At 50.7% G+C, this 70,557-nt stretch overlaps 2 protein-coding genes across 5 annotated transcripts; one reads left to right on the forward strand and one right to left on the reverse strand.

Annotated features, from left to right (window-relative positions):
• Window positions 1–6,671: 6,671 nt before the first annotated feature.
• On the reverse strand, window positions 6,672–28,282 carry PLA2G2C (phospholipase A2 group IIC). 3 transcript variants are annotated; one of them, XM_036352202.1, is made up of 5 exons: window positions 28,099–28,282; window positions 19,819–19,934; window positions 16,150–16,294; window positions 14,843–14,946; window positions 6,672–7,886 (listed from the first exon to the last, which is right to left on the reverse strand). In XM_036352202.1, exons 1-5 carry the CDS (start codon window positions 28,242–28,244, stop codon window positions 7,717–7,719), a joined length of 681 nt encoding a protein of 226 aa, XP_036208095.1. In that variant the 5' UTR covers window positions 28,245–28,282; the 3' UTR covers window positions 6,672–7,716. The 3 variants fall into 3 exon arrangements, with proteins under 3 accessions (XP_036208095.1, XP_036208094.1, XP_036208096.1); XM_036352201.1 differs by having other exon boundaries at window positions 28,060–28,282; XM_036352203.1 differs by lacking the exon at window positions 28,099–28,282 and adding an exon at window positions 27,762–27,967.
• Window positions 27,430–33,616, forward strand: UBXN10 (UBX domain protein 10). 2 transcript variants are annotated; one of them, XM_036352199.1, is made up of 2 exons: window positions 27,430–27,555; window positions 32,300–33,616. In XM_036352199.1, exon 2 carries the CDS (start codon window positions 32,315–32,317, stop codon window positions 33,158–33,160), a length of 846 nt encoding a protein of 281 aa, XP_036208092.1. In that variant the 5' UTR covers window positions 27,430–27,555; window positions 32,300–32,314; the 3' UTR covers window positions 33,161–33,616. The 2 variants fall into 2 exon arrangements, with proteins under 2 accessions (XP_036208092.1, XP_036208093.1); XM_036352200.1 differs by lacking the exon at window positions 27,430–27,555 and adding an exon at window positions 31,371–31,415.
• Window positions 33,617–70,557: the final 36,941 nt, after the last annotated feature.

The raw sequence follows: 70,557 nt of genomic DNA on the forward strand, positions 1-70,557 counted from the left end.
TTGGATTTAAGGAACTCCTTTCCCTGTTATATTAAGTTACCTATAACTCAGGACCATTTAGTAGAGTACACGTCCATAAGCAGAAATGAAACATTTATCTTTTCTCCCTAAATGACCCCTCCAGAATTTGAAAGCCCTTATTGCGTATTCCTATTTCCATGACAACATAAAAATTCGCACAAGTGCAATAAGAATCTGCTTCCTTATAACAGAACATAATTGGAGACATTGGTTCCATTACCAAGGCTTGACTGGAATATCCCATTTGAGAACGATGTGTACAGAGGCTATGATTTAAATAACTGGAGATGACTGTAGGGAGCCAATGCTTGCAAAGCCCTCTAGGAAAAACCAGCCCAGTGCCTGTAAAGATGAGTAAGGAAGCCAATCCCTGCCAGACCCAGGAGAAAGGATGTCTTGGAGGCCTCGAGAGGAGAGGACTTGACCCATAGCTATAGGGGCTGCAAGAAAAATCTGGTGGTGAGTCCCTGGCTTCACTTCCTAGCCTTGTGAGGCTTTTAAAAATCTAGTCAGATTCGTCATGAAAGGTTTCAGCAACACAAACTCAAAAAGGCCTACGTGGTCAATTACCATTCTTGCCGCCCTTCTGTGAATAATCTAAAGAGATCAGACTTATTTTGTAAACACTAATCAAAAAAAAAAAAAAAAAGGGAGGGATTTCCCTAGCCAATTTGGCTCAGTAGAGTGTTGGCCTGCCAATTGAAGGGTCCCGGGTTTAATTCTGATCAAGGGCACATGCCCGGGTTGTGGGCTCGATCCCCAGTAGGGGGCGTGCAGGAGGCAGCTGATCAATGATTCTCTCTCATCATTGATGCTTCTGTCTTTCTCTCCCTCTACCTTCCTCTCTGAAATCAATAAAAAAAAAATATTTTTTTTAAAGAGGGAGGGATTACTGTAGAGATACACAGCACAACCTCATGGCTTTTAAATCATAGTCATGTTCATTGTCCTTGAGCTAGTTTTTTGCCTCTGGGTTAAACTACATTTTCCATTCTAGTTTATTATCCACCTGTACAGGCAGGAGTGTGCCCTGGATCCTGCCATTTTGCACCTTCTGTCAATTCTTCTGGTTTCCTTCAAGATCTGGTTACAACTCTCCATAAGAACATGTCCAGTTTTCCTCCCCTCTTCCTGACTTAAAGTCACAGAGAAGTAAAACCTGACTGCCCAGATCCTCACTGGGACGATCTGAAGCTGGATGCTCCATGCCCTGACTTTGACACTGAGGATTGTGCCATCATCAAAGACATTCAAACGGCAAACCACTGGAGCGCCACTGCCGGCCTCACTTCATCCGCAAAGATGCTTCAAGCCAACATCTGGAAAGCTCAGGGGGCTGCCCTCTGGACTCAGAATCTGGGTTTTGTTGGTTCCAACCATTACCTTTGTTTTTCTTCTGTTTCCACAGAAAGTCCCCTCATTTAAATGGTGGTGGGTCACACCACCCAGCGAATACCCTCTGCGACCACATCTCAGCAGGTGGCCCCATGGTCACTGGTGAACAAAGTGCCCAGCAGAGATGGACCGTTCAGAAGAGGGACTGACAGACTCTCCCTGACCCCATGTGAGTCAGGCCCCTCTGGGATGTCTTCTCAACCAGGCCTCGACCTTTGGGTTCCGGTGTCCATCTTTGCATCTGCCCGGTTTTAGCAACCACCCTGCTATGTCAGTTTAGTGAGACTCCCCACCCACCCTCAGTATCTGAGCAAATTCCTCGCCCTCCAGCCTCCAATCCTCCGGGTGCTATCTGACCATCCTGGCCCAAGAATCCTGCTAGGCCAGTTTAGCAAGAACTCCCCTACCCTCTCAGTCATTTTCTACCCACCGACCCCTGACCCTGCTCCTTAGCTATAGGTACCCACGTTTCTTTCTGCTTTTCAGAGTTAAGCCCCACTGAGGTCTCTTTCCCCCCATTGCAATCGTTCTAGAATAAAATCTGTGTTTACCACTTTAACTTCTGTCCAGCTCTGTTTCGCTGCCACACCATCTCAGCCCAGACCTCCACCACTCTTCTCCACTCGCTGGGAACCACTGCTCCTCCCCTCCAGCCCTCCAGGGAGGGCTGCCAACACTTCTCTAGAACTTGGGTGGCACCTAGTGGTAATGATCGGTCACCACAGCGGGGTGCTCCATCCTCTGCCCTTCTGCTTCTGGACGGAGACCCTGCTCCAGACCAGCAAAGCCCAGCAGAGCATAGGAGAGGATGAGCACTTCCAACCTCCACCATCGTATCGTTGCCACTAACACCTCCTCGTGAAGAACAGACGGGTGCACCCCTGGCTGTGCCACTTAAGGGCTACGTGGTCCTGGGCACGTCACTTTACACGCACCCCAGTCTCAGTTTCCCTCTTCTCTAAACTGTGGATAATGATGAAGAGCACATCATGGATTTGCAGCCACAAGTGAGAGCAGCCCCTGGCACAGGGCCTGGCGTGGAGAACGGAAAGGGCCAGCGCCGGCCACTGGCGTGTTGGACCAAAGGTCCCAGGGCCCGACTGGCACACAGCCATAGGTGGAAGGACGGAGGAGCTGATGGAACTTTCATGGGGACATTCTCTCCAAACGGAGACCTGGCAGAAGCCAAGCTGTGATTTAACAAGAAAATCGGGGTGTGAGGGGGAGAGGGGGGAAAAGAAGAGGAAGGTTCTGTGGACACTTATTGTCCCAAACCCACAGCCAGGCACCTGGGGCCTGTCCAGCCCTGGTCTCGGCTGGGCTGGGAGCCCCCACTCCTCACCCTGAGGACTGACCATGAATGCAGACTGGCAGCCCTTCCCTCCCCTCTCCCCCACTCCCACCTCCCAGGTTGGCACAGCTGTGCTCACTGTCAGCTTCCCCAGCTGACACCACCAACTGTGCCAACAGCCAAAGCTGGGCATCGGCGGCAGGGTGTACAGTACAAAGGCACAGGCCCACGGCCCTGCCACGGCTGCCTGCTGGAACACCCACGCTCAGCCAGGGCAGGCGAACCCTGTCTCAGATGTAGGGCCCAGGAAGCAGGTGGGATTTACTGAGCTTACTGTATGCCGAGCACCCTGCTCAGGCTGTGTGTGTGGCGGCTCCTTTAACCCTCCTAGCAACCCTATGAGACGGAGCTATGAATAGCTTTGTTAATAAGAGGAGGAAACTGAGGCCCAGAGAAGCTCAGGGTCCTGCAGGCTTTGAACACTGGCTCCCAGAGCTTAGCTTCAGAGAGCATCCAGTCAGCCCCCTCATTTTGAGAAAGGGGACGGGAAACGAGGTTTAGACTCAGAACACAAGGGTTCCCATTCCAGCCCCACTGCCCTCGAGGAGCCTCTGTTTTTATCTGCAAACAGGGATGTTCACAGATCCTAGGATCTGGCTGATGGTCAAGGACAATCGTTATGAGGAACCTGAGGCCCGGAAAGAGGAGGGGCTTGTGCAGTCTCTCTCACCCAAGCCTCCTTCCCGGAGGCCTGGGCGTCTCTCCACCTCTCTCTCCCTCGCTCCCTCCTGGCCTTTGCTCAGGCTGTTCCCTCTGCCCGGAGCACGCTCCCCTCCTCTCTGCCTTGCCTGGCTGACTCCCATTTAATCTTTCCAGGACCAGAATCCTTTGCGGACCAGCAGGTCTGGATGGATGGCTCCAGGTGTGCCTGCATCCTCCCCCGACTCCTCCCAGTCCTGTCATTTCCTGTTTACCTGCCTGTCTCCACCTGGGCTGTGAGCTGCAGGCGGAGGAGACCTCCCCTACTCCCACCAAGTCTATGGTGCCCAGCCCAGCGTCAGCACACTGGGTATTTGTGCAGTAGTTGTATGCATGGATGAACGAAGCCGCACAACTCAGTGGCCTAGCCAGAACCAGGGCATGTTTAAGCCCTTGCAGCCGCCTGGGTTATATTGCCTCACCCTCCTCTCTCCAAGACTGGATTCCCTCTGGGACAAGCCTGTGGAGGAGAATCCCAGGGCAGGAGCGTCAGTGCTGGGCTCAGGTCCCCCGCTCCGCCACATGCCAGCTGTGTGGCCTTGAGCCTCAGTACCCTGGGATGTTAACAGCATCTGCCTGAAGATGGCCGGGTATTCTGTGGATGAAGGGAGCCCTGGGCCTGGACAAGGTCAGTGCTCAGTACCTGGAGGCTGCTCAGTCCCGTGACAAGGCTTTGGGGACAGTCTGGACTCCCCTTCTCCCCTCTCAGCGCCTGGGGCCACACTCCATCCGTTCTCTTTGTTCTCACATCTGGATGTGACTCTGCTCCTTGGTGAGCTCAATAATGCCTGGCCCATCCCACAAGCCGTCAGCCATTCATGCACTGTCCCAGAAACCCAGTCACCTCAGTCCCTGCCACCCCCAGTCTGCCACTCCCGCTAGGGCCTGCAGCCACACCCACGCTGCCATAGACCACAGTCCCCACACCTGCTGGTCCCCATGCCCTTCACAGTTCCACAGACACCCCAGGAGTGGGAATGGGGGACAGCGGCTCTACCAGCCACAGCTGACCAACACTCAGTGCACAGTCATCCTAAAGCAGTGACACCTCCCTGTGGGGCACAGCCCCCAGCAGGCCCTTGGCAGACCACTCCACCTCCAGGACTGACTGATGGCTTCAGCCCAACAGCAAGAATCACGGCCGGTCAAACTTTACAGAGGCTGTTGTAAAAAGACATCCACCTTCCACGTCAGTCCCCTATGAGGCAGGGCGCTCCTCCAACAGTGCCGAGTGGTGAAGGGAATGAACGTTACTGAGTCCCTGCGATGGCCGCACAGCCTCCCACCAGCCACGGGTTTGCCCACAAGGACACTGGGGCTAAAGGAGGTTGAGCTGCCCAAGTTCTCACAGGTGGAGAGTGGTGGGTTGCTCAGAACATTGGACACCCTGCTCCCAGACTTCTCCGAGTGACCACGGGCCCGCTTTGGCCTGCCCACCTCATCTCTTCCTCTCCCTCTGGGCTACCTGAACTTCCTTCACATTCTACATTCTCCCTTGACCTCATATCATTCAATGCATATGTCAGTGCTTTTTTACAAAGGGAACAAAGGTCCTTGCCCCCGTGAGCTGATATTGTAGTGAGTAGACAGACAATGAACAATGGTTGTCAGTGAATGTATTTGGTGCATCAGGTGGCAGAGAAGACTGGGAGGGCGGGACCAAGAGATGGGAAGTGACAGTGGGGAGAGAGTGGTATTAAGAAGGGTGGTCAGCAAAAGGCTTAGGAAGGTTCCAGCAAAGACTCGAAGGAGGAGGGGGTGAGTCCTGTGGGAAGCGCCTTCCAGGCAGAGGGAACAGCTGGGCAGAGTCCTCAGGAGGGAGCGTGCCTGGAGCCTTCAGGAGCGGCATGGAGGCCGGTGACTCAGGTGGAGGGAGAGACAGAGAGGGTACAGGAGGTGGAGTCAAGGGGTGGTGGAAATGATCATGGGGGGACTTCAGGGCATTGGATGTTGGCTCCTACTCAGAGGGGAATGGGGAGTCCTGGGAGGGGTGAGGAGAGGAGGGACAGGGTCGGATGACAGACACTGGGCTGAGGACGGTGGAGCAGAGAGAATGAGAGGGGCAGTTGTAGTAACTCAGGCACGAGGTGATGTGGCTCAGACCAAGCAAGACCGCAGCCCTGAAGGTGGTGAGAAGTGGTCAAATTCTAGATTTTTCCCTTCTCATTTTATTTTTTAATGTGTATGTTTTACTGAAGTATTTTATAAATACAGGATGCAGATGCATGTTGAAGATAGAGCTAACAGATTGGATGTGGGATGTGAGATATGAGATAAAGAGTTCAGCACACAGGTTTTTGGCCTGGGGAGGGTGGCAAGAATGGAGGAGGCCCCACCTTGCTCCTCCCAGAGTCAGCGCAGCGGTGCTGAGCGGGCCTGGATACCGTCACAGGCCCATGTCCTCTGCTTACAGATCAGGAGCCGAGCCCAGGAGCAGAGGACGGCCTGGGTCCCTCGCTAGAACCCCTGTCCTCCGTGCTGAACCCTGCCCTGGCTCCTCTGCCTCCTTTGTGGCGGATGGCCAGACACGTTCGGCCCTGAGCTGGACTCTGCTGTAGACAGGAACTCCCAAGGAGGGAGGTGGCTGGCTGGGGCCTGGCGCCCTGGTTCCACACCTGCCCTTCTGCAACCACTTCGCTCATAGACCTTGAAGACCCGCTCTGATGCCATGAACCTCAACTTTCCCTTCGGCAATTACTACAGCACATTCGGGCAGAGCAAATGGGAAGAACAGACCAACTTCCCAGGTGACCAGGACAATGACCGTGTGGGCTGAATCAGGCAGAACCGAGGAGCCTTCTGCAGACCACCCGCTGTGGGCTTTCCTTTCTGTCTTCATACCAATGACGTATCTGACCTTGAACTTCTAATAGCTGCGATGGCTCCTAATGTTCTCCCCAGACCTGATTTTGTGTTTGTTTTCTTTAAATCTCTGAATTCCTATTGCCTAACACTATGCATGGCCCAGAGCAGGAGCTCAAGAAATGTTGGGTGACTGAGTGACCACGTCCCTCTGTGTGTTCCCCATCATTACATGAGCAAGGCCTTTCTCCTCCCAACCTACCAGGTAAGGGGCAGGGGCCATGCCCACAATGTTTCTAGGGCCCCCGGGCACAGCACAGTGCTGGGAACCCAGGAGTCTCAGTGAATGAAGACCAATTACGCAGTAAGCTATGCTGCATAGCAAGACACACCAAAACTGAGGGACTTGAAACAGCAGCCTTTATTTCGCTTACGATTCTGCAAGTTGGCAATTCGGCCTGGGCTCAGCCGGGCGGCTGTTTGGTCTTGGCTAGATTCAGGCGTGTGTCTGTGGTCAGCTATGAGTTGGCTTTGCAGATCTTCACCAAGCACTCTCACGTGTCTGAGGACTCAGTGGAGACAACTGGGCTGATGACTCTGGTCCAGGTGGGCTCCCAGCCTCCGACAGGGCAGCCAGACTTTTCCTCATGGTGGAGGCAGGGATGCTGAGAGAGCCGAACGCACTAGACCTAACACCTAGACTGGGGAACTGGTAGACCATCAGTCCCACTACATCCTATCGACCAATGAAAGTCACAAGCCCAGTTCAGAGTTCAGATTCAAGGGGTGGGGGAAACACTCTACTTCTTAATGGGAAAAGCAGAGTGTCACATCACAGGAGGTAAGGATGCAGAGAGGTGAGAACACGGGTGCTGCTTTTTGATGCTCTCATGCTCTGTCTCCTGAGAGGTGACGATGGCATCAATTTTCTCTCCCCTGAGCCTTTTCAGAAGGCAGAACTCGAGCCAACAAGAGACAAGCTCCGAGTGTGCCTCAAGGATCCGTGGCGTGTGTGCCAAGACCTCGCTCTGCTCACAACTAGATCTGGACTGTGGGCCCATTCCCCAAGTCTGCCCTGCATCCTGATTTGGGGTGGGGGTGGAGGGAGACTTTAGGGAAGATCCTGGGGCTTCTTCCCTCCTGGGAACTCCCTAGGGTGGGTGTTGGGGACATCTCTATGCTGTCACCTTGTTTCATTGTCTCCCACCCCTACTGCCATGGGAATGTGTCACTGATTTGTGGATACATGTATGGTCTGTCTCCCTCCATTGAATGCCAGGATTTTGTCTTTGTTCTCCAGCCCTCTGGTGCTGAATGACAAAGGAGTATTCCCAGCCAGATGCTGGCGAGTGAGCTGCATGGATTGGAGCCTGTTGGGATGATGGGAGAGGGCTTCCCGGAAGCGATCCTAGAGCGGATACTGACAGACAAGGGTTTCCCGTGGCCCCCTAGCACTGGAGTTTACGCCTGCCACACCGGGGCCGGCTCAGGAAGAACTGCTTGAAGTTTTTCTCGTAGGTGGGCAGGTTCTCTTTGAAGCAGTATGCAGACTGCTTGTCGCACTCGCAGGCCCGCAGCCCACAGAGGCAGCCGACACCAGGACCAGGGGCGCACTCACCTGCGGAGAGACAGAGGGTCACTGGGAGCTCCCAGCTCACTCCCGGGGTTTGGTTCTAAGGTTTGGAAAATAGAGAGCTCGCTGTAAGGGCTCAGGGGTTGAAAACTGAAAAGGGAAGTCATTTGGAGTCCTTTTCCTTCGGACCCAAGGCCTGATCACACCTGGACATGTCACAAGTACTGGCGTAAGGAACAGTCTAGAAGGAAACAAGAGATGTGGGGGAGTGGGGGCTGCATGGAGGGGTGCCCTGAGTTGGTGCGCCGGGGCCAAGGTAATGGGACCCATTTCCTCAAAACGCATCTCATATTTCCAACCCCTTGCTTGACATCTCACGTGGATCTCTCAGGCATCAACAACTTAAGACGCCCAAAGTGAATTCACACTGTAAGTGCTCCCTCCGCCCACCAAGCCTGCCTTCTCCCACACTCCGGGCTCAGTAAATGTACCACCTCCTACTCGAGCCTGAAAGCTAGCAGCCAACCTTGGTCCCTCTCTTCCTCTGACTTTTCACATCTAGTCCACCAGCAAGTTCCATGGATTTCCCTGTGTTTAAAATGTCATGCTCTGCCTGCTTCTCTCGATCTTCTCAGCCACCACCCCAATCCTTGTCATCACCAGCTCTGCCCACCCCCCCTCACCCCATGGAAGGAAACAAGCAGGAACCTTCTTCAAATGGAGCCTGGATTAGGTTCCCTCTCCTGCTTAAAGCCCTGCTGTGGGTTCCCACTATTGGGGGAAGACATCCCAAATCCTTGCCACAGACTCCAAAGCAGGCTTGCCATGACCCAGCCCTTGCCAACCCCTCCACCCTTATTGTCCCTCGCTTTGCCACTGTCACTCCTCTCCAGGCACACCGGCCTCTTTATGGCACGTGTCTTGCTCTGTCTTGTCCCAGGGCCTTGCTACTCGCGTTCCTCTTTGTCTAAAACAGTTCTCTCCAGGATCTTCAGGCAGCTAGATCCATCCCCATCCTTTGGGTTTTGGTCAAATTTGCCCTCGTCAGAGAGGCTCTCCAGGACCACCCGACCTGAGGCTCTCTCCAGCCACTCTCCCTCACATCCCTGCTTATTTCACTGGCTGTATTTTCATAACTCGTACTTCTCTTATTTATTTACTTGCTTGTGTCTGCCTCTCCTGTGTGCTCTGTGAGACTGGGGCTTGTCTGTCCTGTCCACCACAGTGTCCCCGGCATGCAGAATCAAGGCTGGCACACAGTAGGTGCTCAACAAACAGCTGTTGACTAAATGAATGAAGCCCCCATGGGCCTTTGGGATCAATGTCTGCCCTTTGGCTGAATTCACCGCTAGATGGGGATCTTCTATTTAATAGTCAGAACTGTAGTGCTGTGTGTGTGTGTGTGTGTGTGTGTGAGAGAGAGAGAGAGAGAGAGAGAGAGAAGGGGGGGAGTAAGGCACAGCTTTCTCTTTCTAGATAACCCCACCCACTTCTATTCTCTCTTTTAAGGGAAAAATGGAACTGTGAAATACACTTCCACAAATGAGACAGAGCAAGAAGATCCGCATTCCTGCCCGGGCTCACCAGGCGGCCTGCCAGGCCTCTAGTGCCTGCACCAGGCCTCTGCCCGGTCCCTGAGTCCTCTCCCTGGGCGTTCTTGTTCAGTCTCAGGGCTTTAAGTACCATCTGAGCACTGGCGACACTCCTGCCCTCACACCAGCCCAGAGGGCTCCATTGAGCTCTAGACTCCAATACGCTCGTGTCCACTCGACGTCCCTCTTGGTGTCTGACATGCATCTCGAACCCCACATGGCTCATGACAAGCTCTGCTGTGTCTCTGTGGTCCGCTCTTCCCCCGTCTGCACAAGCCCAGAAGATGACACCGTCCTCCGCGGCTGCTCAGGCCGAGAACCTCGGTTCAGACTCTTTCCTTCCCGCCCCACATCCAATCCATCAGCAGGTCCTGTCGATTTACCTCCAAAACACACCCAGCACCTGACACTTCTCTTCACCTCCACGTCGTCACCCTGACCCAAGCTGTGGCGACTCTCTAGTGCTACTGAAACAGTCCACGAACAGTTCCCCCTCTTCTCCCCTTGCTCCCCAACTTCTCTGCCGTGGCCACAGCGATCTTTCTAAAGCAAAATTATGCAGATCACTCCCTGCCTCAAAGGATCCAACAGCTTCCCCTGCAACTGAAGTGGAAGGTGAGCTCCCTGCCCTGCCCCCACGCCTCATCTCCCCCTCCTTCCTGTCTCCTCTGCTCCCACCAGGATGGCCAAAGGCCACACCCTTAGAGAGGCCTTCCTCAGCCGCCTAAAGTAGCCATCCCTCCCTCCCCCTGCCTTCGTCATTCTTTACCTTGTTGCCTTGTTTTAGATGCTTCGTAGCACTTGTCACTACCTGAATGTACCTTTACTTTGGACTATTTTATGATCTGTCTCCCTCCTTAAAGGCCAATTCTTTCCAGGCAGGGAGCTTATCTTATCATTGCGGACCTTCAGCCCTGAGCATGCGTAAACACGCCATCACTACCTACTGCTGCCTCACTGGCTGGACGTATGCCACCTGTGGGGCAGCAAAAGGAGCCCCATCCCAGGGACAGGAAGCCAGGTTCTCGGTGCTCACCTGCTGCCCGCATGCTCTGAGGTCTCAGGGACTTCTCTCCAAGCCTGTTCCTCAGCTGTCAAACGGGGCTAAGGACACCTGCACAGACTAATGCTTTTCATTCATCCACTCATCGAACACGCAGGGATTGATTTTCTACCATGAGTGCGGCCTTTGTCTAGGACCTGGGGGTACAGGTCTGAGTGAGCAGACCCCACCGTGCACAGCTCCAGGGACATCCTTCTCCGTGGACTCGGAGAATGAGTGTCCCCGAACAAGACACGCTTGTTCCTTGCTCTCCCGGAACTCATATTCTATTGGGGGGCGGGGGGGGGGGTGTTGATGCAAAAGTAAACCAGAGAATTTCAGGTGGAGACAAATGCTAGGAGAGAAACATGGTGATGTGTCAGGGAATGGTGGTGTGGTGAGGAATGAACTCAGTAATAAAGGAGGAAGACCTCTGCAAACAACACATCCAATGGCTACCAAGTTCACCCGTCCCCCGTTGGCAGAGGGAGAAGTCCCCTGGCTGCAACTGGTCTCTGGTCTCTGCCTCCCACGGCCAGGTTCCTCCTTGCACAACATATGCATGCATGTATGGGTGACGGGGGCTGTCACGGGGGCTGATCTTACAGTCCCTTGCAAATGCCAGGTGCTTATGTAAGCCTGCTCGAAGGAGGGATAGGCACTCCAGGGCAGCCTTCCTCAAGGGGCAAATTAGCCCCAGGCCTGGGGTTGCAGGCCTATCTCTGCACTGATCTCCCAGTGACATTTTGAGGCATGGACAGAGCAAGTTGTTTTTCTCCTTTGCCTCCCCTGCTCTCCAACTGCATCCCAGAGCAGCCACTGGTTGCTAGGCAACCTGGGACTGGGCTTGGGGGCAGGATTTCAGAACTGGAGGCTGGGGAGGCGATTAACCCTTGTAGGGCAGCTCTTGAACTGCAGTGTAACTGGGGTTGGGGGGGGCAGGGTGCTTTTATTCTTTAGAGGGTTCATGGCTTTAGCTCAAGGAGATGCTTCAAAGTCTCTCAATAGTAATGGAGAAAATCTCACAGAGTAAAGGGGAAAAGAAAACTGAGATAAAAAAGCAATCTCAACTTCTAACAGGAAGGGCACCTGCTGTGGGCCAGAGCCTTTAGTCGGGTCACTCTAGCCACTCCTTACAGGGACCTCATGAAGTGCACATTATCATCTCCATTTCACAGATGGTAAAGGCCCAGGTGGTTTTGCAATTATCCAGCCAGAAGGGGTGAAGCTGGGATTCGGACACAGCTCTGCCTAGCTCCAAAGCATTGCTCTCCCTGGGCCTCTTAGCAGGGCACACAGAGCTGGAACAGAAAGATCTGGGGCAGCGGCCTTTCTTTGCCCCCTGGGCCAGGGGCGAGCATCCTGATGAGTGTGCTGCAGACAGCAAGACGCATTTGTGTGGCCTCCAATCAAGTGCACCCATCACCCTCCCGACAGCCCCCTGCCACTGGGAAGGGCAGTGTGAGGCAGGAGCACCAGCTCTGGGGTCAGAGGATCTGGGTCCAAAGCCCAACTTTTCTTTCCCTGGCTGTGTGACCTTGGCCATCTCCCTTAACCTCTCTGAGCCTCAGGGTCCCCCTCGATAATGGGGAGAATAATGCCCACCTCAAAGGCTTGTCATGGGGGTTCCAGGTGCTGTCACAGACGCTGTTGTTATTATACCCATTTTATGGATGAGGAGACGGAGGCCCAGGAAACCCAGGCCAGGCAGTGTGTTCCAGAGCCTGGGAAAACTCAGGACACAGGTATCATAACCCTGCCTGTTGCCTGGATCAAGCCTTTCTTCTCTCTGGGCCTCAGCCTCCCTGTCACTACTATGAAGGGTTGGTCTGGATGATCCCTAAGGGTGCTTCAGCCCTAGAGAATACCGAGAGAGAGCAGGGCCTGAGACTGCCTTGCTCAGCGTCCCTGGTCCCTGGCACAGTGCTGGCACTGGGTGGGCACCCAATGGGCACTCAGTCATCACAGGGCAAGTGAATGAAGGTCCATGGGTCTCCCTTAAGGTCTCAGCACCTATAGCAGTGGTTCTCAACCTTCTGGCCCTTTAAAACAGCTCCTCATGTTGTGACCCCCAACCATAAAATTATTTTCGTGGCTACTTCATAACTGTAATGTTGCTACTGTTATGAATCGTCATGTAAATATCTGATATGCAGGATGGTCTTAGGTGACCCCTGTGAAAGGGTCGTTCGACTGCCAAAGGGGTCGCGACCCACAGGTTGAGCACCGCTGATCTATAGCAACAGACCCGGGATTAGAACACAGATCACCCAGGTCTCAGCCCTGTCCCAGGAATCAGGGCCTTGGCAAGGGGGGGTGGGTAAAAATGAGGGGGGGTTGGCCTGGTACTCACTGGCTGGTCAGCTGAGGAGTGGGATGCTGACATCCTGGTGGTGACAGGGAAGTGTCCCTGCATGTTAATTCCCTGAGCAGGGCTCTGTCCTCTGGGAGCCCTGATTAAGTATCAGGAGCACCTGTCCAGCTCCCAGCCCTGCCTGCACCTCCTGCCACCACTCAGCATGTGCCAAGCAGAGGACAGTTCCGCATGCCCCCACCTGGGGCTCCAGTCATTCCCCTCTATCTCCTCCGCCTCCTGCTGTCCTGGGCTGTGGCTCGGATCCCCTCACAGGAGGCGAAGAGGGTTGTTAAGGGCGCTTCCCCAGGTGCGGAGTGCCCAGGCCGGCCCTCGTGGGCACAGCCAGCCCATAGCAGCCCAGGGCAGAGGCATGGTCTAGACCTGGAACTGATGTGGGGGGGCGGGGCAGGAGAGGGGGTAGCAGGTCCTCTGCAGCTACTGAGGTCCCATTTATCTCCCCAGGGCACCTTTTCCCTTTCCTCGGTCCCTGTGCTTTATGGGACATCAGAGGAGAGGGCTCCTGAGTACATTTTCTCTAAAACCGATGCCTTTCTAACCATTTGAGATCACACTTGACATGACAGATGGTAAGATCAAGACAAAAAGAGGCAAGGAGAAACCAGTGAGAAGACAGACAGTGAGACAGTGAACCAGGCTGAGAAAAGAGCCAGGGGGCATCTCTGCGGTGTGCCCCTCCCTCACCAACCAGCTGCCAGGCTTCTCCCCACCCCTGCCCTACATCCCTAGGTGGGGCCTAGAGGGGTGGGAGGAGGTGGTCAGAAACTTGGTCTGGCCTCCAGAGGGCATCAGAGGCCACAGCAAACAATACTTTGGGGGCAACCTTCTCCCGCTCCCCCTCCTCTGCCCTTGTATGAGGCCTGATCCCTTCCCATCTCCTTGGACATGACCTTGGGGTCTCACAGAAGGGACACTTTGCTTTAGGCCTGAGGGTGGTCATGGCCAGACAGCTCCTACACAGGAGGTCTCCTTGAGCTCACATGGAAAAAAGGGGGTTCTCTCCCCATTGACCATGTGCCTGGGGACAGGTGCTACGGTGGCCCAGAAGCAGACGGAACTGAAGCCGGCCCTCCCGAGGCAGTGGCCTGAGCTCTCAGCCCACTGCGTTTCAGGTCTCACCACCGGAACCAGGGTCCACCTTGGTGTGTCCTGAGCCAGAACTCTGGGTGGGGGCACTGAGCACACCCTGTGAGTGGGGAGATGAGGGCAAGAGAGAGAGTGGTTCCCTGACCTCAGGAGGAGACACAAACTTGAAGACACACTCACGGCTGTGAATAAACACGCGAGCGAAGGAAAGGGGTTCCTGCTACGCCACCGGCCAGGGAGGAGGCGAGTCGCGCCCTCGCAGGGGAGGTCACACAGTGAGTGGCATTCACCAGGGGGCTATGGCCCAGGGCTTTCAAGGTGCTGCTGTTTAGACTGAACCTGCCCTATACATATCCACGCCCCAGCAGCCCCAGAACATCCCCTGAGATGTCAGGGCCACTCCCCATGAGCTGGACACTCAGTACTTGCCCTCCTCCTTGAGTGGCCTCCACCACATGTAAGGTCCCTTCCCCCGACCCTCCTATGTACTTTTGCGTCGCCCATGGCACCTATCACAGTGCCTGGCATGCCAGACCCCTTACCAAATATCTGTTCCACTGAAAGACAGCTGAGGTGCTTCGTCAATTCACGACCGACATAAGGAGAAGGTTCACAGCAGCAACAGTTGCAAAAGCCAATGTAAGCTCAAGTCAACAACTGTTTATTGAGCACCTACTATACGCACTGGCTCCGTGCTCCCAGAGGCTGCTGGGTGTAGCCGTGGGCAGGAACAACCAGGAGAAACACAGCCAGGACTCCCAGGAAGCTCTGGTTCTCGGAATTACCAACTTGCATCTCAAAGCACTTGGGCAAGTCTCACTCCCTAAATGTTCTCTGGGTCCACGAGGAGGCGGACATTCAGGGAAGGCTCAGGTTCAAAGGCATTCCCCACAGGGAGGCTACTCACAGATCAGGGTGCTGTTGACGATGTGGAACTGGTAGCTGCTCAACAAGGGCTGGCAGCCCAGCTGCTTCAGCTTCTCGTAGCAGCAGTCGTGGGCCAGGCAGCACCTGGGGGCCAGACCAGAGGGGGGAGGGGCTTTACCGTGGGTGGGCCCTGGGGAGGGCGGGGTCAGCTGGAGGCCCTGGTGCAAAGGACTCACCTGCCTCCTCCCCCAGGACAAGAAGGCACTGAAGATAAGGAGGTAAACTAATGATAATATTAAAAATCATATGAGTAGCCACTAACAATTAATGAGGTCTGTCCGGGACCCATCTCATTAGCTCCTCACACTAACCCAAGAAAGTGCCATCATTGTCCCCCTTTCACAGGGGAGGAAATGAGATTCGGAGGTGGAAAATGACAGCTCTGGACTCAACTCTGGTTCTATGTCCTCATTCATTCATGTAATGATTTTTTATGAGCACCTACTATATGCCAAGCACTGTGATAGTCCCTGAGGAGGCAGTGGTCAGCAAAAACACATAATGCTTTAGCGCTTGCGTTCATGGTGCTCAGAGTGATGGGGCAGGGATCGAGGGGTGGCAGAAAGGGAGAACATTCAAGTGGAGGAAATAGCTGGGGAGCGGCTCACTTCTTCAACCAGTGTATAAGGGGCAGGGATGCAGAAACCTGGGACTGGATCCAAGATGTGGAAAAGGAAGTACTTCAGTCTTCCCCTCACCCCATCCCTGCCCACAAGCAGGCTCTTAGCCACCTGTCATCTTCGGCTAATTGTGTTATTTCTCATCTGCCTTTGAACTTGGACAAGGAGGGCACAGAGCATCAAAGGGCCCAGACTTTAAAACAAGCAAATTCTTGTCCAAATCCTGACTTTTCCAAACTGGTCCTTGGATTCTCTCTTCTGGAATATGGAACTAGGATTGGGAGGCAGTGGGTCAGTCTTGCTGCGCCCATAATCCTACAAACTGGGGAGCCGAGAGAAGACCACGTTTGCCGTGAGAACTGAAAATGTTTCTAGAGCTCTGAGCAGGACTGACTCCATAATTTGCAAGGCCTGGTACCAAAGGAAAACACAGGCATTTCCAGACGGTGCAGGTCCTTGGGAATGCTGCACGGGCCACACGTGCAGGTACTGGCCCTGATCTTCCAGACCCTGCGTTCTCCCTCCAATTCCCATTCCGTTTTTCCCTCACTCTCACCTGAATGGGTTTCTGTTACTTGCAATGCAAGAGCCCCGATACACTCCCTCCTGCAAACATAGATTTCAATGCAAATTAAATGCCAGGAGGCCTTGGCGCTTCTGCACTCACCTGTCAGTGTCGTCCACGGGGGTCCCCTTGCCCCCGAGCCCACAGTAGCAGCCATAGCCATAGTAGGAGAAGAAGGCACTCCGCCCTGTGATGTGCTTGACCATCCTCTGAAACTGCCAGAAGCTGCTGTGGGTGGGGGCTACCACTGCCAAGGAGAAAATCAGGAAGAAGAAACAATGCCGTGAGAGCCTGGCATCCGGGGAACCAGGAGCCCCTGCGCGTGGTGCATCGGCTCGCTGGGACCACCGGCCCCTTCAATGGGGAAGAAGACGGGGTCAGATCTACCGCAGCGCACAGCTGGTTTCTTGCTAGTCCAGGATGACAACCCAGTTTCCGTGATGTTGAGAACAACATTGACACACTGACAACTACAGTCTTCCCCCAAAGTAACGCCCCCCCCCATCCCCCCCGCAGAAACGCCCTCAGGCCCGATGTTCAACATTAACGGGAAAAGTTCAAGGCCAGAAATGCCAATCCCTACAAATGTCATAGAGCATTTACAATCTCACAGAAGAAGCAAAAGACTTAAGAAGCAGAACAGATAACCTCATCCATTTTTTTTTAATGGCAAATACACATGGACCCAGCATTTTTTACTTCTAAAAAATGCTTACAAAAGTCAAGGGAAATATATATGTGTGTGCTTGCTGCAGCATTTTCTGTGATATGAAAAGACTGGAAACTGCTCTGCCTGGCCTGGCTCACTTAGGTGGAGCATCATCATGGACACCACAAGGTGGCAGGTTTGATTGCCGGTCAGAGTACACATACCCAGGTTGCGGTTCGATCCCTGGTCAGGGTGAGTATGGGAGGCAAGTAATGGATGTTTCTCTCTCACATCAATGTTTCTCTCTCTCTTATCAATAACTAGTGGCCCGGTGCACGAAATTCGTGCAGGGGGGGAGGGGTTGTCCCTCAGCTCAGCCTGCACCCTCTCCAATCTGGGACCCCTCGGGGGATGTCTGACTGCCAGTAGTCAGACATCCCTCTCACAATCTGGGACCACTGGCTCCTAACCGCTCATCTGTCTGCCTGCCTGATCACCCCTAACCACTCTGCCTGCCAGCCTGATTGTCCCCAACTGCCCCCCCACCCCCCCACCAGCCTGCTCGCCCCCAACTGCCCTCCCCTGCTGGCCTGATCACCCTTAACCACCTCTGCCTTGGCCCTGCCACCATGGCTTTGTCCAGAAGGACATCCAGAAGATCTCCCGATCTAATTAGCATATTACTTTTTTATTAGTATAGATAATAATAATAAAAAGAAAACTACCCACATAGCCATTGAAAGGGGATAAAAACTATATGATGTGTTAAAAACATACTACTTTTTAAAATTTTTATTTTATTATTTTTATTGATTTCAGAGAGGAAAGAAGAGGGTTAGTGAGATAGAAACATGAATGATGAGAGAGAATAATTGATCAGCTGCCTCCTGCACGCCCCCCACTGGGGATCAAGCCCGCAACCTGGGCATGTGCCCTGACCGGGAATCAAACTGTGACTCCCCCTACCCCCTACCCCCCAGTTCATAGGTCAATGCTCAACCACTGAGCCACACCAGCTGGGCAAAAACATACTTTTAGTAGCAATACCTCTAGGCAATGGGATTGAGGAGGCAGGTGAAGAGAAAAACATTTTATTTTATACTAGTGGCCCGGTGCATGAAATTTATGTACATTAAAAGGGAATTAATTAGAGGAAATATTTTAATATTGCTATTTGCCCTTTATAATAGCATTGTCAGAGATAAAAGAAAATTACTAAAATGTATATGAAAATCTTCAGCCGAAACTGGTTTGGCTCAGTGGATAGAGCGTCGGCCTGCGGACTGAAAGGTCCTAGGTTCGATTCCAGTCAAGGGCATGTACCTGGGTTGTGGGCACATCCCCAGTAGGAGATGTGCAGGAGGCGGCTGATCGATGTCTCTCTCTCATCGATGTTTCTAACTCTCTATCTCTCTCCCTTCCTCTCTGTAAAAAATCAATAAAATATATTAAAAAAAAAAAAAAGAAAGAAAAGAAAATCTTCCTCTTGTCAGAGTCTGGGGTGTGCTGCGGGACCCGGTGTCAAGTCCCTGCCCAAACACGCATCCTTCAGACCTGGCTGGCCCCACCCCCATTGGGCAAGCTCCAGACTCATCAAGCCCCGATGGGCAGGGGGCACAGCCTCAAGTCCCCCAGCCTGGGTTGGGGGGCATGGCCTGAGGTCCCCCGTCAAGCCCTGCTGGGTGGGGGGGTGCAGTCTTATGTCCCCCAGCTTGGTGCCGGGGCAGGGAGCATGGCCTGAGGGCCCCTGTCAAGCCCCACCAGGTGGGGGGGCGCAGCCTCAGATCCCCTGCCCTGGCTCAGCGCCATGCAGCCTCAGGTCCCTGCTGATTGCTCGTTAAGGCTCATTATGGGAAATAGGCCTCTGCTGTGGACATAGCCATATTGTGTTACGAAATCCCTGCCTCTGTTGTGGGCACAGCCATCTTGACCATTATGACATGAAGGTTAATTTGCATAGTCCCTCTTTACTAGATAAGATATTCCACAGTTCATTTTAACTTTTATGCTGTATGATTCTCTTTTATGATGCGCATGTCTTACTTTTCTGTTGAAATGTGTTAAATGTGTGTGTGCAAAGTCCTGGAGGATATACCTAACTCTTATAAATGGCTGATCTGGGTGTAGGAGAAGGCTGGGGGTCTGGGAGGCATGAGAAGGGGCTCTATTTTGTTACTCTCTACTCACTTATTTTACTTTTTAATTACATGCGCATCTTAATTTTGCCATAAAAATAAAGCATGAACTTGAAGAAGAAAAACAGAGAGAGAGGGTTTGAGGAAATTTTCCCAGGAGCCTTCCCATCTCATACTGAGATTTTGGATATCTTGTCACAACGCATGAAAGAGGTGCCGGTCACTGCTGTCCAAACGGCCCCCAGAGAGAGGGCGGAACCTTCTGGGCACACCACGGGGGTGCAGAAGTGGCACTGCCGGCACACGGGTCCCCCCACACTGTGATCTTACCGCTAAGAGAAAATGAGAACCCCATTTTGACATTTTGACTTAGGGACTCAACAGTGATTGCTCCGCAGCTGAAACAGATAGGAAAACGATTTAAACAAATCTTTACACAACTAATCCAAGAGTTGAAGAGTTTCCAATAGAACCAACACCGTTTCCTGCACATTCTTTCACGTCGCAAAGGTGTGCCATCTGACCCGCTGAGAGCGATGACTCACGATTACCAGTTACTCCACAAGCCACCAGAAGAATGCCTTTCTGATGGGAAAGAATGGTTCCTAAATTAGCTAGCTGGATGTCTGCGGTTTTGTTCTAGAAGCCACACGATCTTCAATAAAGCTCAGAGGTAGGAAAAGTGAATTCACCTTCACTCGCATCCTGAGGAAAGACTCCTGAAGGGGCGTGTGTGGGAGAGCAGAGTCCAGCGCCCTCTTTCTTAGCAAACGGTTGCAACCTTTGATTTCCCAGAAGTTTTGGGGGATCCCAACACTGGGGTCAAGCAGGAGGGCTTTGGTGGGGGCCTGTTCTGCTCCTGGTTCTCTTTTGAGCGACATCTGACTCCCCCTCGCCTGATGCCACCTCAGGAGGGACCTCCCCACAGACACAGACACACAGAATGGGGGACAGCGCCCCGAAACTCGCCCGCAGCTCACTACTTACAGCAGGACGTGAAGACCAGGAGCACCCCGAGGGCCTTCATTCCCGAGGGGATGAGGGGGTCCAAGGCGCCTTGATCACAGCTTCCTCGGGTCGCCAGGGGGCGGCTAGGTGAGAGCCTGTTGGGGAGGAAATGACCGAGTGAGGCGAATCCACGTGGGCGCAAAGCCCCAGCTGCAGGGCCGACCTCGGAAGGCCCTCGGAGGAGAGCCCAGAGCAGAGAGCTCTTTAACCCGAACCATCTCCTAACACGACACTCTTTCTGGTAGGGAGACCTAAGGATAAAGATAAAGAAGGCTGCAGTCGTTTAAAAAGTGCAAGTTTTGTGGTTTTTTAAACATGTCTTTCTTTGGCAACACCAACCCTTCATCTTGTTTTTCTTTTTCTCTTTCTCCTGAGGAGTCAGCGTTTCTCCTATTCCCAAGTTTAAAGGCATCTCTGTGGTCCATGATGGAGATCCAGCTTGGGAAAGTCTAGCCCCGTTTGCAAGGTAGATACCCACCCCCTCCGCCCCAACACACACACACACACACACACACACATACAGACACACGCACACACACACGCACACACACACATACACACATACACACACACACACGTTTACCTTCCTTGATGCACAGGTATCTTATTCATAAACTTAGCCCCTAAGTTTCCTCTCCTTAAAGTGAGACTAAAAATGCCTATGGAGCCCTAACCAGTTTGGCTCAGTGGATGGAGCGTCGGCCTGCGGACTCAAGGGTCTCAGGTTTGATTCCGGTCAAGGGCATGTACCTTGGTTGTGGGCATGTCCCCAGTGGGGGGTTTGCAGGAGGCAGCTGATAGATGTTTCTAACTCTCTATTCCTCTCCCTTCCTCTCAGTAAAAAATCAATAAAATATACTATAAAAAATGCCTATCGACCATCTCCAATGTTTATGAAGAAATTACTAAATGCCGGTGCTGCTTTCTTTGAAGGCTCTGTGGGTATTCCATTATTTAATCCTCAGAAAACCTTGAGCAGCTTCACCATCATTTCAGAGATGGAGAAACCGAGGCCCAGAGAGTTTGAACACATCCTCGCTCTCCCATAGCCCCTGACTGCACAGACTCATGGGGACCAACTGAAATAATGCAGTAACCCTGCTTTGTACTAACAAATGCCGTGACAGGTAGACACGCCCTTCCTATTGCTATTAGCAATGGTGATGGTGCCCACATTCGGCAACCTTCCCACAGGACAGCAGACAGGATGTGGGCTCAGTGTCCCACCTCGTCACATGGAGCCCCCTGATCAGTCAACAGCTCTCTTTAAGTACAAGTGGCCCCTGTGCGCCCATCAGAAATCAAGCTAAATCTGAGAACACATCAGCACTAGGCGTACGAACAATGGCTGGCATGAGCCTAGAGGACTGGGAGGGGCAGACCTAGACTTACACTCCGTGGCGAGGTTTGCCAGGAAAACTTCTAGACGGGGGCCCTGCTGCAGAGCCTGGGAGGGAATCAGAGTCTGCTATTCTTGCCTCTTCGGCAAAATTCTGGTGGGTGCTGCAGGCCTTGGCCAGGCCTGGTCCCAGCCAGCCCTCATCACAAATACTATGCAGGACGTTCCAGCTCCATGGGCTGGCTTCCTTTTTCTCTTTTGAGTCTTAAAAAATAATTGTGTGATGGTTTAGTCCAGTGGTCGGCAAACTCATTAGTCAACATTGCCAAATATCAACAGTACGACGATTGAAATGTCTTTTGAAAGCCAAATTTTTTAAACTTAAACTATATAGGTAGGTACATTGTTATTAACTTAATTAGGGTGCTCCTAAGGCTTAGGAAGAGTCACACTCAAGGGGCCAAAGAGCCGCATGTGGCTCACAAGCCGCAGTTTGCCAACCATGGGTTTAGTCCACGAGGAAGGGGCCGACATTTTCAAATGAGCAGGTGATGGCACCTGCGTACATTACTGGCAAGGAAACAGCACAGACTCTTATTAAGCACCAACTATGTGCTTTTCTGGTGACATAAGATTCTGGCCCAAGCAAGGCTGCTGAGCTGGCTGGAGAGACCAAGTGGGTAAATACAGACCAAAAGCCCGAAGCGGGGAGAAATTCTGTGTTTGGGCCTCCATTGTTTCTGGAATGCTTAGCCCAATCTTTGGTAGTCCCCTTTTCAGGGCTGGGACCTGCCCCTGACACTCCCACGCCCTGAGAAATGCCTCTGCTGTAGGGAACTGTCTGGTTCACGGTTATGACCCTCCTGGTGAGGGGGTAGAAGAAACCCCTCACCAATGCCTAGCTCAGGTGATGATTTAAAGGGCCATCCCTTGCCTCCTTCAGGACAGCTCTAGAAAGCCATCCCAGCTCCAGAGCTCCCCAGAAGACAAGCTGAGGCCTCAGCAACTGCCTTGTGTGGGTCAGCTTCTCCCTCTATGGGTCAGCTTCTCCCTCTGTGGGTCAGCTCTCCCTCTGTGGGTCAGCTTCTCCCTCTGTGGGTCAGCTTCTCCCTCTGTGGGTCAGCTTTTCCCTCTGTGGGTCAGCTTCTCCCTCTGTGGGTCAGCTTTTCCCTCTGTAGGTTAACTTCTCCCTCTGTGGGTCAGCTTTTCCCTCTGTGGGTTAACTTCTCCCTCTATGGGTCAGCTTCTCCCTCTGTGGGTCAGCTTCTCCCTCTGTGGGTCAGCTTCTCCCTCTGTGGGTCAGCTTTTCCCTCTGTAGGTTAACTTCTCCCTCTGTGGGTCAGCTTCTCCCTCTCCCCCCAGTCTTGCCTTGCTCACTTCCCAGCTGGTGTGTTTCCTGGCTGTCCCCCAGCAATGCACTTCTCCGTCCCAACATCTGTGTCCAGGGAGGCCAATGTAAGCCTGGGTAGAGTGATGAGCATTGCTCTACGGATTGTACAATAAATGCCTTTGAGCTCAGAGGTAGGAAAAGTGAATTCACCTCCAAAAGGAGGTGGCATTTGAGGGGGCCTGTGTTTACCTTAAATTTGCATTCTTCTCCTATATACTCCTCACCACAACCCCAGCCATCTGACAGTTGAGAAACCAGGGCACAGCAAGAAGTGACCCAAAAAAGATCCACATAGATACCAAGTGACAGGGCCAGGGCTTAACCTGTGGTCACTGACTCCACCCAGTGCTCTTTGCACCCCACCAGACCCCTGTCTACACCTCTTGTTTGTGTAGCATTTTGAAGGTCACGCAGCATTTTCACAGACACTAACCTTCACAGCTATGACTTAGGCAGGACAGACATGGTTCTCTCCATCTGACGAATCATTGCGCGAGTTTTGGATGGTGCTGAAACAAAACCGAGAGGCCTGCAGACTTGATGAAGGGTGAGAGCGTAGTAGGGAGCATGCATGGCCTCCTATGCCAGCCTCTAGGGCAACTGCCAGCAAGTTGGCAGGTGCTTAAGAGCTACCCTCTCAGACCCACCAATTCATCTTACATAGACAGTGATGAAACGTTGGTTGGCTTTTTCCCCATGGAGACGATAAGGAGGAAGGAGCCGGAAAGATCTACAAGTTAAGGCTCATTCCAATTTGTCCATCTCTTTGTCCCTAGAATCTAAGTAGCACAGTGCCAAGGACAAACCAGCAATGACGATAAGGGTGGGTGACATTTGCATCACGCTTGTTTTATACCTTGCACAGTTTCTGAGCACTTCACCCATATCTACTCATCATGTCCTCACATCCCCCAGCTAGGTAAGTACTATTAATTTTCCTCATTCTGCGGGTAAAGAAACTAGGCACAGAGAGATGGGCATTAAATAAATATTTGGGGAGTGAATGAATGGATGACCAGAGTACAATCATGCTTCAAGTTACAGAAATAAAAACAAAACTACAACCTACTGAGGACCAGCATAAGGCTAAGCATCGGATTATCTGATTGAATCCACCTGGAATAGTCCCAAGGAGGCACAGACCATCAGCCCCAGCTTACTGATGAGGAAATAGAGCTGGGCAGAGGTTAGGTGCTTTGCCCTGCAAACTGCTGGAGCCAGAACTTAACCCACGTGTGTCTGACCCCAAAGGTGGCACCCCTACCCCTTGGCAGTTCTCCTGTTTACCTGCGGGTCGCTGAACAAAGGGCCGTACCTACCCAAAACACTGAGAACACAGCCAAATGACCAAGCATCCAGGCAGCTGCCACAACGCTCTCATCTCAGACACAGTTCTAGCAATGCATCACCGGCCTCTTTCTGCTCAGACACAGAAGTGAAACAGGGATGAAGGTCGAGTGGCTCCTCTTCGCAGGAAGGCAAAGGAGAGGAAGAAATGCTGAAAACAATCACTGATGAGGCCAGCGAGCCTGGGGACATTGAGTATCGGGGCAGATGGCTCTAGCCACATCCACAGGATTGTTCCTGGAGCACAATTAGGGACTTTGTGTCACCCAGAAAAGGTTTCATTTTGCCAGGGACTGCAAAGGTGAAAAGCACATAAGCTCCTGCCTTCAGCCCAGCCCTGGCGGAGGTCACTTAGACTGCAACCAACCAGATATCCTTGGGGGGATGCTGCCTGGTGGCTTGCTAGATCTCTCAAGGGAAAAGCCAGCGTGGAGTTGGCATCACCATCATTATTAGTTTAATTCTCATTTGCCAAGCACCTATTTTTATCATCTCCACACAGCAATCCTATTCTTACAGCAATCCTATTCTTATCATCTCCATTCTACAGATGTGGAAACTGAGGCCCATAGAAGTTAAACGAGTTACCCAAGGTTCTCAGCTAGCAAGTGGTGCAGCCGAGATTCAAACTTGACCACAGAGCCCATGCCTGCAGCACCTATGATGGTCCCATCGGCAGATACAGATGAAGTGCCAGGCATGAAGATGAGAGGAGCTACTCTAATGGCGAGGGTGCACGGTGCCGTTGTGGTTGGGCATGTTCTACTGGACCAAAAGGGACCCGAAAAGGCACATGAGGTGTGAGGAGAGAGAAGGTGTTCCAGAAAAGCCTGCATGAAAGAGGTGACTTTTAAGACTCACCTCGAAGGGGTCAGCGAATTTGGATTAACTTCAAGGAAGGGAGCAGGGTGGGGCAGGTATGAGCAAAGACCCTAGAGATGAAAAACCCGAGGGCCCAGGTTTCCCCTTGGGAAACAAGTTGGCTGGAGCTCGGGGAGAGAGCTGGGGAGGAGCGGGAACCATGGCTGGAAGGAGAGAGAGTCTCCACGGAGCTGGCATGGCAGCGACCTCTGGCCACGTGACTGAGAACCCACTTCGCAGGTGACATCAGGGCCCGTCCTTTGCAGACACGTTCTTTAAAGAAAGATGGGAGAGAGAGGCAGCAGAGGCACCTCTCTCCCTGAAGAGCAGGCAGGCCCAGCAACTGCCTGGCCAGCTGCCTTCTTTCCCTTCCCTCTAGCCTCCCTCTCATTTCATGCTGGGCATTACATGACACCAGGAAGCAAAAGACACTGCAGCTATTAAACAGACCTAGGCACAAGCACCATTTCACTGCCTGCCCGCGTGGGCATGCACACACACACTCACTCAAAGGGGGCGAGAAGCCAATTTGATTTTCCAAAAGATTGCATAATTCTTAGGTGATATTAAAATAGCTGATGAAGAATGCACTTTAATCTTCCCTGGGTGGGTGTTGCAGGGCTGAAGCGCATTGCTTAGCTATTTCTCACAGAATCATATACAGGAACTAAGCCACCAGCCCAGAGTTGCAAACCTTCCTCAGCTCCCCAAACTGCCACCTCCTGCACCTTCTTGGGGCCTCAGATCCCTCCCTGAGTGTCCAGGGGGGGCAATGAGGTGACCTTAGCAGGAAGTCTGCCCAGCCCAGCCCTCACCGCCCACAGATGAGGCGCTTCCTGAGATGGGCAGGAACGCCCCTGCTGAAATGATCACCTCCTTCGCAGCCCAAAAGACCTTCTGTCGGTGCCAAGCACTTAGCACATAACCATGTCCAGCCTATGCTGCTCTTCCACACTTGGCTCCAACTGTCTTGAAAATAATCCGAAAATAAACTCTCTGGGTGTCTTCTCGACCCAATGTAAACATCCTGAGGAGGGCTGGAGTCATGCTCATATAGCAAATATTTTGCCACAATGCTGGGTAATGAACCCTAATTCTTTCCTCTGATATGGTTCTTGAATATCTACTAACATTATCTTTTAGTATTATAGTCACTAAGTTATTCACCTGCATATTCCAAGAGTCTAGAACAGTGCCTGGCAGACCACAGCCCAGTTAGGACTCCTTCTGAAGCTATCTTAATTCCATTGTGGAAGAAAGACGACTTCACCCATGGAGTTCTGAAGGGTAAGTGAGTGTTAGGTGAAGGAAAGGAAGGAAGGGTTGGGGAGTTTGGAGAAGAATCTTCTAAGCCAGGGGTCCTCAAACGTTTTAAACGGGAGGGCCAGTTCACTGTCCCTCAGACCGTTGGAGGGCCGGACTATAGTTTAAAAAAAACTATGAACAAATTCCTATGCACACTGCACATATCTTATTTTAAAGTAAAAAAAACAAAATGGGAACAAATACAATATTTGTATTTGCATGTGGCCCGCGGGCCGTAGTTTGAGGACCCTTGTTCTAAGCAGAGGGGACAGCACAAGCCAAGTCCTGCACTGTGGCCAGGGTGTGCATTCGCGTGGCCTGTGACAGAGAACAGGCTTCTGGAAAGTCACAGAGGAGCAGTCGATCTTGGACAGAATCAGAGGATGGATCCCCTGCATTAAAACAGGAGGGAGAGGGGGCAGCAGGGAGACAAAAGTAGACAAGTTGGTAGGGCTGATGGCAGAAAGCTGCGAACCCTTCCATCCGATGGCCTCTTTCTCTCTGAAGAGAGAAGTAAGTTTACCTTCAGAGTGGGAGGAGGGAAGGGAGAGGTGGGGGCGTTCAGGAGAGAGAACAGGTTTGAAATAGCCACTGAGCAGAAAGGAGACAGAACTGCGCTGGGGAAGGTGGAAGGATTTCTGTGTGGGTTGAGGCTTCAGTCGAGGTTGGAGATCATTCCATTATGTGGCTGGTCAAGATCTCTTCACCCGGGTGTCAGTGGGCTGACTGGGAGTGGGAGGAATGAAGAGACAGCAGACGGGGCCTGGAGGATTCTTGCAAGAAAACCGCTGAGGGGGTGGACCAGGGAAGAAGCAGGTTGTTAGGCAGGAAGAAAGCAGAGAGGGCAATGGGCTGGAGCCTCCATGATGTTGAAAGACAAACGCAGTAGGAGTTGCTGGAAGGGTAAGAGGTCATCGTCAGGAAGGTCAAAGCAAGTGTCAATGTCGTTGAAAACAAGGTCCCAGAGGGGATGTGGAAATGAGGAGGTCGGGGATCTGGTCTTGAAAGGGTTGCACGAGGACAGATAAGGCAGACAAGGGCTCCCCAACTCAGATGCCCTAAGAGCAGCCGCTCAGATTCTAGGGTCACCAGGAATCAGTTAGTGCAGCAGCTTCATCTAAAAACTGGGGACACTGGCAGGGTCAGGCCTGACCCAAGGTCACAAACCGGGGCTAGAGGCGGCGGGCGCTCCTCACCGCCAGCCCAGGCCAGAGCCAGAACCGGGCAGGGCACTCTCCCTGCTCTCCTGGGAGATGGGAACCAGGCCAGGAGCCAGGTGAGGTCCGCCAGGTCCGCCTACCCCGCCTCCGCCCAGCACCCGGCCCCCACCCTTTCACCCCCTCATCAGGGCCTGGCCTATTCCGGAGCCAGACCGGAAGCACGTGGCCCCCCACCAGCTCGGTTGCCCGGGAGACCGGGGCTGTTTACCAGCGGGACAAGCCCGCGACTGCTGCGGATGGAGCGGAGAGGCAAGGTGAGCGTGGCCCCCCGCTGGCCCAGAGGGTCAGCTCAGGGCCCCCTGCAGCATGGAAGGGACCGGGAGAGGCCAGACCCGAGCCTCCCACACGCCGCCCAGGCGGGCCTCCCCGAGCTGGGCTGGGCGAACCCTGGGAGACAGGACAGGGGCCCCGAGATGGGGAGCTACTCCCCAGTGGCAAAGCCAGCCCGGCCAGAGCTCACCGTTGCGGGAGTAGGACAACTCCGGGGCTCTGAGGCAGCCAAGGGCCTAGGGAACCGTCGGGCCATGCCCTCCTGGCTGGGCAGTACAGACAGGACACAGATCCCGAGGGACAAAAGGACATCCCGTCACATGGAGAGACCGGAACCAGCTCTGAGCCTCCCCCAGACCAGCGAGCGCTCTGTCACCCAAGTCAGCTCTCACTTGCCCCGCCCCTAACCCCTCTTCCAGCTGCTGAGGCTGGTTTCCCTCCGGAGCTGCCAGTTCTTGGAGACGATTGAGCTGTCCCCCTCCACCTACCCATTCCCCTGGGAGTCATTCCCAGCTCCTTTTCCAAACCTCGGATCACTTGGTGGCTTGTGGGCCAATTTCTCCACGCCCCCTTCACACGTGGCTCTCTGCACGGGACAGTGTCTTCTAATCAGGAGTCCTGGTGAGAACTGGGAATGGTACCAAAGCTTTCTCATGCTCAGGCCAGCTGCCATCTCCTGCTGGTTCTTCTGAGCGGTTTCATCCCGAAAGCATCGCGAGGAGGGGTGGGAATTGGCAGGGGGAGAGTATTAACTGATAAATATTTTTAAAAGACCAATTCACATGTGTGCACCCTTAGTACATCCCAGCAGCCGGTATGTGGGTGGTCATATTTTATTGCATTTACTGTCGATTTAGATTTGTGAGTGCAGTAGGGTGGTCTGACCCTGTGGTGGGTGGGAGGCGGGCCCCGGGAAAGCAGGAATATGGCGATAGCGTCCCCTGTCACGTGTTCCTTCTTTCTAGTTGACTTGGTGATTAATCTGAAGGAATGCGCACCTGCCCTTTTGGCAGCTCCTTGGAAGCAGTTCTCGGTGTTTGTTTCCTGACTCCTAGCAGGCCTCTGGGCCAGCCTGTAGGTTTAAGTAAACAGGCCACTTGCCTATTCAGCTGGCAGCTTGATGGATGCCTGCACCTAGATCTTGTCAAGTCACTTTGTGGTTGTGTCTGCCAGGCCTAGAGGTGGTGAAATGAGCTGAGCAGGGATAACGATGGTGCCCACACAAGCCTTTCTCGACTGAGTGGGGCAGGCAGCTGTCCTGGACCCAAGATGTGAATATAAAGGCATGAAGTGGGCCCCGGCCCCCAAACACCTGCCTGCCCCACCTCCCCTCTCCATGTTCTAGATGCCGGGGAGAGTTGGTGTTCCCGCCATGTAGCAGATGGTCCCTGCACTTGGGAGGAGGCAGTGGGTTATGAAAGCAGGTTCGACGGAGTGGTTTCACCTGAAGGAGGTGTTATTCTCTAAATAACCATGCGTGGGCTGACAGGAATTAGTCACAACTGAGGTTTTCCTCTGAGATAGCTTGCCGTCATGTTAGCTTATGACCAGCGTGTCTTGACTATGACACCCCCTGAACATGGATAATTATATGGTACCGAGAGGTATGGAAAGTGCATGCACAGACTCAAGCTTTCCTGTTAAAAATAATCCAGCAGAGAACACATGACTCTGCTCGTCAAAGTTGTTAAGGAAGAGGTTTCTAAGTTACCAAACTCCCTGACAGTAAAACCTTCCCCAGGCATGTGTGGGAGCTGGGAGCCAAGCCTGTGATAACTCCGTGGAAACTGTGGCAAATGAATAGCCGTTCCGCAAGGGGGAGGGTGGGCAGAGAGGGGGAGTGGATGTGCTGGTTGAGCTTGTCTTAGGCAGAACAGTTGGACAATCATGACCTCCTCGCGCTGCCCTGAGTTAAAGTGCGGGATGGCTTAATGACAAGTGAAAGACGTTAGAACTAAACTAAAAGGGGGAAACAAGATCCCAGCACATTCTTCACAGTTGATCAGAAAATAGATTAAGTTACGGAGACGGGCCTGCTGAGAAGGCTCCTGAACTCCCAGCCGCCAGATTGGGTGTGAAAGACAAATGAGAAGTGGGAAATGGGAGTGTTAGGAAGACTGGGTCTGTGAGCAGAATGGGGAAAAGACAGAGGCTGTTAAGTGTAGAGAAAGAGAGGGTAGCTTTGCTCAAGATTTTGCATTGAGTAGGACTTCAGGAAAATCCAGGGGTAGCATGTTTTGTCCGGTTGTGGTTTTAATGGAGAGGAAGAGGAGACTCCCTAAAATCAGGCAACGTTGGCAGGGCCCACACAACGGTACTCGGTTGTTCAGGATTTCGTGATGAAGGTAGCTTGGAGTAAGTGAAGTTGAGGTGTTTAAGTTTAAAGCATGGAGTTAGAAGGGATTTATTAGAAAGCATTGATCTCATATTTTTGAGGCAATTTCAATAGGTGGTAGCCCATGAAATCCATCTTCCGGCATTTCTGTGCTGTGGGCGGGGCAGGCATGCGTCCTGTGATTCACCCAGCTGGTTAGCAATGACTACACCCCCGGGAAGAACTCTGAAGCAACAGGCAAGGCATTTGGACCTAAAATAATAAAAGTTACTAAACAGACAGAAAACCAAAAACAAAGAAAACCCCTTAATCATTTCATTAAATCTTTTCTTTGCACCAAGCCTGGTGGTCATGGCCTTACCTACATCATTTCATGTTACTGTCTTCATGTTTCAGATAAAGAGACTGATCCGGGGGTATTTGAATAATGCCTCCAGGGTCACATTGCTCATTCCATAGATGAGGAAAGTGACATACTAGCAAGGTGGAGCCACTGCCTGTGGTCACATCGCTAGCTCGAGACAGAGCCTGAAATAGAACCCTGGTTTTAGGACTCCAGGGCCCGTGTCCTGTGCACCCAAACATGCTGCTGCTTCGGGACCATGAGGCACCAGAAAGTTGGCAGATCTTTATTGGGCTGCTCAGCCTGTGGGTAGAGAGAACAGCAGTCACAGTGGTGGTCAGAATTCAGAGGGAAGCAGGAGCCCCAGACCTAGCAGTATCCTGGGAGGCTGTGACCGGGGACCAGCAGGAGGAGGTGGCTGTAACAGTGTTAGTGAAAGGGCCACCAAGATGGCCAGGAAAGAAGGAAAGATCTGACTTGGCGGTTGCGGGCCAGCACAGGGCACCCTTCTCCTGTGAGCTCTCACAGGCACTCCTGAGCACCCCAGGTGCCAGGGACAAATACGAGGCCCTCTAAGTGTTTGCAAGGTAGCTGGGGAGACAGGAACGTTAACAGTAGCAGTAAAAGACAGAATGTGGTCAGTGCTGCGGGAGACGCCCAGCCTGGACCTCAAAACAGAACCCGTGTCACCGACCTGGGTTCTGCTTCAGGCTCTGCCGCTCGCTGGCTGTGACTGCAGGGAAGTGGCCCGCCTTTCTGGCTCACCTGTCTATAGGATTAGCATGCACCCAGAGTCCCCTTTGCAGTCGGTCTAGGACAGTGTTTGTTAATGACGGCCTGCGGCCAAATCTGGCCCACCACTGTGTTTTTGTGTGACTCATGAGCCGAGAAGAGATTTTAGACTTTTAGGTGGTTGGGGAAAAAAATCAAAAGAAGAATACTATTCTGTGTCACATGAAAACTCTATGAAATTCAAATTTCTGTGTCCCTACTTGAAGGTTTATTTAAATACAGCCACACTCATTCATTTGCATACCGTCTGTGCCAGCTTTTATGACAAAAGGGAGGAGTTGGGTACTTGTGACAGACGGTCTGAAAATATTTCCTATCTGCCCATTTACAGAAGAGGTTTGCTGAGCCCTAGTCCAGAACCCGAGGACGTCCCTGTAAGTTCTGGCCCATGGGCGGGTCAGCAATGGGGCCGCCCCTCCTCTCCCTCTGCCCCTGGTGACAAGGGTTGGGGTGGTGGAGGGACACTGCACTGGGTGATCTGTGCAGAGCCACCTCTGAAAAACAGTAGGAAGGACAAGCAATGGGCAGATTGGTGAAGAGGAAAGGACTGAGGGAGACAAGGAAGCGGGGGTCGCAGAGGGGAGCTTGTCCACAGTGAATACTGGAGCAGAGCTAACTGCTGTTGGGACGCCTCTACCAAGGGCAGGGGGCAGCTTGCTGGTCTGCCCCTCAGCTCTTGCGTGAAGCTGAGCCTGGCTTTCCTGAGCGGTGACTTAACAGGGCTACATTCGCTCTTTAGAGCAAAGGCAGCTCCTGGAACCGCTGCTTCGCATAATCGCGTGTGGCTGATTCTGAGCTACAATGGCAGGGCTGAGGAGCTGGGACAGAGACCGTGTGGTTCCCAAAGCCCCAAGTATTGTTGGAAAAAGGTAGCCGACCCCTGGTCTAGGTTGTAACATGGCCTGTTCCTTCTCATCATGGTCTCTCAGCTCAAAGCCCCCCCCTCCCCCAAATTAAGAATCAGAATTAGTCCCCACCCTAGTCACACTCTGATGAAATACTTTATCTTCTTCATTGCAGTTATTACTCTTTGAAAATATCTATTTACGTATAGGATTAACACTTGTCTTTTCTCACTATGATAATGTAAGTTGCAAGGAATTTGGTTCCCTGATATAGTCCAATACCTGGAATGAATGAATGAATGAATGAATGAATGAATGAATGAATGGCAGCTGGTCCCCTCTCCTTTGTGACTGGATCCAGAAGTGCCAGGGCATTTAATCATGGCCTCCTCTCTTTTCTCCTGCTTCCCCAGGGGTCTTGAGAAGCAATGGCCACAGAAGCCCCTGTGAATAGAGCCCTCCCTGAATGCAGCCCTGTCGTCAGCACAGCAGCCGACCGCTTCATTTGGCAGCCAGACTCGCCGAACATGCACGTCATAAGGCCCAAGTCCGCCAAGGGACGGACTCGGCCGCGGCTACACAGACCCCAGGACGCGGGGGTGTGCTCTCACCGCACACCTCCTTCTCCGCCTCCAGCCATTCCCTGCGAGTCGCCAAGCAGCCAGAAGCCAGGAGCCTGTGCGCCCAGGTCCCCAAACCAGGGCGCTCCCGTTGAGGTCCCCGAGCTGCTGCAGCAGGTGCCCATGGGCGCTTCCTCCTCCCTCAATAAGTACCCGGTCCTTCCTTCCATCAACAGGAAGGCCCTGGGGGAGGGGGCCGCGGAAACAGTAGCTGAAAGGACTGGCTCCCTGCGTCTGAGCAGCGTTCAGGCTCTTTACCAGGAGGAGACCTGCACCATGGAGACCAGCCAGGAAGACGCCAGAGCTCCAGCTCGTTTCCCGGAGAGGAAGCTCGTCGTCCAAACCAGGAGGCCGAGCTCCCCCGGGGCTGGAGACCTGGAGGAACCATCGGATCAAGAGCCAAGGCTGCTGCTGGCCGTCCGATCCCCGTCAGGCCGCAGGTTCGTGCGCCACTTCCGGCCAACGGATGACTTACAGACCATCGTGGCCGTGGCCGAGCACAAGAACAAGGCCACCTACCGACACTGCAGCATTGAAACGATGGAGGTGCCCAGGAGACGTTTCTCCGACCTCACCAAGTCTCTGCAAGAGTGCAGGATCCCGCACAAGTCGGTGCTGGGGATCTCACAGGGAGACGGGGAGCCGTGGGTCTGAGTCCACAGCCACCCAGCTGGGGTCCCGGGTCTCTGAGCAAGGAGCCTGCTCAGGTGCCAGGGCCTCCCGGGGGCAGGTGGTTCCAAGTGCCACGTGAGCCTGGTGGTTCCAAGTGCCAAGTGCAGCGATGATTCTCGGGACCCTCGTCTTCAGAGCATCTCCTTTTAAGCAGTGAAATCTGCACCTGCACCAAGGGCACTGAGAAGATTCTCTCCTGGTTGTTAAATTCTCCCCACCCCTGGAGTGAACTGGTCAGCGGCCGGAGCGCTCCCTGCAACAGCTGTGGCCAGGACTTCTCCCTCCCAGCGATTTGGGACCTTCCTGGAGCACCTGCTCGCCTTGACAATGAACTCTCTCTCTCCCTCTCTCCCTCTCTCAGCCAATGGTTTGCCCTTCTGTATTTGATGCAGGATTAAATACTTGCCAGAGAGGATTCTAGTCTGGTAAATAACCAGGGTTCAGGAAATGTCCAACTGGCATTTGTATTTCTTGCAAGTATGTTAAGAAACGGGTGGTGACCCTGTGTTGGAAACAGCCCCTTCGCGGGGCTCAGGTGGCTAGAATTTCCTGGGGTTTTCGGTTTGTGTGAGGCGGCTGCAGAGGAAGGATCGGGTCTTCTGCTGGTACCGATCTCCCACTGTATCAATTGTCTAAACCAGTGGTCGGCACACTGCGGCTCGCGAGCCACATGCGGCTCTTTGGCCCCTTGAGTGTGGCCACGAAGTTTCAATCGCACTGTACGTGCGCGCCCGCACGTGGTATTTTGTGGAAGAGCCACACTCCAGGGGCCGCAGTGTGCCAACCACTTGTCTAAACAGTCCGAGAGTCAGGAAGCAAATCTCCAGATTCGCCAGCAGCTACCCTGAAACAGAGACTGACCAGGGTTAACATCTTTTGGTAGCTACTCTCTGAGCGCAAAATTCTTCCAAAACTGAGAAAAGCCAGTGTGATCTGATTTTCTTAGTAATGAGTCTTTGGTTTTGTAATTGTATAAACCTATAAGTCTACAGGTTTGTACTAACCACCCCCTCCCTCTGCTTATCGGGGTGTGGATACATTGTTTTATCCCCCAGTTTTAAATATATATATTTTAAAATATATATTTTTTAAATATATATTTTATTTAAAATATATTTTTTTTATTGATTTTTTACAGAGAGGAAGGGAAAAGGATAGAGAGTCAGAAACATCAATGAGAGAGAAACATCAACCAACTGCCTTCTGCACACCCCCCACCGGGGATGTGCTTGCAACCAAGGTACATGTCCTTGACTGGAATCGAACCTGGGACCTTTCAGTCCGCAGGCCGACGCTCTATCCACTGAGCCAAACCAGTCAGGGCAGTGTCTCGCCTTCTTTAAACACAGAGGCTCCGGTGGTGCCCCTGTTCTCTGACTTAGAATCCCTCGCAGGGGGTGGGCACTTGGGTTCGCGTCACATGCTGTGCCTGTGCCGAGAGACCATGTGTCCCAGTGTCTGGCTGATTGGCATGAAGCACTTCTGACAGCCTTAGCCTGTAGCTGTGTTGAAGCCACAAAGTCTTATTTTTCCAACCCTGAGTGGTGACATGGACAGTTTGCCAAAGTTCTCTGGTATTGCTAGTTTAGCAAGACTCCCACGTGTCATCTGGGTCCCCTTTATGGCCAAATCACTCCTCAGAGTAGGGAAACTTGTCCCTCAACCCCAGCCCCCGCCCCCCGCCCCCCCGGCCACCGTGAAGCCCTGAGAACCGACATGCACACATAGAAGGCAGGAGTTCTAGAAGCACATCATTGTTGCTGCTTCCGCAACAAGGACTTCTTGGGCGTAGATAAGAAATGTGGTTGGAAACGTGACCTCCAGCAAATCGATACTTAGCCGCTGAGATGAGCACCATCATCACTTCTACCAAAGAAGGCTCGCCTTGTCCTAACTGCTCCCCACCCCTCCCAAGCAATCTAGAATAGGTGGTAAAATTTCTTAAGACCATCAGGGTTTGGTCAGAGGAGCTGCAGTGCCTGAGGCAGCCCGTGCAACTGGCCAGGTCTCCTAATTACCGACCAGTGGCTCGAGCCTGGTACCTGCAGTACAGGAGTTTCACCTCCCACCCAGGACTCCAGTACATAACTGTGCCTTTGATCTAGCAGGCGGGGGCAGGAGGGAAGGGGGGGGGAAGTGCCCCCCACGAAATCACACCTACTCTACAGTAAGAATAAAATGCCACCCACCTGGGACTTGGTAATTTCTCCGGGCAGGAAATCTTCAGAAGACTTGAGTGAAATGAGGCATGCTCGAAGCAGTTAGAGCCTTCCGCATTTAGGGGTTTGCTGCTGCTGTTTAGCTTAGAGTTTTGGGGTGGTGAAAAATATAAAAGGCAGGAAGCATAGACATATTTTAAGAGATATGAGTAAAGCTAGATTTGAACTTTTAATAAACAGCTTAATAAACTTTTGAACAAAAGATGATGATTCTAACAATAAAACCGATTTGTGTGAAACTGAGTCGATGGAGAAGCGCATCTTATATTTTAGCCCAAGACTCCGGTTGCCACACTCTGGTGGACAGAGGGCTTTGTAAACCTGACCTTCAGTTTTCTCCTTGGTAAAGCACTTGGGCCAAGTGACTTGTCTCTGCTCCAAGTCCTCACCCCCAGCCCCTCCCCGTCCCCCAGATGCCACCCCTCCCATAGCTCTTGCTTCTATCACAGCACGAAGCCTGTCTGCATGGAGAGTCTCTGACTTTCTCCTGGACATCATCCCACGCTCTCCTCTCGGGGTTGGTGAGAGCCAACCATCTCAGAATTTCAGAGTCCCTGTCGGCTCTTCGTGCGGCATTGCCAATGAGGGGCTCTGGCCTAAGGGGTTAAGCGGAGCCCAGCGCACACCTCTTGGTGGCCCTGGGTAGGTCTGCCTTGCCCACTTAGTAATCCCAGACCCTCGTCATTCATGTAACCAACAGTGCTGGAGGGCCCACCCGGTGCCACACTTGGTGATTGGCCATTGGCACCCTCGCAAGAGACCATGGGCAAGAAAACGTGGAACCACCCCTAGACTCCGAAGTCGGCCGCTTGGGCTTTCTCCCCAAAGGACCCGAGTGAGGCTCAGGCTGGATGGCTGCTGTGTCCTCTCCCCACCTCGTGGAAACGCAAAGGCCACGGTTTCTAGCGATGGCGCGGGGAAGACGGCTCCCGAAGGATGTGAACCCTGCACAGGACAAAGCTTCATGGCAAGGTCTGCCAGTATATCTCCCGATGGAGTCCAAGAGGCAAATTAGTCCCGGCAGCAGAAGGAACAGCAGGAGAAATGAGTGACTCATCATTTAGAATCCAAAACATTTTCACCGACAGATGGCAGGTGGTTCTAACAACAGTCCTTGCCCTGAAAGTACCTGGGGACCCAGCCAACAGCCGTCAGGCCAGAGCAGCCCCGCCGAAGAGGCGGCCTGTGAACATGACCGTGGGCCAGCAGCCACCCCGAACTCCCACATAAAGTACTGCACAGACAAAGAAGCTCAGACAAGCCCCACAGCCCGTGGTCCGGTGACTGATCACTATCGGGCAGGACAAAGGCAGGCATCCCACCAACGAAACTGCTTTGGTTCATGCGCTTCTCGGCCATTTTCAGTGGGTTTCAATGTCAAATAAAGCCCTGTCCCAAGAGGCAAAAAAAGTTCCTCTCTCCAGAATGTTTTATAATAAACTGAGACATAAAGGCCTTCATAATAAATTGAGATAAAAGGGTGCACAGTTTCCTGCGCTTCGGGGTATGTTTTAGAGGAGCCTTTTACGTGATAAGAGGATCTATTCTTCTACCTTTTGTCTTTTTTTTTTTTTTTAGGTGGCTTAATAGGCATTTATTTTTCATAGTTCTGGAGGCTGGGAAGTCTCAGATCAAGGTGTGCCTGCCTTCTCTCTGTGTGTTCCCATGGCTTTTTCTCTTGAGAGGAGAGAGAGAGAGAGAGGGAGAGAGAGAGAGAGAGAAAGAGAGAGAGAGAGAGAGAGAGAGGGAGATACTCTTCTACCTTTTGAATAGAAGTGGAGAGAGAACAAGATTATTTTACTTTAGCATGAGTTTGGAAATCATGCCGAGAGTGAAGCAGGAGCATCGGTTTTCTTCGTTCACCGGGGCAACGCACCACCACACGATGAAAAGTTCGGGAGCCTGTTTACCCGAAACCAGACCCAGCCAAACCCCCGCCATATCGGCAGAGGAGGGCAGAGGCCACTGCGGGGGAGTTAGCAATCCGAGTGGAGCAGACTTTCGGTGACTCATGGACGGCCAAGACAGTCGCTCACATTATAAAAATAAAATTGGCTGTTTTATTTTGTGTCTCCGCTGGGGGTGACATTTTCCTTCCCTGATCTGGGCGGTTTCTACCGGTTCTTTCTGACGCCCCTCTGTGTTCCTCCACCTTCAAACAGCTCAGGAAGCAGCTGCGCTCCTGAGCGGCTGCGGTGGGAGATCAGAGCTCCGCAGGTCTTTTTGGACCCACTTACATCCTCTCCAAAGAGGCTGAACAACTGAGGTGACAGCTACCAACCGGTACGGCTAAGCAAGCCTCATTCTGCGATCCTGCTGCCGTGCCGAGAGGGCTGTAGCGTCAGAGTGGAAGATGGAAGACCAATTGCTGCCGTGGACAGTCACCAGGGAAATGCTGGTGGCAGGAGCCAGGGTGGGAGTTGTAGATGTCATGGGGCATAGATTTTTCTTTCTTTCTTTTTTAAAAATATATTTTTATTGATTTCAGAGAGGAAGGGAGAGAGAGATAGACATCAATGATGAGAGAGAATCATTGATCGGCTGCCTCCTGCACGCCCAACTCTGGGGATCTTAGCCTGCAACCCAGGCATGTGCCCTCACCAGGAATCGAACCATGACCTTCTGGTTCATAGGTCGACGTTCAACCACTGCCCATGCCAGCCAGGAGAATCTATTCCCTTAAGGGGGAAAAAAATCAAGAAGTTTGATGAGGTGGGATTTACTCAAGTGGACTTAGCTGACCACGTCACCGGTGTGGACTGTTTCTGCAAAAACAAACAAAACACATACAGAAACCAGACAAACACACGGTGGGCGGAGAGAGGCACTTCCCAGGGGTTTCCCTTCACAGAAAGGAAATGCATGAATGAGCTTGGACAAGGCACACAGAGAATCCCAAAGCTATTCATTGCTTTAATTAAGAAGAGATGCAACTAAAAAGGTCGCTATAGCACTTAATGTGTAGGGTAGACAAAATCAATTACCATCTAACTCCCGCGGTATGACCAAGGTCACTTGGAAAGAAGCCCTTGTTCCAGTGAAATGACACATTGTTTATACCTCCCTCTCCGCTCCTCCCCTGCCTCCTTTCTTTCCAGTCATTCCAACCCAGCAGCCGATTTCAGACTCAGATGCATTTTTTTGGTGGAGGACAAACAAAACCACTGTCCTTTGGCCTAACTAACAAAGCTGCTGGTTTCATAATTGTCATGCCCACCAGTTCTTTACAATGAGGACGTCTGTGCAGTCAGGCCGTGGTCCTGCTTGTGACCGGCTGCGAACCGCCTCTGACATCTGTCCTCTGGCAGAGAGGTGGGGACCACGGGTCCACTCTGGCTGGAGTACCACCGACAGGCAGCCTGGGTCTGCTCTGGCCCCAGCCCTGAGAACAGCAGTGGCCAGCCTCCTGCAGACATACCATGGGAGCATGGAGGCAACCCTCACCCTCCCAACTGGGAAATACAGACTGGAAATTGCTTGCATCAGCCCTGGAATATTACAGTGTCAAACAGAGCAGCCCTAGCTGGTTTGGCTCAGTAGATCAGAGTGTCAGCCTACGACTGAAGGGTCCCGGGTTTGATTCTGGTCAGGGGCACGTGCCCGGGTTGTGTGCTCAATCCCCAGTAGGGGGCGTGCAGGAGGCATCCGATCAATGATGTTTCTCTCTCTCTCTCCCTCTCACTTCCTCTCTGAAATGAATCAAAATATATTTAAAAAACAAACAAACAAAAAAACAGAGCAGGCATCAATGGTTCCAGACTGTAGAGGGCTGGTTTGTTTCCCAAACCCAGGCCTGGGCCTCCCCTCGCTCTTTTCCTTCTTAACAGAGTCCCCAGCTGGCCCTCACCTGGTTCAAATCATCTGTAACAAATCCATATTTAGCACCTATATGCCAGGCTCATGTGAGGTCTGTCAGTGAACAGAGCTGGCCCCAAATCCCCGCCTACGTGGAGGTCACGTTCTAATGTGGGGAGACAGAAAAGAAAACTACACATAATGAAGAACATGGTGTGATCGAAAGGGATACCTGCAAAGCAAAACAGAAGCGCAGAGCCCGGCCAGAGGGTCTGGAGAGCGTGGGGCAGGTGGAGGTAGGAGGAGATCTTACATGGCTGGTGGAGGCAGACCTAATTGGCAAAATAACATCTGAGTGGAGAACTCGAGGCAGATCAGAGAGGCAGCTGTGTGGAGGCGGGGCTGGGGGTGGGGAGGGAGTGGGTCCCTGGCAGAGGGGATGCAAAGGTCTTTGTGACGGGCTAAGGGGGGTGCACATCTGGCCTATGAGAGGAGAGGCAGGTGGCCAGTGGCTGGAGCTAGGGAGGGCGGGGCTGTCAGAGGTGGGGATGGGGAGACAGGTTACATGCCCTTTAGGCACCAATAGGGAGCCGTTGCAGGGTGCCCACACGTGTGCCCACATCAGCACTCTGGCTGCTGTGCTGAAAATAGGTAAGGGTAGGGGATGGGAGACCAAGCAGAAGCTCTTACTTCTATAATCCAAGTGAGAGACACAGACCAGAGTGCCGGCCACAGATGTCATGAGAAGCAGTCAGCTTCGGGGTATGTAATTCATTTATTTAAAAAAAGCAATACCTAACTTAACTATAAAACAGTGTTAAAGTAAATGCTGACCCATAATACGCATCATCATCACAGATTGCTTTTCCAGGCAAGAGGCTCACGCTTACAGATTGCACTACAATCTGCCCCATAAACCAAACACATTCTTTTTTCATTTAAATGGAAAATTTGGAGACTATAGAGAAGATTGAAGAGGAAAATAAAAATGGTCCGTAGTCCTTTCAGTCAGAGATCACCGTCGTTAATACTTTGGCATATCTTGTTTCATTCTGAAGGATTAAGTTTATTTTGCACATTGCTTTCTTGCCCGTAGGCACACACGCCTATTTTTAACATTTGTAATCCTAGCAAACACAGCAGTTTCATATTCTTTTTCCAAATTTATACAGTCTTCATAATTATTTTAAGACAGTAATTTTTCAACATGGTATTCTGTAATTTATTAAACTATTCCCCTTGTATGGCACATTTACATGGTTCTAGGGCTTTTTTGCTATAGAAATCAATGCTGAAATCTAAATTTATGTAGGTTTTTGCATCTTTGAATTATTTCTTTAGGATAATTTGCAGGGAGAGGATAGGTAGGTCAAATGAAACAAAACACGTTGTGGATTTTGCTTTGCTTTTCAAAAAATCACGTAGCAAACAGTTTCATCGCAGCATCTTCAGTTTTGAGGTTACTGCCTGTGATAATTTTCCTTTTGTTGGTGGGAAGTTGAAAGTGAACGTGTATTTTTGCATGTCTTTGATTGCTATTAAATATTAACATGTTTACATGTCTTTTTACACATTTCAAATATTAAAATAAAAAACTCAAGATGCAGTTAACGTGCTGTCATAATCTGGGACACTCTATTCCACTGAAACCCAAGGGAAAGTGGGGACTAGTGGGGGTCTGAGAGATAAATGTCTTTATCTTCGTATTCATATGTGTCGATGGATGCATCATAATTGATACAGGCATTACATTTTAAAAATACGTATAGTCATGAACTGAACTGTAGGCATGTGGGATTTTTATGAATCAAGTCTTACTTAAATATATATCGTCTTATTGAGCCAGCAAACTGAACCAGTACAGGCACCAGAAATGGGGCATAAAGATGAATCAGATAGGTCTTTGCTTTCAAGCAATTTCCAATCTAGTGGGAAGAGGCATGTAAATAAAAAAACACCATATGTGGTAAGTGCTCTGCTTGTCTTTTACCTCATTTGACAGAAGAAGTCTGAAACCATCTAAGCACAATAGTGGCAGCAAATACTCCTATTGATCTACAACAAATAGTCTGGGGAGGTTGTCTGAAGGCTCCACTTCCGAGAGTCTGGTCAAAGCCACGCGCACTTAGTCTGGACACCTGGGACCAGGTCACTGTCTTCTCGTGCCTTTTCGTTGGGGTGTAAGAGAGGGCGGAGGAGCTACAAGAGGCAGATGGAGGCAAAGGCCAGTTGGGAGCACAGGAAATCAGGCCACACTGCAGAGAGCATTTGCCACCAATGACATTTCCTAGAAAGGGGCCATTGAGGAGACACCGAACGCTGGGCTTGCGGAAACGCTCTTTTCCTCGGTCCTGGCGCTTCAGGCTGTGCTCCACTGATCAAATCATCCCCCGATAGGCGGGGCCAGCCAAGGCCTCTGTACCAACCAGTCCAGAGTCCTCAGTCCCACCTCCAGGAAGTTCAAGGTGGGAGCCATCTGCTCAAGAGAGAATAAATCACCCTACACGAGAGCAGTGAACCCCAAAGGCTGTCTCTTCAATTTGGGATAGAGTGGGAAGACCAGTGTGCTAAGGGTACGTGTGTGTGTGTGTGTGTGTGTGTGTGTGTGTGTGTGCGCAGATGGCAGACGAAGGCAAGGCTGCAAGCACCGGGGAAAAAACAGCCTATCACTGACCAATCTTTGACTCAGCACAGCCAGTAATGCCTCCCAAATGGCTTTGAACTCTAAGACTGTGTCCAATAAGCAAAAATTGAATAATTTTTTAAAGGGGACCTCAGCATCCACAATTCTCTGGAGCTTTTTAAAAAGATCTGCCCCAGTGTCTGGGGTTGGAGCCTGGGAACTGCCCCTTTAGATCTCCCCCCATCCCCGAAACACTAAGGGTCAGCCAGGCTCAGAACTGCTGGGCTGGGCTAGGTCATGTCAGGGCTCCTTCCAACACCCAAGATCTGTGAGTCTCTTCATCGCAGTCTCAATAGGGCAGACCAGTGGCTGCCCTGGGCTCTCAAGTCTCTGCTTGGACTTCCTCCTTGCCACCCCCAGTCCCGCTGTCAGTTCCAGCTTCAGGCCCAGTCTCTCGGGTGACCTCTTCCTTCCCAGGGTCTCCCCAGCTCATTATTCCCTCCAGGTCCCATAGAGAAACGCCCTTGTGTAGAAGACAGAGAGCATGGGATTTGGCACCCAAAGTCCCATGTTTTATACCGGGTGGGTCATGCTTTGCCCAAGCCTCAGGCTTTCTGCCTGCAAATGTGAATGACTGTTCAACAGGGGGTGTAGGGAAGAGTCAGATGAAGAAGTCCTGTCTATTAAGGATGTTTTGACACCTGCAAATATATATATATAAATGCTCATTTTTATTTGAGTAACTACCCACCTTATACTGTTGTCCTTTCTCTGTCTTCATTTGATCCGCAGGCATTTATTGAGCGGCTGCTTAGTGCCAGGCACTGGGAATGTGCTTGCTGCCCGCAGGAGCTTCCGGTCCCATTCAGGGAGGCAGAGTGGCACACAGAAAACCACAGTATCGGGAGATTAGCACAGCTGTCTAAACAGCACCTGGCACATAGGCGCTCAGTAAGGGTTGGTGGAATGAGTGAACACATTAGAGGATATTATGGAGTCACAGATGAAGGAAGCTTCTGGAAAGTGATGCAGGAGCTGGGGCTCAGCGGGCTGGGTAGGAGGGGACCAGCACACAGCTGCACCGCGTGGCCCTTCAACAGCAGCCCATGAAACATTCGTCTTTGTGGTCCCCTGGGTGCCTGGCACTGGGCCCTGCACGTGATAGGTGCCAACTTCCCGGCAATGAAACTGTTAAAGATCCTACTTGCTAAACAAAACAAAGCAATTACTTAGTAGGGGGTGTGCAGGAGGCAGCCAATCAATGTTTCACTCTTACATCGATGTTTCTCTCTCTCCCTCTCCCTTCCTCTCTCTCTAAAAGTCAATAAAAATATTTTTTTAAAAGCTATAATGATAGAAGGGTCCTTGAAGAGAAGGCAGGAACAGTACAGAATCACCTGAACCCTGAAATCCAATGCACTCCATCATCCCTAACATTTCCCCTCTCTGATGGGGCCCCGAAGAGTGTCTGGGAAGCCGTGTCATGCCAAGCATTTACTGCATAGGGCAATGCTGGGGGGCGGGGTGTGTGCAGCATACGCTACATTAAGTCCAACTGGTTGGAGAGGAGTTCAAGCAGGATTCTGCTGGTATTAATTTAGGAAGACAACTCAGCTGGCAACTTTTAAGGAACTCTAAACAACTGCTTTTTCAAACTTTCTCATGTGCCATTTTAAGAAACGCTACATGACTAGCTGTCAGCAGGTGTTTGTCATGGAGGAGGCTGATGTTGCTAAGTCGAGGATGACAGTTCCTTGTTGTTCGAGACCAGCAGAAAGCCTAGCAAAGCTCCCCACGCAGTGCCTGCGAAGGAGAGGACCTTGGGTTTGGTCAACACGTGCACGTGATTCAGAGGCCGAGTGGGTCAGGGGGGAAAAGGCCTCAGAACCAAGCTGCACCGGGATGGGGACCAGAGAGCGGAGCCCGGAGCCCTGGGCAAACGCGGCTGCTGCCCTGGGAGGCCGTGGATGATGACAGAGGCAGCTTCCTCTCGGGTCCTGATGAAGTAGACTCAGGAACTGCCTAGAAAAATGCCTGTCGGGGTTCTGGGGCTCCGGCCTCTGAGGAGAAGTGGTACCCAGGGGCTAAGCTTCCCAACACACCAGATGTCAGGGCCAGCCTCCATGAGACACCAGTAATGTAAAGTAGTTCCTAGAATAAGGTTGCCAAAGGATACAGGAAGCCAGCTTTCATGAGCATCAATGCCCCGTCTGGCCCAGGGCCTTCAAGGACACCCCAACACACCACTGTGGGCGGTTGGCGGGGAGACCCCTGGCCTCAGCACCAGGAGCCCATTCTCCAGTCTTTTATATATACTAGAGGCCCAGCACATGAAATTGTGTGAGACTCAGACCCACTGCGCTGGCAGGACCCCAGGCCTCGTTGCACGAAGCCACGGGCCCACCTCCACCGCACAGCTCTGACCCGTTGTTTGGTCATGACGCCGTTAGGGCATCATGACCACAGGCCTTTTATAATATAGGATATTTTTAATTGATTTCAGAAAGGAAGGGAGAGGGAGAGAGAGAGAAACATCAACGAGAGAGAATCATTGATCAGCTGCCTCCTGCATGCCCCACACTGGGGATCGAGTCCACAACCCAGGCGTGTGCCCTGACCGGGAATCGAACTGTGACCTCCTGGCACGCCGGCAGGGCTGTCCTCCACACCCGGAGCTTCTTTGAGCCTCAGTTTCCTTCTCTACAAAGCAGAGATGTTAACACCTGGCCTGATTGCTTTCCAAAGCTGTTCTGAGGAACCACGAAGAGAACAAAGGCAGACACACTGTACACTGTCAACGCCTGTGACCGTGACGGGCGAGGAGGCTTAACATCAGTGGCCCTCACACACCTGCGCCTCTGGGTCTGGGCACCGAGGGCTTGTGGGGATCCATTTCACACCCAACTGGATCTGAACCCCCGAGTCTCCATTGCTGCTCAACCAAGTTCCCGCCAGAAGCATCCTTAAAGCTCGGATGATGACCCTAATTTCAGGGTGCCCTGGAGACTCATCTAGGGGAGGCAAATCTTCACAAGCACCATGGAGTGAGTACCCCTCAAACAACAAACACAAAAGAACCTACCACACCTGCGCCAGGAAGCACCCCGTGTCCTCCAAATGCTCCCTGCCTGGCCCCAGTTTATAGAGCAGAATCTAGCATCTCTCTCTCTCTCTCTCTCTCTCTCTCTCTCTCTCTCTTTCTCTCTCTCTCTTTCTCTCCCCACCCCCCCCCCCCATGATCATCAACCAGAAGGTCAAGGTGAGAAGGTCCCTGAGCCGCTTTCTTTCAGAGGGGAGGGAGAGCAGAGGCCAGCTGTCTCAGAGACCTCAGAGAGGCCCAGGGCCGCCAGGTGGCCATCCACCCAAAGATAGAAAGCAAACCTTCAGCTCGATGCTGCTGCCAGAAGGGAACGCACTCGCACTTGTAGCGCTATTTCCTGGCTGAGAGCTGACCTACATTGCCGTCCCTGCCCACACTGGTAATTGTTTACCGCGGGGTGCCTGTTCTTTGGCCGCCGTCCTTTCTCTGGTGTTCAGCCTGTTAATTGGTTTCCAGGGGTTCTGTTGCACCAACTGTACTGAACCCCTCCCTGTGACCTGTCTGCTGGTTTTCTTGAGCACGCCCAGGGGGGCAGGTGCCCTCAAAGACATCACCGTGACCCCCAAAGAGTGTTCCACTCACAACACACATCTTAGAAGAAGGAAGCTTGTGACCACGTGGGCATGAAGAGAGAAGGGGACAGGGGATTGAGAGGGGAAGGCAGGCAGGTTAGCCTGATGGGTCGCTCTCTCTTCTTTCTTGGTTAAGACCAAAGAATAATCAAAGCAGGAAAGGACTGCGAGGGCAGAGAGGGATGTGGCGCGAATGCCCCCCTTAAGGAGAGGCTGGGAGCTCTATGCTCTGGGCCGGGAAGCCAAGGATTCCAGAGGATAAGGAGAGTAACAAATCAAAGCCCCTTTAGATGGTCGCAGGTAGGGACTCAAGTGAGGAGACTGGATCAGAGAGGGAGAAGTGACTGAGCTGGTGAGTGGAAGCATCTAGAACAGCTCTTCAGACTCCCAGCCTCCCTTGACAATGGTCTCTCTACTCGTGAGTCAGATGCCTCTGTGCCTGCCCTTCCAGGTGGGTGTTTATCTGTTGGATTCCGCTCTATCCTGAGTGCCTGGCACATAGAAACCAATCAATACCTTTGGAATAAGTGCATGCCGTACACAGGGACCCTTTCCCCTTAAGGCAGAATGCATTGGGTTCTATACAGGCTGCTTGGGGGCTCAGACCTGTAAGTGCATTTTACAGGGGTTTTCTTTACATGCTGACCACAGTCCTGTTTCAACAGTGGGGGTGCTGTTTTGATGACCTGGGAGCTGGGCGCCACAGCGTGGATAACGTCCGTGTGGGGGCCGGAGGGAGAGGGGGCCTATGAAAATGTTTGATGGTCTTTTAGTTAAAGGAGTTCAGTGAGAAAAGCAGAAGCACCAGCCAGAGTGGAGCAACCGGGGGACTAACCGCCTCAGATCAAGGCCAGGAGAGGACAGCCAGGGCTCCGGCAGGTGTGCCGGGAGGGACAGCGCGGCCGGGAGCACTGAGTGATGAGCAAGGCCCTGCCAGAATCAAGCGAAGGCTCGTCGGAGATGTGCCTCGGGCAGATGATCAGAGAGGTCTGGGGACATGCTGGCTCTTATGAAGTGCTGCTGGAGTCACTGTGAGTCACTTGGTGCCAGGTCTCCGGTTAGAAATGCAACCCAATTATAACAGCTCCTGTGGGGGGACCTGGTGTATGTGGTGAAGATACTGTTTCTGGCCCCCTCTCCAGGGACAGGTTGGGCTGAAAGGCAGGGCCTTCTATGCCTTTACAGCTCAACAGACCCCTGGACACACGGGCAAAGCCCTGTTTTAACCACGTGCTTTGAAGGAGAAAGAATGTTGGAGAGCAAGCCAGGGCCAAGGAAGGGCTGTGGAGGGGCCGTGGAGGGGCCGTGGAGGCAGGAGGAAGCAGGGCCCGGCCTGGGGTGAGCTCTCTGGCTGGGGTGCCAGGCACAGGCCCTCGGTGTTTGGCTGGGCAGGCTGTTCTGCCACCAGGGAGCTTAGCCGCGTGTGCCTGGGGGAAACCAGCCCACATGACGTGCTCTGACTCAGCCAGAGCCCTGGGCACCGAAGGTTTCATCAAACTTTAGCCAGTTCAGGACATTCCAGTCCACAAAGTCCCTGAGTCAGACTCCCTGGGTAGAAAAACAGATGGTGCTAACAGTGCCCCTTCCTCTAATCAGCATTAAAAAAATTCAATGAAAGGAGAGAGTTTAACGGTTCACAGCACATCCTTCATAGTCACATTCACGGCTTTGACTCTGCCGGCGACCTTCGTGTAAGGCAGGACGGCTGGCCCTTCCTGCAGGAACGACCGTCTAGGGGCCGAGGGGAGGCCGGCTCTGAAGGAAGGAACAGCCCATCCATCCTCCCACTGCCGTAGGAGGTCCACGAGAAACGAGACCGAGGTTTATCCCAAAGCACAGGCCTCGGCTGCAAGTCAACATTTAGGATTTTATTTCGGGGGCTGAAGGCAGGCGCTGGCTCCCACCTTTCCCTCCAGCCCTCGCACCGACACTGAATAATGCAGCGTGCGTTCCCCCCACAGCCTGGGGAACAGTCTGCTGGGTGGAAAGGCCTCGCAGCTGCAGCCTGGCTGCGGAGCCCTTTAATCAAGGTCACAGCAGGCTCGAGAGCACAGAAAACAAGGGTGCTGCTCCCTGCACCCCACCCCTATCTCTTCTGGGATCTGGGGAGCCTGGGGACCTGGAAGGACCAGGATGTACTCCGGGACCAGGAAAGTGCAAAATTTTCCTTAGCTCTAAAGGAGTAGGGGGAAGGGATGGGAAAGGCCGGGCTGGCAAGCTCTCGTCTCTCCCCTCAGGGCACAGGGGACCCATGGCGTCTCCTGCTTGTAACCCAGTGTGACGTACGTGGCCAGCACGTTTGCAGGGGGGTGGGGAGAAGGTGGACAACTGAATGTGCTCTGGCCTTGCGTCATCACGGAGGGTTTCTCCACTGTGGCGTGGCACAAAGAACGCCGAACCCAGGCTCGGGTGGCCAGGTTCCGTAGTGTCGAGGCCGTGTGACGCTCGGGAAACCCACCTCCCTCTCTGATTCTCCAGCTCCTTTGGTATGCAAGAGGACAGTTGATTCTTTGGTCTCTTTCAATGGTTCTCCACTAATTAGAATATTTTTTTAAAAAATAATAGGGTTTTTTCCTCTCCTCCACTAGATGGCACTGTGTCTCCAACTGCAGGGCCAGGGCCTGCAGCAGTCCTGTGGGTGTTTGTTCAGCGGTTCCACTTGGCCTAGCACAGCCCAGGCCAGGCTGGCTGCTGTCCTGCCGGCAGGAGGCTGAGATTGTGCAATCTGGCTCTGCAGGTCGAATCCGGGCAGAACAGGAAATGGCCAGGAGCTTACACTTCAAAAAGGCATTTGGGTTTCAAAGGGTAAAGCTCTGGCGAAGGTTGGGCAGACCAGGTAGTTTCCTGGAGGCGAGGCCTGGACTTGAACCCCACAGCGTCGCCCCACACGTGCATCCTCTTTTCACCAGGACACGTCGTCGCCAGAGGATCCTGGCACAGACTCTGTGCTAGACCTCCATTTTCGGCACCGTTTTCTAGAATGTCAGCCTCATAGATCAAAGGCTCTGAGGCATTCGAGAGAACCCCAGGGCAAATGCCCGCGGCTGCAGCATCCCTGTCTCCTGTGGCCTGCACCTTTCCGCGCGTCTGTTCAAGTCCAGGATGAAAAGACTGACATCTCTTTCCACTATAATCTCCACATTGGTTTTTTTTTTAAAGAGAAGATGAAATAGTTCAACAAATGTTCCAGAATAATCATGTTTAAAATATAGTCAGTAAACTCTTTTTCTGAGTCTTTCAAACAACACAGTATTGGGTAAAAATACTTACAGTCTTTTGTGGAGGGGAAATGGCACAAATGTTTCTAAAGCTAAGTTAAATTCTGTGAGCAAATATTAGAATATAAGGAACAAATGGAAGACAGTTTGTGGCATTTGTGTGATGGGGGGAATTTTTCTTCCTTAAATTTAAAGTGTTCATTGTGCTCTGATGTTTGAAAAATATCCATAGCAAATTCCCAATGACCAGGATCTACGGACTCCTAAAAAGCTTCCTGTATTCCCCTAACATGTGTTTCAGTTTTAAAACCCCTTTCAAGTTCTCTGCCCAAAGGTCAGAATTTCCATCAAGTGTGACTGTTCCTGAGTTATTTTTAAAGATTCCCTTTCTGAACCTCACCATTGATGTTTTTTCCACTGATTTTTTTTAACGTAATGTTTTGGATGTAACAGAATAGTTATTTGTTCTTTTTTCTGTAAGTTGAAGGTGGTATAATACTGAAAACATTTTATCAAAAATGAATTCATAATGTCACCACTGTAAAATAACTACCTTTATCATGCATATTGGAGGCCTGGTGCATGAAATTCGTGCACAGGGTGGGGGGGGAGGTGGGGGGCACAGCCCTGCCTGCAATGACACCAGCGTCCTGTGCCCTGGCCTCTGGCCAGAGGCTCCTCCTTCCCTTCGTGCAGCGGGGGCACAGGACACTGGGCTCATGTCGCCGGGGCAATGCCACCAGCATCCCACCCTGGCCGCTATGGGCACCGCCATATTTGTAATGGAGTGATGGTTAATTTGCATATTACCCTTTTATTAGATAGGATTCCTACTTGGATGCTGGCCACATATATGGGCATTTTTGTTTAGTTATAATCATAGAATACATGCTATTTTGAAGAACACTTTTTTTAACTGTCTAAAGTTTTACATATGTCTCCTTTTTCCCCGATTGACCCTCCCCCCCCACACACACATACACCAGCCATTCCCACCCCGGGCAAGCCCCAGTGTCTGTGTCCATTGGTTATGCAATATGCATGCATACAAGTCCTTTGGTTGCTCTTTAATCCACCCCCACCCCCACCCCTTGCCATTTGTCTCTGGATCTATTCTTATTCATCAAATTATGATGATCATTATATATATATCCCACATATGAGTGAGATCATGTGATATTTATCTTTCTCCGACTGGCTTATTTCACTTAGCATAATGCTCTCCAGTGAAGAACACTTCTTTTTAAAGACTTGCCAAAAATTTATCCAATATCCACTGATGTAGTTTCCAGTGAGAAAAATGTCACTACCCAATCCAGAGAGCCTAGTTAAAGCTAAAGGCATACTGGGGAATTACATTACTAACCCGACCTATTTAGTTCCTAGGAACGGTAATACCTGTGGACTCTGATTAGTATGAAAGGACTAGGAGGCATCCACATACCTGACTCAGCATCGTTAGCCCATCCTCCAATTTATTTGCCCTTCCTTTGCATCCCCTGGGGCCTCTCTATTTAGCGCTTTTGAAAGTCCATCTTCCTTAGTTTATTATTTATCTACTGGTGTGTGGAGATAAAAGATACTGGACAGTGTCTCCTTCCTTATCTTTCTATCTTGGCCCAAGTGTAAGCACAGCACCTCACACTTGAGGTTGAAGGAATGAGAGATTGGGCGGGGGCATCTTTTTTGTCGGAGACCAGAGACAATGGGCTGCAATCTACAGTGGAAATGGAGCTTCTGAAAAAAGGTAAAAAAAAATCAAATAGGGCTATGCTTCCACTCCCAGTGACAGGAGGAGCTAGAAATACTTCTCAAGTACAAGATTCTGCCTTCCATCCTTTCATCTCCCACCCAGCAAGGAGGGGTGGCACTAGCCACCAGAGGCACATGGGTTTATGTGCACCAGGAACCACCCCACTCCTTCCACAGACTCAGTGCTATCCTTCACTGGTCTATGCAAATCAAGAGAATCCAAATCAGTTCATTTTCTCAGGGTGGTGCTCATTCACCCTCGCATCAGGCTGTCTCGGCTGCCGCCTGGGTTTCCTGAGAAAGGGCAGGAGCCATATCAATAACTCACGGAAAGAAAGACACTGGGGAGTCACTTCAACACCAAATTTATTTCTGGCTACACTTTATGGCACAGTACTTTTGCTTTACCTACAGAACAGGTCGAGATCACTGCTAATGTTTAATTACAACAAATACAAAATAAACTTCAGTGGCGTCCTTAAACTTTGCTCGGATCAGCCTTGCAGAAACCAGTAATGAGACATGGCAGGCCGGTAATTAAAATGTAGACTTTGCTTTCATGCCATTACAGGGTAAGAATGGGCATGACTTGCTAAACTACTTCCATCTGATGGCGATTACTTGATCATTCTCTGCACGGTTATATTAAGGCGTTTCATGCAGCCCCAGATGCCATGACAAAAAAGATCCCTTTTAATAAAGCTCTATCACATAATCATCTATTTTTACCCTGCATTGACTCAGAAAGGATTTGAGGTAGCCGACAACAACAGGAATGAAATAGCTGCCATTTGTGGGTGACTGCTACACCTCAGACACTGCCAACCAGGTGTTTTATTTCCATTGCCTATAATTTCACAGAAATCCCTCCAGGAGAGAGATCATTATTAGGGAGGCAGCAGAGGTGAAGAACTCAGGCTCTGGAGTCAGACTGTTTGGTTTTAAATCCTGGCTCCATCACTAACTACACGTGAGACTTCAGCAAGTTGCCCAACCTCTCTGTGGCTCAGTCTGTCATCTGTGTAATGGAGACCTCAGCAACTACTTCATAAGGCTTAGGGGTAAGTGGGGTCAGCATCTAAAATACCTACCACACAGAAAAGAATTAATGTTAGGAATGAGGCCGAGACAGTCAGTGCTCACTAGTAGCCCATGTGTTCTCCTAAACACCCAGTCCCCCCTGGTGAAGCAAAGCCATGTGGCTAGTTTGGGTTCTGCCTTCCATCCTTCCATCTCCCACCCGGCAAGGCGGGGTGGCACAGGCACATAGGTTTATGTGCACCAGCAATCACCCCAGTGTGATATGAGTGGAAGTGACATGTGTCATTTCTGGACACAACACTTAGGAATCAGTGTGTGACTTTTTAGCCTCTCTTCCTTGACTCAGTGGACCTAGAAGCCACATGCTGAAATGATGGCAATTCTGGAAGGAACCTGCCTCCCAGAGTCACCAGGTGCAGGAGGGCCCAGATGATGCACATCAGATTTTGCATGAGCGAAGCATTCATTTTTGCTGATCTAAGCTTCTGATATTTCCAGATTTACTTGTTACTGCAGCATGACATACCCTATCCTGACTAACAGCCAATATTATGTTAGTCCTATCGCTTCTTTATACATTTGAAGAAGCTGAGGGTCAACTAGCCAGAGACAGAACCTCCATTCAAATCCAGGTATCTAGTCAACTTCCAAAACAGCATCAATAACTAAACATTTGCCTCTTTCTGTAATCCCTGTCAACTCTCGGGTGCTATGCAAAACGTTCCTCCTCAGTTAAGCGCTGATGAGGACATCAGAGAGGGTGACTGTTGGGGGCTATGTGTATTTGTGTAGAAACAAAATGCAATGTTCACTCTGCATCTTTTTTTTTTGTCCACAAACTCGTTACAATTCCTGCTGCCTACCACACAGGGAAGGCATGGAAATGAGCTCAGTTGCTATAAAGCACCTTAAAAGCCTCCCATGAAATGTTATATAAGTGCTAACTATTCATCTCCAACCACTGCCACTTAAACATTCCACCACTTTTACTTACACTGAAGTTCTTAATGTGTACTGTGAAAAATTAGGAAGTACAGGAAAATATAAGGAATAAAATAAAAATCACAGCCCGACTCCCAAGTAACAACCTTGGTACAATTATCAGCTTGGCACACTTCCTTTCAGTCTTTGTCTATGTATCTTTTTGAATTTAAGTCAAGATCAGGCTCAACATACAATTTTGTGTCTTACTTTTACATGAGATTATAAGCCTTTTTCCATGTCTTCCATTAAAAATTTTACAGTCCTGGTGAATAAGGCTCAGTTGGTTGAACATTGTCCCATGCACCGAAAGGTCACTGGTTCGGTTATGGGTCAGGGCATGAGGTTATGCCCAGGTTGTGAGCTCGATCCCTGGTTGAGGTGCGTGCAGGAGACAACTGATCAATGTTTCTCTCTCTCTCTCTCTCTCTCTCTCTCTCTCTCTCTCTCCCCCCCCTTCCTCTCTCTCTCAAAACAAAATTTAAAAAATTATCCATAAATACAATTTTTAATAACTGTATAAAACTTCCTCTTATGGTGTTTTCTAATCTCCTTAACCACATCTTCATTGCTGGATATTTCAGGTCTTTCTAATGTTTTCCCATTGTGAGTAATGCTGAGATGAATTTCTTAAGCTTGTGTGTGTGTGTGTGTGTGTGCGCGCGCGCGCGCGCGTGCGTGCACACACGCCTAATTATTGCCTTAGGGTATACTCTGATGTGCAACTAGTTTATACTAAAACTGTTCTCAGCAAATACTCAATGTTACAAAAAAAAAGTACAGAATCCAGTCACTGTTGTTGATGGAACCAATGGCCTAGTCAAGTAGCAGAACTCCTTCAGGGAGGGCTCTTGAATAGAAAAATGATTGTTTTGGAAAAAAGATGCAAAGACAGAGTAGTGGTTCAGGTTGCTCTTAAACTAGGGTTAAGAACTGTTGTGTGGCACCTCTTAACCAGAGAGCTATTAAATCAAAAGCAGACATTAGTTTAAAAGTATAATATTGCTATTCACGGGAAAGAACCTGGCCGCCCACTCTTCCTTGTAATTCACCAGGCTCTCTAAAAAGCACATATTGCCTGCAGACGGGAGCTGACAGGCAGGAGAGCTTTGAAAGCATAACCTCTGGGTGTCCTCCCCCTGAGAGCAGCTCTGGGGAGCTCAGCTCCAGCCTAAACAGTTGCCAAGAATACCCCGAGTAGCTACAGAATCCAGGCTCAGTTAGTCCAAGTGTCCCCGCTGGTTAAACGCTTTTTATTTTGACAGATTAATCCATATTTTTCAAACATAAAACAGGAAAAATACATAACGCAATCTGGGTTTCTTTTCTTTTCTTTTCTTTTTTTCAGCTGCAAATAACTACTTATCCTGCAAGGATTTATCTTTCAAAGAGGCATCCCATCAATGAGCATCACTATAGTGATGGCAGCAGCAGCAGCAGCAGCAATACTTAGAGCAGCAAAACGCTTATTGCAGCCCTAACTGGTTTGGCTCAGTGGATAGAGCATCGGCCTGAGGACTGAAAGGTCCCAGGTTCGATTCCGGTCAAGGGCATGTACCTTGGTTGCGGGCACATCCCCACTAGGGTGTGTGCAGGAGGCAGCTGATCAATGTTTCTCTCTCATCGATGTTTCTAACTCTCTATCACTCTCCCTTCCTCTCACTCTCCCTTCCTCTCTGTAAAAAATCAATATAATATACTAAAAAAAAACCCACACGCTTATTGCACCAGACATGAAAACAGCTTTGGATGTGCAAGCAGGACTAAAGCAAGTAAAACGAATAATTTCATCTTTAAATGTTGGCTTATTAACAACACGCGTTTATTAGGGGAGTCCTCGCACCAAGCACTCTGCCAGGGGTCTTTATACATTTCCGCGCATCCCTCACAAGTACTACCAGGGAGGGGGTATTAGTCCCATTCTACAGAGCAGGAAACAGAGGCTCACAGATTGAGGGGCAGGTTGCACACTGGTAAGCGGTGGAGCTGGGGTCTGAACGCGGTGAGCAGCCAGGTTCTCAGGCCTTCAGCCGGTTCCTTCTAGAAAGTGTGTGTGTGTGTTGGGGGGGGGGGGGGCGGTCATGCACAATCGAGAAGGAACCGCTTGTGGTGGGAAAGAAGCGTTTGCAGCTTTTATACTCCAGGAAGCCTCTTGAGAACCCCTCTCCAAATGTTCTTCCAAAAAGCACCGTTACTCTGGCTCCGGGAAGACAGGTCCATTTGACTTGCGTCCCCAAGGAGTGACCTAACCCTTACGCACACAGAGGAAGCCCGGAGCCTTCCCATTGGAGCCTTTCTCGGGCCAAATCCTGCAAGAGGAGATTAAACACACACTGACAAAGCATTGCCACCGGAAAATGTGAGACGTGGCTCACTTTTGAAGGGAGAAATGAAAAGTGACGGGGACCCTGGGAAGGAGCCAGAATCGTGACAGGTGGCGAGGACAAGCAGGAGAGACCGTCTCCCGTCTGCTTATGAAAAACGGCTCCAAAGAAAGTCGCTTTCTGCCGTGGGCCTGGTGGGTGACACCGAGACAGCGCCCTCTGAGCCAGCTCCAGCCACCGACAGCTTGAGACTGGGGCGGGTTTTTCTCCACATTTCCGTATTTACTCAGGGCTGCGGACTCTCCAGCGCCGAGAAAGCATCCTAAGAAAATGAGATGGGAAATCCAATTTCTGATTCCAGAACCAGGTCTGCCCAGTAGTCATGAGCTGCAGCTCAGCCTCACCTTTAGGTCCAAGAAGGCAGCACTGCAGAGGGCCTGAGGCCCCTACGAGTGTGATTCGGTGTAACGGAATCCAACTGGGCGAACATTCGCCCAGCGCCCACACTGTGCCAGGCTTCCTGGCCTCAAGACATAACGTGCTAGTCCCTGTCCCGGAGAAGCTCAGCATCGGCAGAGGGAAGGGTGTGTAGATAACCCGTCCTAGAGTCCTGAGATGAGTTTAGGAAAAGGAGCGCAGGGAGGAGCGATCTGTTCTGAACTGGGGCTGGAGGAAGGCTCCTGCAGAGCCTGAGGCCTGAGCTGGGTTGGGAAGGGTTAGGAGACATCTGTTAGGGGGAGAAAGGTGGGGTCTGGTAACACCGCCAGCCCCCGCCCTCACAGTCTTCCTCACCTGGAGCGATGCAGACGTGGGGTTTCTGTGAGCTCCCTGGTGCCGGTGCCAGGTCTTGGGGTGGCGCCCAGGGCAGTGTGGCTGGCGCACAGCCTTGGGAGAGGATGCAGGGTGACTTTCCCAGGAGGAGCAGCTCTAAACTCAGTGGGCCACGTGGGTATTCTCGCGGGCAGGGCTGCTCCAACACCCTTCCTCGGAGCCTTGGGGTTCCGAGGTGGGAGGTGGGGTGACAAGAGGAAGGCTGCGAGAGCAGGGCCTCGCCATGCCAGGTGTCATCCCTGTAAGATTTTGCTCGGGTGGGTTCTGCTGCTTGAATGTCTTTGGAAAGCAGTGCTCTGGGGCCTGGCATGGTGATCAGTTCCCAGCGGTCTCCTCACAGAAAGCCTGGACCATGAGGACAGTCTCAACAGAGTCCTCTCCGGTGTCCACTCTGGTCCCTGGCAGCTCCTTCTCGGCTGCCTTGGCCGATGCCCGAGTCCGCCTCTGCCAAGAGACTGTTCAGTGCTGGATTCCTCAGGGCTCGGGTCTCGATTTGAGGCTCCTCTCAGAGGGGCAGCTCCCTCCCCTGCAAGGGGCTTTGGTGGAGCCTCGTGGAATCATGGTCCCCTTTTGGCTGAGGGCGCCACATGTCCAGCCCATCTATCTGCAGAGCCACCAACGCCACTGTCTTCCTTGATGCCTCCAACTAAACATGGGCCAGACTTGAATTACAATTGCCCCTCCCACCCCAGTTCTACTCTCCCCCAGCACTCCTGGTCCTGCTGGGTACCCCTGGCTCCAGCCATACTTTTAGGAACCATTCTTGGCTACTCCCTCTTCCTCACCCCCAATTCCTGCTCATCTATCTCTTCACGGGCTCTCAAGTCTCCCCACTTCTCCCCATCCTCACTGTCAGCACTCTACTTCCGGCCACCAAGGATCTTCACTTGGACCATGGTAAAAAACCTCCTGGATGTTCCCACCCCCACCCCCACATCCCATCTGAACCCCTTCTGGTCAGTTCCCCACACAGCTGCTGGGATATTTCAAGAACACAATCTGAGCCTCAGAATCCTCTCCTTAAAACCTTTTAACGCCTTCCTTACAGTCCCTTCCTATCTCACAGTCTTCCTGTGGCGTCAAAGGCTGTGCTTGACTGGGCACTGCTCCAGCCTCAACTCATGAACCCCTTCCCTTCTCTGGGCTCTTGCCTCAGCACCTACAACAAAACCTGCCCTCTCCCTCCCATGGGAACTCCGTCCTGGCCCCTCTGCCCAGCCACCTCTAACGCGACCTTCACTTCTCAGCTTAACCTTCATTGCTCGGGGAAGTCTGCTGTGTCGGCAGAGGACATGCCCACAGCGCTCGGATTTATCTTCTGCAGCACTTGCCACACTTTATTTACGGTCATGTGTTTACTGTCTGTCTTGCAAAGGGTCAGGTTTTGCTCATTGCTCTATAACTCATGCTCAGTATAGTGCCTGCACACAATAGGTGCTCAGGATGTAGTTTAAAAATAGTTAAACCACTTGCACCTCTCTTCTCTTCTTCAGTAGGCACACACTGCCCACAGGCTCCACCCCCTCCCTCTCCGCCAGCTCTGCACTCCTCTCACGGTCCGCTTCCGGTCATCAGGCCCTTCTGTTCTATTCACATTCCCAGCTTTTAAAGAAATGCATCTTTACTGATTTCAGAGAAAAAGGGAATGGGAGAGAGAGAGAGAGAGAGAGAGAGAGAGAGAGAGAAAGAGAGAGAAACATCAATGATCAGGGGGATCATTGATTGGCTGCCTCCTCCATGCCCCACATTGGGGATGGAGCCTGCAACCTGGGCATGTGCTCTGACCGGGAATCAAACCATGACCTCCTGGTTCATAAGTCGACACTCAACTACTGAGCCACGTCAGCCAGGCCCACCTGCCCAGCTTTTCAACAACCCTCACACATTGTGTGAGATGACTGCCATGGAGAAAGCCACTTTATTCTCTACTGAGTGATGCCTGTTTTGTCACTATCCACCCACTATTGTTATTTCTACAAAAATAGTCATCAAAACTCTATTAGAGTTCTATGTCTAGAGTCTAGCATCCAAGTTAGCACAGAAAAAAGAAGAAATATTATTTAAAACATGTGTCTGGTTTCAATTCTCATTGCTGCTTTTTCAGGTAGATGCATATATACTATAGGGGATGTGCTGGCGAAACAATCATTCAGCTTAGTAGACATTCATAGCTAGTATCTTAGAATGTTGGTGGTTATGGAGCAGGACAGGTGGGCAGAGCAGTCCCTTAGACCTGTCAGATTTACAAAGCATCAGGCACAAAGAAAAGAGAAACCTCGCTTTTCTGGGGCTGAGGGCCCCCCTCCTGCTGCAGTGCGGCCACGTGACCAGGAGCCAAACATCAATGACAGGCTGATTTGTTCAGGAAAGCCAGTTTCAAAGCAACTCAAAAGGGACTGTCATCCTGTAGAGGCCGAAAACAAAAGGCCAGGGATGCTTTTCCCTTTTTTAATTGATCTGAGCTGTCAACCACTTCATTAGCAGCTAGATTAGCTTGGAATTAGCACCCTAATTAAGTGCTGTTAAATCAGAACCTGAGAGGTGTGAACTGGGAAGTGAAGGCGGGGGCAGGTTGGACAGGACCACTTGCGAGAAATAGGGAAATGGGTTCCTTAACCCGAGGCGGCGGCACAAACTTGAGTCTTGCAGGTGGATTTCCAGATGGAGGGCGTGCTATGCAGGTTTTATTTCTGAGGCAAGTGGCTCAAACCCTTACTTAGAATGTCTAGGCAGTAAAGCACAGAGAGCTGCTTGCTTACAAACAGCATAGGAAAGTAATCCTATATAATAAAAGGCTAATATGCAAATTGTCCCCTCTGGAGTTCAACCGGGAGTTCAATCGCTCACTATGACGTGTGCTGACCACCAGGGGGTGGTGGGTAACCAGCAGCAGCGGTGGGGCGCTGAGGGAGCAAGGGAAAGAGGAGGCGGGGAGGTAGGGAGGTGGGGAAGCTGATCGACCCTGAGAGCCAAACAGGCCTAGGGACCCTACCCATGCATGGATTTCGTGCACCGGGCCTCTAGTTGGAAAATATTTCACAGGCAGGAATAAAGGGAGAACACAAACTTGACGCTGTTGGCTCACAGTCTGTCCCTGTAGGTTCTCTGGAATGACTAGCTTTGACCTTGTGAAACCCTTGAACTCTAGGCAACTTAGAGGAACCTCTCAAACCTAAGATTTGTGAAAACATAGAATTATTCCTACGACACAATGATAGCAAGCGTAGACTCTAACACACACTGCACGTTAACAGTATTTCACTTTGAGAAGTTTGTTCTGAGGTGGAAGCAGCTGTTTATCAGCTTTATGTTACTTTTTTAAAAATTGAGTTTTAGAGAAAGAGGAATTGGGGGAGGGAGAGAGAGAGAAACATTGATGGGGTTGCCTCCTGTACATGCCCCAAGTGGGAATCGAACCCACAACCTAGGTATATTCCCTGCCTGGGAATCAAACCTGCAACCTTTTGGTGCAGGGGATGATGCTCCAAGCAGCTGAGCCACCCGGCCAGGGCAGCCACATGTTACTTTTAACTGCCAATACTGCGAGTCCCAACCATGCCGAGCTGAGCAGACTGTGGGACGGATGCCAGGACTAAGACCAAAAAAGTCCAACATAAAGGCTTGGGGATTTTATTCTTCAAAGCAAGTACCAAATTTCAAATGCTAAGATTTTTTTTTAAATCAAGCACAGAGGAAAGGAAAGGAAACATCTTTATTTCTTTCTGAAAGTCTCTCCTTCGGAATACTGTCTCCTCCTTTTCCTGTCTTTGCCGCAATCATGAAAGGGCATCAGATAAGAAATCCTTTGGTATGGCTCCTCCTCTAAGCAAGAATTCTTCACACGTGTGATGAAAGGATTTCACGAGCTCATCGGGGCAAGGCCTGTTCTTAGCACCCAAATATTAAGACTCTACCCTGCCTCTGGAATTGTCTGCTTCTGGAATTTTCTAAGCTCAGAAAGTAGATTGAAAGCAGGGTCCATCCATTTGGCTACAAGGAATTGAGCCATAGATAGTATGAGAATTAACAAAACCGAAGCTCTCCAAAAGACTTCTGAATTAAGGGCAGTGCGTGGATTGTGAGGAGGTTGAGGGGAGAGTGGGGGGTATTAGACTAGAGGGACAGGAGGTGTGAATTCATCATAAAACTTGTATTAGTTTCTCTTATAAACAAATCAAGATAATTTCTTAGGACTGTCTTGTTTAGCCATGACCTTGTAGCACCGTCCCTGTGAGTCAGAAGGGTGACGGTAGAACTTGAAGTTGACTAAAGATCATCTTGAAGTTAGGACTTCGACGTGTCCTGCCCCTACACCAGTTAGCCCTCCCAGCGGGGTGGGGTGCTCAGGATAGGAACTCAGGGTCAGATCCTGAGTGTGGCCTGAGGAAGGGTTGTTATCTGTTCCGAGTCCTGTTTCCTCATCTGTAAAATGGGCAGACCCTTACAGAAGCTTTATGAATATTAAATAAGAAAACACATGTCAAGTGCTGAGCACACGGCAATGACTAATAGGCGTTAGTTACCTTCTCCCCCCTCTCTCCTCACCTTTTTCTGCAGTTACCTTTTCCTCTCTCAGGCCTCCCTCCTCCTCTCCTCCTCCTAGAACCACATATTTGAAGTCAGACAATATTTTCCTGTAGAACAATTGAATCCAAAACACAGGACTTCAGCACAATTTCTGGCATATCATTTTCATGGGTTTCATGCATTCCTATAAATCGCGTCATCCGTATGCAAACAATTGAAATGTCAGGTGCTTATCAAAACAGTCTAGGCCTGAAGCCCTGAGAATAATGGCTCATTGTCCTCGTTGTTCCAGGCTTTTGCAGAATCCCTGTTCCCTGTCTCTTGTCACAGAACTTCAAATGGTAATCACCTTTCCCTCCACCTCTGTCTACATTATGACAATAGCGCTACTGCAAGACAGGGGTGCCCTTACTCAAGGGCATAAGTTGCAAACAAATTCGCTAACACCATTCAAAAGCTCCACAGACTGACATTGGGAGCAGCCAAAAGGGGACACGCTCTGGTTATTCATGCAAATGAGAGGTCTGCCCATTCTCCTTAAAAACTCATCCCTTGCAGACTTCACGCAGCCCTGTTTCAGGGCGGGCCCCCCCATCAAGCCTGTTGGAGTTGGATGCATTTCTCTCGTGTTTCCCTGAGAAAGACCTTGGCTCCAACTCCCACTTATTAGATGCCTGACCTTGGGCGAAGGCGGGACCTCTGAGCTTCAGCCGTCCTCTGTACTGGGGCCTAAGGACTCCCTGCGAGCTTGTCACGTGGCAGTGTTTCCCTCGGCAGGAAACAGGGACACGTGACTTTACTAGGTGGCCCGTTGACAGAGCGTTCAAGAACACGGAATCACGGTGAGAATGATATTCTTTCCTCGGTTCTCTTCATGGTCCCAGCGAAGGCCAGAAGCAATACCTGTTTGGTTCTAGGTTGTCTTTCAGTTTTTCTAACACCTGCTGATCTCCCTTTTTAACAGAGGACAGGCCTCAGGTCCAGACCGTGATCCGGCTGGACCCTGACAACACTGCTTTGTCTTCATTGTGTTTCTTATCCTGGCCACCTTCTATTTACGGTAAATGATCCTGGCTTTCTACTTACAGTAGAACAACAGCTCTCCCTGTGAACGACAGCTTAAGTAACAATGAAAGTCAGTGTGAAAGAAAGTTAAGTGGAGTAGCAGTCTAGGTGGCATACAGAAATGGCAAAAATCGTGAAGATAGACTGCATTTCGGAGAACAGTGTTAAAAAGGTCAGAGATCGCTGCCATGGGCCCAGTGCAGACCTACCTTACAGTGGGCCGTCAGTAGCTGGTAGCTCTCGTGTTATAATTTTTATATTATTATCCTTGGAGTTTAATTGCACAGCTCTCTGCCAAAGTAGCCAGACATCCCCATTTCTTCTTCACAGTTGCTCTGGCACGGACACAGCATTTTTTTCTAATAAAAAAGGAGAAGAAGAAAAGGAAATAGACTCAAAACATTTGAATTCACAGCTCAGTTCCATCACTTACCCTGTGTATCCCCATGGATAAGTCAAGTAAACTGGCCAAGTTGAAATGCTCCATGAGAATAGCAACCATCCCACAGCCCCCTTTTAAAGCACTTATTGTGTGCCAAGGCATGATGATAAGGGATTTACCTCAACCATCCTGCTTAAATCTCACAATAATCCTATGGATGGGGGATTATTATCTTCGTTCTACAGATGGGGAAACAGAACTCAGACAGGTCACCTGAGGTACTTCAGGTCCCACAGCTGGTGAATGGTGGGCCGGCATCCAAACCCAGGTATTTCTGACTCCTTACCTACCTCCCAGAGTTGATATGAGGATTACAAAATATAGCAGAGAGGGTATGCCTTCTGCAGCTCAATCCATTTAGATCATTCCTGGCCAAGACACCAAAGGAATGTTATTTTCTCTAACTGGGTTCCAGCGACGCACAGGAGGAGAGAGGGGGACCCAGCTGCGGCTTAGCATTTGCAGCAGGACTAGGACTTGCACTGCCCTGGGGATCTGCCTTGAAGAAAGACGGCTAATGAGGACGAGCGCGGGTGGGCACAGCAGCACGTCTGCTCTTGTCAACCACGCTTGCACTTGAAATGCTCAGGGCTGGCAAAGAGAGCCCTGCAGGGAAGAATGACCCACACCCAAGCCCGGACAGGGGCCCACATGCGAAGGCTGCACAGCACTGGGGGCTGGCTGAGGCTGGGGGCTGGCTGAGGCTGGGGGGCATGACAGAGGCCATGAGAGGGCTCCAGTCAGAGCCCCACATCCCCAAAGAGCAACGAGAGGGCTGTGGTCAGAGGCCCGTGTCCCCAAAGAGCAACGACAAACGTTCACACAATGCGATTAACAGGGAAAAGTGAACGCAGCCGGCGTGGCTCCGTGGTTGATCATCGACCTATGAACCAGGAGGTCACCGTTTGATTCCCAGTCAGGCCACGTGCCCGGATTGTGGGCTTGATCCCCAGTGTGGGGCATGCAGGAGGCAGCCGGTCAATGATTCTCTCTCATCACTGATGTTTCTATCTCTCCCTCTCCCTACCTTTCTGAAATCCGTAAAAATATATATTTTAAAAGAGGGAGAACGGAGGTTGGTGCCATTCACTGTTGTTTACACACGGCAGGCGGTTGAGACTGCTGGTCCCACACGCCAGTCAGCTGCTTGCGCTGTGCAGTCGACGACAATCATTATTAGGATTAAATGTGTACCTTTTAAATCATAAAAAGAGTGTCTTCACACTGCCACACGCTGGACACGACTTTTCAATGTTCCTGAACACTCAGCTCTGAGAGGCAGGAAGAACATGGTCACTGGAGGGGGCAGCCGGCCCAATGGGTGGGACTCTGAAGGAGGAGTGGGAAGGCCAGGAGGTCAGGGCAGCAAGCGTCGTGTCCCCTCTGCTTAGCTGGGAGGAAGGCTAGGAGGATCTTCATGGAAACAGGAAAGGAGAGGGACCTGGGTGACAGGAGGAGGCTTCGTGTCTGAGCGACGACGGGAGAAGGACAACTCCATGGAAGCCTTTGTGAAATGGCTCCGTTAATTTGGCAGAGCATGAGCTGATAAACGTCGATTTTACTAGCCGGCGTGAGTAGTGTGCAAATGAACCCACGGGGGACAGAGAATGCTTCAAGGTTACCACCCGTCATATTCTGGTAGCGGGCATTTTGAAGAGGGTTAAGGATAGATGACTCAGTCCCTCAAATACCTGAGTGGGAGGCAACAGCTTTGAACACCGTTATTTCAGATCTGACTCACTGAGGACAACATTAATTTCCTATTTACAGAAACCACCTTCTAGCGCATGATAGGCCCTACTTATTCAATTTGCCGCCTCCACACCCATTAGAGAGATGCTATGATGTCCAGAGGCTCTGCAAACACCAGTCTTCCCACACACATTCGGAAAAGCCATGCTCTTTCAATTACAGTCTTAACATGGTAGCATTGGTGTTTGTCTCAATCACATTAAATCAACAGACGAGCCATGATTCATTAAAAGACTTAAAAGTGCAGGGGGGAAATCCTGTATCAAAGCAGGTCGGTCCATCAGATAATAATCTTACGGCAAGGCCGTCGCACACCAGCCAACACCCCTTCTCAGCCACAACAGAATAATTCATCCCCTTGCTCACAAACATGTATTTAATGCTCTCTTGGTTCTATGGAGTTCTCGGAAAGTTGAGAACTCAGTGGCCCAGCCGCCTCTTGGGAGATTAAACCAGAAGACAGAAAATGGTTTAGAGCTGCATTTCCTTCGCATATAAGACGATGCAGCAGAAGAAACGCCTACAGGGTAAGCGAACAGTATACAGAGTCCTTTCTTTGGCCCCACGTCCCTCAAGGGTCTTTATCTTACATTGGATGAATAAGGATGGTAGCTGGTCTTGTCCAGCCAATACTTATTAAAATAGTCAACAGAGCTACGCTGGACTTTGTATTACTGTACCTCGTGGTGCTATGACAGAATGAGTTGTGTGTTTTGACAAGTTCACATTTAAAGGATACAAGATAAATTGAAGACAATATTTACACATCTGCCAAGGGCTGTCTGTCTCTTTCAGATGACACTGACAGCAGCCTACTATTTCCTCCCCTTTTTTCTTCTTTATTGCTGTGAGGATGTTATCTGTGCAATAAATAAAAGCCGCGAGAAAACTAAAAAAGAATCTGATCATTTTTTTTAATGCCGTTTTTATAACAACAAATTCAGGAAGAATTATATCACCGGAAACCTAGACAGATGGACAATCCTGCCAAGGTAGCAGCCTTTCCCTCCCAGACACACCATCACAACAGCTACTACAATGAAACAATAAGGGTCTTTTTGTTAAATGGCAGAATGTGACCAGTTTATGACAATGGAATAGGTGTGGCCTCCAGAGCCCCTTGTGTCCATCTTAATTCCATCCTCCCCTTCTGATTGATTTCTATGGAGACCATGCAGGAGATCTACGGGGACCTTGGCCAGCAGAGCATTGTTAGAGGAGCTTAGATGGGGGCAGAGAACTGTGTTCAGTGCTCACAGGACACTGCAGGGGACAGAAGAATGGGCAACCTCGGCAGCGGCTGCTACTTGCTACAGTCTGCTCTCTGCACGGCCAGGCCGCCCCTCCTTCCTGTTATGGTTTGGGGCCCAGCCTCCAAGAACCAGCAACAATCTTGCTTTCATGTAGAAATTCACTCCTTCCCTGCTCTCCTTCAATGTGGTTTGATCAGGGCTGACCCACCCTGAGCTGAAGAATGCAGGCTGTGAATTCGAACCAGGCCTAAGCCACTTGGCACACTGCATTCCTCTGGTATCAAATACTGGTCCCGAGAGGAGCACATGAACCAAACGAGGCCGTGCTAGCCATCTAGGCTCGATTCTAAAATTTTTATTGGTGTCACCAGGAAAGTTATCTCTTTTTCCTAGACTTCAGCCTTGAAAGACGTGAACCCGGAGCTGTTGCAACCAGCCATCCTATCACCATGTGGGAAAACCTGCCAGAGAAAGGTGCCTACCCCAAGGATGCAGAGTAGAGAGATTCAGAAAGAAACCAGTTACATCACTGGGGCTGTCGGATCACACTATGCCTACAGTAAGGTCTATCCCTAGATTTCCCAGTTGCCTTAGCCAATACATTTCCTTTTGCTTAAGCCTGTCTGAGATGGGTTTCTCTTGCTGGCAGCTGAGAGTGCCAGAAAATATGTTCCTCGTGGCACTAATTTGCAAATGTTACCATTCATGCTCAAGAAAACATCAATGGCTTCCCATTATCTATAGAATAAAATTTAAATTCCTTAGCCTGGTGCCCAAGGCCTTCCACAAGATGGCCTCAACTTACTTCCCCACTTTATTTTTAATTGCTACTTTATCTGAAACTCTCCTGTCAAACTGGTACACTTTTTGTCCTCTGAATATTAATCACCCATAGCCACCTTTGCAAAGAGTCTTGTTTTTCTCTAAGAAATAACTCGAGTCTCACCCACCGTTGGCCCCAGTCATCTCTCCTTTCTCTGAATTCTTATTATATTCGCTATTTTGAACTTTTCTTTGGTCCTTGACATAAGCTATCCTACTGCTCTCATTCTTTCAACCATATTTGAGGCGCATCTGTGTATTCCAGGCACAGTGCTGGGTGCTAAGGAGAGATGATATCTATTCTCAAGGAGCTTGATGCCTGATGGGCAAATCAATGACCAAATATGAATGCAGAGGACTATATAATTACAATTAAGAGAAGTAGTACTGAAAAAGGTCAGGGTTTCTCAAGAAGGCATAATAAGGGAACCAATCTAAATAGCAGGAAGCAGGGAAAACTTCCCTGAAAAAGTGACCATTGATACACAAATAAAATATCTGTGTGATTGGGAGGAGGCAACTGGGTGAGGATTAGTAGGAGCTGGAGTTACAGAAGTCAGCAGAGGCAACTTATGGGGACTTCATAGATCTTGACATTTTGAATGACGCTAAATCTTAATCTACCAGCAAAGGCATAGGGGGATTTTCAGCAGGGAAGTAGCCTGATCAGCTCTGTTCTTAAAAAGATCACTTGTTGCCACGTGGAAAATGGGTTAGAGGAGAGCTAAGGGGCAGTTGTTACCGTGTTACAGGGGACAGATGATGGCGGCTTGAACTTTGGCGATATTAATGGGGATGGAGAGAACTAAGTGGATTCAGTTATATCTTGAAGGTAGATTCTGTACAATTTAGTGATTTGGATGTGGGCAAGGAGATATAAGAAACAGGAGACTCCAAGGATGACTTCTGGGTCCCTGGCTTTAGCCACTCAATAAAGATGAGAAACACTAGAAGTAGAGCAGGTTTGGAGGAGAAGGAGGCTTGTTTTAGATCAATTGTTTGATTTGGAGCAGCTGTGGAACATATGCAGGTGTTAAGTAGACAGTTGTATATAATATATACATGTTTGAAGTTGAGAAGTCGAACTTTAGATATAAATGTGGGGGTCTCTGGCATGTGGCAGGGAAAGCCACAGAGGTGGATGAGTTCGCCCAAGGAGAGGGTAAAGCTAAAAGGTGACCTGGACCATAGCCCAGAGAACTCCGTATTTCAGGGGTTAGTGGTTGGAATAGAGGTGACACAGATAAGAGCTAGCTCGCCCTAGCTTCCCACATAGATGGAGACTTCTTGAGAACAGGAATCCTACTTCGTCTACTTCTAAGAAAAGATGGTGCTGCAGACTTACTATGCGTAATGTGTACTACAGAAATACTCATTGTGGATGACACCTGGTAGTGGACAGGATATCAGAAGATGTATATTCTAAAAATTTTATTATTCTGGGTGAGAGGAAACCTTTAATCCACATTCATAATTTAACTGTATGTGACTGGCCCTCATTCATACAACTAGTGTTAAGTAGAGACTATAGAGACACTGGATAGGGATGGGATCAGAAAATATAAGGGGAGGAGGAAGGAAAGAGAGGTGCTTCCCATCTTATGTGATCCTCACTACGTGCCCGAGGAGCAATCCTGCCCAGCATGATTGAGGTTCTGAGAAAAGGAGGTTCACAAATTTTCAGTCACACAGCCAGTAAGCAGTCGGGCAAGAACTGAAACTCAAATCAGTTTATCTACAAAGCCCGTGCTTTTTCATCTACTGTACATTGTCCCCAAATCCCTGCTCAATGACACACGCTTTATAATGAAAGTTAACTAACAATGCACAGCGGTTTATGATTAAATGCCAAGATAAGAGCAGCGGACTGTGGATGCTACCGTTTAAAGAAAGGGAAGATCAATGTGCTACAGATGGTTGGGACAGTGTGGTAGACTAGCTGGACCTTGAAAAAAAGGATAAGAAAGGTTAATGGTCAGGAATGCATGCTCAGGGACAGGGCGGCAAACCCCAAAGCCACAACACTAACAAGAGAAGCAAAAATGAAGCCTCAGGAGTTCTCCTTTCATGTGCCTCACTCAGGTGCTTAGAGAATATGTTCCCAGAGTCAGTGGCATGTCTGTGACCATGTGTAGTGGACAGGAGCAGGTCAAGAGCTTCCACTCATTTTCATGACAAAGAAGGGGCTAGAAAAGCATGTGACTTTGGCTCTAAACTGCATTCACTGAAAGACATAATGTCGATCATGAGTAAAATAAAACAACCAGTGGCTTTAATGAAATAATGAAGGTTGTCTGTGAGATTCCTATTTAGTCCTAATTTAACTCTGCTTGTATGAGGTTCTCCCACTACATTCCTTCCTGTCAATACTGCAAGCTCCTTGGGAGCGGGGACCAAACATGGTCACTTTCTCATGTCTAGAGGGCTTGGCACACAATGCATCGTCCAAATTAGTTATTGTATAAACATGTTTTAAGCTACTCGAAAATAAATATTATTACATACTAGAAGCCCAGTGCATGAAATTTGTGCATGATTAGGGTCCCTAGCGGCTGCTGGCTGCTGGCGGGGCCTTCCTTCGTTCCGCACCGCCCCCAGGTGGTCAGTGCACGTCATAGCAAGCGATTGAACTCCCAGTTGGTCAATCTCCTGAGGGGACACTTTGCATATTAGGCTTTTATATATAAAGACATTATATGATACAAATGGAACACTGAGCCTTGTGAATGAAAAAGAGGAAGCAATGAGCATGCCAATGGTGTTTTTCCTGTTACTGGGGGAAGGAAGGGAAGTGGGAGCCAAGTGTTGCATTTCAACATCAACACTTTCAAACCTCCCAAATTAATTAGGAGATTGAAATCTATTCTGAACTTGCCAGAAAATTACACGTGGTACAGTTACCAGTTACCCACTCACTTTAATCCCTTTGAAGGAGGGGCAAAGATGTACTGCAAAGAAAGGGCAACACCATAGTCATCTATCTGCTCGAGCCAAGCATTATTCTCAACTCCTCCAGTGACTAATTGGATCCATTTACAAGAAATCTGTCCAGGAAGAGTGGGGTGACCTGAGGCCAGGACACAGCAAAGCTTGGCTCTTTCTTCATAAACGTGAGCTACGAACATAAAGGCGAGTTCTTAAGAACTCTCACACTTATAACATGCTTTCACTTTCATCTTTTCTTTTCCCCCATAACAATCTCTTGAATACGTTGCGCTTCGCACAGTGCCTGGTAAGAGCGTAATCAGTATTCCCCGAACGGACAGAGGCCAGGCAGAAACTGTTGGTCCCATTTCACAGATGTGAACCCCAGGCTCAGAAAAAAAAGTAAAAGCTAAGTTCTCTCCCAGAGCTCCCAGAGGGACAGTTTGACCATCTGTGCAATGTGTGCATGTGCTGCCATGGTTCTGTCGAAGGTCTGGTCCATCCCACGCCTACTGGGAAATTCTACACAGCCACCTGCGGGCTGCGGAGCACCAGCCACTCTGCACCCAGGGCCCTTCTGGGTTTCTCGTTGGCTCTGGGTCCTTCCGCTTCTGGTCTCCTCCCCAAACCTGTCTACCGGTCTGTGGGTGGTGGTAGGGCGGCCCGACCCTCTGGCTGCGTCCCCCCTCCTGTCCCCCATCCCCCTGCCCCCTAGCTACTCTAGGTTGGTGCAGACCAGGCACGAGTGTTGACTATACCACTGTGCCTGCGCAAGAGACTCTCTTGGCCTCTGGTCCCGGCCAAACTCTCTGGGCCGCCTTCTCTGACCCTAGAGAGAAAGAGCAGCCTCCATAACAGATAGGCCTTTAGATGACTCTTCCCAACCGCTAGTTACAAAAAGGAAGTGAATCTCACAGCAAAATAGTAGCTCCTGGAGAGGCAGGTTAAGAGCCAGGCTGTCTGGGTATAAATGCCAACTCCACCACTGACTGCCTAGGTGACCATGGGCTTCAGTTTCCTCATCTGTAAATGTGGCTTTTAAATGTGCTAATCGATGTCAATCACCTACACTAGACAGTGTCTGGAACGCAGTAAGCATCAAGTTTTATTATCCCAAATAGTTTACTGGGCAAGCAGGCTATCAATACTACCCTTGAAATGGCCTTTTTGATGTTGTTAACATATGACTAAAAGATTTGCCCTCCCCTCTCTTAATTACCAAGAAGTCTTGCCTTCTTTGCCTGAATATTTCACCATCCCTCCTGATTTTCTGACCACAAGGCATTGTTCCCAAGAAAGGGTGTCTGAGGTTATGCTTACATATAAACAAAAGTCTATAATTTGGATGTATTAAGACACTGAAGTGCCATCGTCATTCAACATTTGGCTAGTGATGGTTCTCCCAATATTTCTCTCCTTTGTAAAGATTTTTCAATACACAAAAAAAGCCTACTTTGGCTTACGAGTCTATGATCTTACTTTGCACAGTACCCATAGTCAATTGCAAAAGTCCCCCCATCCCTGCATGCATGCCCCTTGCAATATCTGTTTGCTGCATTTCCCATCGAGATATGGAGTCCATTTCTCTACCCCTTTGAATCTGGGCTCTTCTTGTGACAATCTTTGACAAATAGAATGCAATAGAAGCCTCACTGTGGACGTTGTAAGGCTAGACCTCAGAGGACTGGTAACTTCCACTCTCGTTCTTTCTTGTTGCCAGGGTGACCAATTATCCTGATGTTTTCCCAGGCCTGAGGAGTTTCCTATGATGTGGTACTTTCATTGCTAAAATCAAGATAGTCCCAGGCAAAGTAGTATGGCTGGCCACCCCACTTGCTGCCCTGAGGCCACCATCATCCTTGAGGATGAAAGAGCCTATGGAGTGAATAATCCAGTCAACATTCATCACCACCAGCCTTTGGCTCTTCCAGTGCTAGTCTAGTTGCCAGATCCCAGTAAGGATCATAGACTCATAGATGACTTCACCACTCCTTTTGCTCTGCCCATGTATTCTCCCCATCCCATATAAGGAAGCTTTTCCCCACTTTCTCACTGAAACAACAAATAATTAGTTCACTAACTTCTGGGTTATACCTCTTTCGGGGTTCTTCAGCACTATTTAAGCATCTGATCATAC

The sequence above is a fragment of the Myotis myotis genome, unplaced genomic scaffold, assembly GCF_014108235.1.
Source record: "Myotis myotis isolate mMyoMyo1 unplaced genomic scaffold, mMyoMyo1.p scaffold_m19_p_2, whole genome shotgun sequence".
Lineage (NCBI taxonomy): Eukaryota > Metazoa > Chordata > Mammalia > Chiroptera > Vespertilionidae > Myotis > Myotis myotis.

Excerpts from the sequence above, each read along its gene's own strand:
- PLA2G2C (XM_036352201.1), bottom strand. The coding sequence starts at position 28,244 with ATGGCAGCTGGCCTGAGCATGAGAAAGCTTTGGTACCATTCCCAGTTC. Across the intron at positions 16,295-19,818 it reads CCTGGTCTTCACGTCCTGCT|TGGTAGCCCCCACCCACAGC; the intron begins GTAAGTAGTGAG and ends TCTCCTTGGCAG. Across the intron at positions 14,947-16,149 it reads CCCGTGGACGACACTGACAG|GTGCTGCCTGGCCCACGACT; the intron begins GTGAGTGCAGAA and ends TCTGGCCCCCAG.
- UBXN10 (XM_036352199.1), top strand. The coding sequence starts at position 32,315 with ATGGCCACAGAAGCCCCTGTGAATAGAGCCCTCCCTGAATGCAGCCCT.